This window comes from Uranotaenia lowii, chromosome 1 (genome assembly GCF_029784155.1).
Source record: "Uranotaenia lowii strain MFRU-FL chromosome 1, ASM2978415v1, whole genome shotgun sequence".
Lineage (NCBI taxonomy): Eukaryota > Metazoa > Arthropoda > Insecta > Diptera > Culicidae > Uranotaenia > Uranotaenia lowii.
The window spans coordinates 131,388,131-131,449,078 of NC_073691.1; the positions used below are offsets into that span (position 1 = coordinate 131,388,131).

The following is a 60,948-nucleotide window of genomic DNA, read 5'->3' on the forward strand; positions in this document are numbered from 1 at the left end:
TCACCCTACTACACTACAGTGAGCAAAATAAGAATAGTACCACTATGTGTTTTGGTTGTTAAAATATAAATGATTGAAAATCACCAAAATTTTCTTCTACAATTTGTTTTGAATTATGTAACGGATAAATCAAGCATAAGTTTGCTTTTTTTGGACATTGCATTTGACGTTGAGGACCAAAAATATGGATAAAATGATGCGAAATAAGAATAGTACCACTTGTGTTTTTCAATAAAAACAAAATTATTTCTAAAAATTTACTGGGTAAAAGTGAATAATAATGCTCCTACAAATTATTTGAATAGAACACTGCATTTTAAAGAGTTTTCTGGAATTCCAAAGGTTTTCAAAGGTTTTAAAAGGTGGTTTAAGGGATGCTCCTCTAGCGTTTAGGAATTGGATATTTAAGCATTAATACTTTATCAAACTGCTTGATTTCTTCATTAACATTCATTAGTATGATGCAAAATGACAAAACTTAGATTTGAAACTGAATTTGAATAGAATAACCAGGCTTCAAATTCAAAAATGCTAATGTTTATAAATAGTCAAACACTATTTCCCTAGTTTCAAGTCATAGATGGCAGCACTATCTTGAAATTAAACCGAATCACATTATCCATTTTTATAACAAGAAATAAAAGAAAACAAAAAATCACATGAAATATTTCACCTATTACGTTTTGGCGAAAGAGTGGTCACCTTGGATGCATTTTTGGCTGAGATCGAAAATTTTGATGTAATACGAGCAATATTGTTTCTGTTCTTTTTATTACTTTGGGTTTCGAATTTTCATTTTTGTTTACTGAAATTGCACCGCCTCTACCGGGCCATATATAATCTATGTCTAGGAGCTCCAGGGACTCACACATTTAATCTAAAAACTCCATAAGAAATGGTGTCAATTCTTATTTACCTACACTCAGAAATGAAAGAAATATAAAAATTATTATATTTCAATAACTCCGATATTTCTCTGACATTAATATCCAGAAATATTAAAAAATAACTATTTCAGATATTTAAATTTATGCATCCGAATAAATTCTTGGCGTGTAATGATCCAATGCATAAAATTTAATAACCGAGATATTATAAATTATTTTGTTCAAACAAACGCTTTGTGCGTTTGAGTCCCAACTAAACGGGTATGAGCACATGCTAGATTCTTCAGTTGCTAAATGCCTTTCAACTTGACTGCATGCAGATTTCATTCTCTTTAAATATTTAACTGAATCATATTTAAAAAGGATGGAATCAATTGCAGCAAGTAATATTACCAGCGAAATGCACATGTTTTTATGCTATGGTCAGTTATGCACATTGACCATAGAACATGAACGAAAATCAAACGATTTTCTTTTGCTTTTTCTGTTTATTTCTGCTTTAAGCGTTTGCCTTTACGTTACGGCTCAAACTTTTTTTTCTGACCACCAGATGTCGTTCCATAACATTTCTCAATGCATAAATCAAGGTTGCGAAATCTCATGAGATTGAGATTTTTTTGAGTGAGATTTTCCCTTTTTGAATCTCAGCGTGATGTTAGGTAATCTCATTGTGAGTATCACAAACGGTTCTTGTCTTGAATGTCAACGTTTTCTCAGACTGAGAATCACGAGCAGAAAAACTACTTTTTGGAAGGCAGAGATGCCATGGAATAATATTTGTGCATGCTCTTGTGCAATGAAACAGTGAAAAAAGTTTTATAGTTCAGAAAAGGCTGAACATACCACGACTTTTTTAAAACTGTCAGTTATACTTGATGAATGTTAAAGGTCAGTTATACTTTTTTTTAACATTTTTATAGAGAACATACTGTTAAAAGCTCAGTACAATTAGGGTGATGATAAGAATTCGTTTTTTTTATTTCTGTCTTAAGCAAAGTTGTGAAATCTCGTTCAGTTAAGATTTTATCGAGTGAGGTTCTTCCTTTTTGAATCTCAGTGTGAAACGTTAACGTTGATTATGAATGAAAGTTTTGATTTTAAAACATCTTTCTGAAGAATGTATTATCATGGCTTGTATGAATCTGATTATAATATTTTTGTCTTAGTTTAATGAAAGTTTTACAGGATGAGCGAAAAGTTTTTATGACCAAATATGTTGATGAGTCTCGCTCGTATTCAGAAGATTAAAGACCTGCAAGTTATGAAATTGTATTTCCTACAGTAATGTACTTTTAAATCTCTTAAAAACGTTGATGCAAAGTTTTGCAATCATGGAAAAGATCCGCAAACATTGAAATGCCCAAGCTCAAAATTTTTCAAAAAACCGCCAATGGCTTAATGTTCTTGCCAGAAAAAACATATCAAATCTTCTGGACATTACAAGAAACTATAAAAAAAATTAGCAAAATCTGAATAGCTAAATATTTGATTATTATAAATATTAACACAAAAAGTACCGCAAAGACAACTAAGCTGGGAAACACAAAAATTTAGAATTAAAATTATAAGGATCCACCGGGCCAAATTTTACAAATTTAGTATCTTTGAATTACCGAAAGTTTTTTTGTCAATTTTGCAGTAAAAAGTTTTATGATTTTGTTTATAGCATTCGAGCTATTCTTTGCTTTTACTTGTAGCGGCAACCTTAAAAACGAAGTTTAAATTTATAGGTAGCTATGTAGAGATTTAATATAAATGAAGAAAATAGTTTCTTAATCTTCCAAACAAATTAAATTTTGAAATATAAAAATTAAAAAAAGATTGTTACCAATGAAAAACCATTTCAATTAAAACGCATGGCATCCCAGCTTATGCAACCGGCTGGAATCAACCACATATGAAAAGCATTTATGAACCAAATAAAAAGTTATAAAGAAATATCAAAATTTTCCCTTTCAAATGAAAGCGGCGGTTTGTAGCTTCTATCCTAACGGTTAAACTTTTTTATTTCAATTTAAAAAATACATTTTAATGATTTTATAGGCATTTTAATGATTTTCTTTTTCAAGAGAAGGAAAGCCGGTTTTATTTGCACCGGCTCACAGATCTTTTTCAAATATTATCTCGTCTCGCGTGATGTTTGAAATTCCCTGTGGGAAATTTCTGAAGTAGAAAACATGATCGTTGCACCGAAAAGTAGGATATGATTCATACCAGCCTATCTAATGTCCGATAAATTCACTTATTCTATTAAGAGCGTTTCCAGAAGATTTATAGAATTCTAAATAGAAAAATGAATATGACAGAAATAATAATGCGCCATTGAATATTAAGGTTGATCAAATATTTTTGTACTACCATTTGGAGTAATTGTAAAATCGCTTCTTTTGTTAAGCGGCCTTACTTCTAATTTTTTGATTATTATCTTATGAGCTTTTAGACACATGCATTAGAAATGAATTGTTCTTTTATTATCATAGCTGGATTTTTGAAAGATTTTTGAGTACGTATAAAAATGCCCTTTAAAAGAAATTCGTGAAACCCATGGAAAAAACACTGTTCAATTTTAGTAAAATGGCTAGTTTAGACTGTTAATTGATCATTCACAGCCTAGTACATAATTTTGAAGTGGTTTTTGTGAAATCGGAAACGTTAAGATTGGTTTCGAAAATTGGTTTTCTCTACGGTTGTTCCGGATCTTTTACAGTCTCTAAGTGACTATTACTGTCAAAAATTCTGCAGAAAATTGCACCACCAATGAGTAGTTTGGAATAGAGAAGGGATGTAAAGGACCAAGGACGTTTAAAAAAAGATCGTTTGAAAAGAAATTTAAATAAAAGTGGAAACAAAGGACAGCTTATCACTGACATCACGGCTTCTATAATTAAATTTTTCATTTAGTTGATATAAAAAAGTAGGTTTTAATTCTGAATGTATAGATGCATATTTGTTAGAAAACATGATCTTTATTAATATTTCCAAATTTAGATATCCTTCACTCGTACACAACATGCTCTGAAGAAGGGACCGCATGACATTTTGATGACTGTGATCATATTACAGTTCAACATATGTTATTTTTTTTGTATGTCAACAGCCGAAAAATACAAAAAAAAACCTAAAAAATCTGAGTTTTGATCTTTTTTTTTTGTAAAAATTTCAGCCCTTGAGAGTTAAAACAAATATCGATTTTTCAATTAATTTATTCTATGCTTAGCTAACTAAGCGTATTTTACATTTCTCACATGAATATTCAAGGTTTGTGGAGTGACCAAGCATCCAAAGTTTTCTACCTTTTAAAACCGGTTTTCTCCGTAGTTTTAGCACTTCACAATTTACAACACAAATCAGCGAATTTCAATTAAACTGCTCAGATTGTTTACATGAGAAACCGCCTCTCTGGCTTTATCGAATTCTATAGCGACGGTGTAGCAGTGAGACGTGAAAAATTGAGCACCAAACAATATTTTCACGTTTCACTGCCGGACTCTTCATTGTAAAGGCCTATTGGTAAGAACATTGTTGGAAAGTTTGGTAATATTGTTGTTGGAAAACATGTAGTAAACTGACTTAGATCAATAAAATAAGCCGACTTATTTGAAATTCAAACTATGTTTGCTACCCATGGTTTATTGAAAGTAAAATAATGATAGATGTTGTCGACAATGAATTTATTTTCCATTTTTTCATAGAATATTATCATTTATCCATCACCCAAGTTAGCATACGAAAAAAGTGGGGAAAAAAGTAGGGTTGTTTATTAGAGGGATGAAGGGACAAAATTGTGCTCGTGATTTTTGACAGGATGTGATGTTCAATGAATTTCATTCCAAAATGATTGCATCGAGTATCACAACGAATTTCAGTGTGCTGCTTGATTGATACTCATTGCATTGAGTATCACATTCAGATGATTATCTGAAATCTTGCAACTCTGGCATAAATTTTAATCGCAGAAATATTTCCCAGTGAGAAATATCCCAGTAATTACACCATGAGAAATATCCGTGTGCGTAAAGAGGGAGATATGTGAAAATACCTAAAAAATAACTGTTTGATATTTTATTTATTTCTGAGTGTATGCTTACTTAAGCTATGATGAATATCAGTTTTGCTGAACAAAGCATGAGAAATGCAGTTTGTCGTTGTTTTCGGCATCATGGGTTACGCTTCAAGAAATCTCTAGCATCAGTCAACATATCCCTGCCATGTTAAAAAAATCGGATAATTATGCATCGAGAGCCGCAACACAATAACTTCATCGATTTAGCGAATTAATGACTAATTCGAAGATATGGATCCTCCTAGATCTTGGTAGGTATATGAAGCAGGACCAAAGTGAACACTGCAAACCAAAAAAAAAAACAAAATAAATTTAAGCCTTCCATCCAACCAAAGGCATTTTGCCGGACAGTATACACGCGACTGTTTGCTTCCTGTTTGGCAAGTTTCTTTCCACTCACCTTAGTTACTGTAGGCAGGCAGAGATTTGCAGACGACGACGTCGATGACCACGTTGCTTGGGGAGTTGTTTTGTTCAGCTGCGTGAACGCCATGCTTGAGGGCGCCTCATCGTCATGTTGCTTGGCCATCCATCGAAGAGCTTGGCTACAGACTGTTCTTCAGTTCCCTGCCAGACGAAGCGGCATGTTTTTATTTGACTCCTTCCAAAAGGAGCAAGGTACCTATCTACTTACTCTTACGAGCTACGAGAGGCCACTTACGTTCTCCGCAATCAAGGTCAGTTCAATTAGAGTCGTAGCAGTACCCTAAAGTGGCGCCTTGCCAGTCATTGCTTTATTTTATCACAGAAGAAGTGCCAGGTGATTGAACCTTCCGGGTGTCAGAAGCAGATTCACCTGTCTAAATGCGTTTGAAAAAAAAAATCATAATTCTATTGAAACATAGAGGTTCTTGCCGTTAACTACGACCAAATCTGTAAGTAGCTCACTGAATTTTTGCAACGTCACGATTCTAATGGCGAGGATGAAGTTACAATAACACTAGTTTACAAAATTTTAAAAAAATCGTGAACTTGATTAACTGACTAACATTTTTAATGTAAAATCGGGCGCTGAATCCGAAAATGAAATTCAAAAAAATCTCAGTAGAACCGTTTTTGAGTTATGCTTCAAATATGAAATTTCAAAAAAAATAAAAAAGTTCTTGTACTTAGATTAAAATATCTTGGACGGCATAACAGTAATTTGAAATCCCTCTTGTGCATATTGAAGGTGAATAAGTTATCTATCGACCATTTGAACACTGTTTTTGCGTTTGACCAACAGTATTGTTGATATTAGTGACTTTATGAGAAAAAAAATTATAAAAAACGCATTTTTTTAGAGAAAATTTTGTTTCAACGAAAGTTTTAGACTCAATGGTAGCATTTAAAAAATCTGATTTTCTTTTGCGCTTGAATGTCAATTCAAAACAAAGATTTCAAGTGGTTATTTATCAAAATCGGTTGAAAATTGAAGAAGTTATGGCTACTTTACCATAACTGAAATTTTTGGAGTTTTTAATAATTTAACGAACCGCAGTACACTTATCATAGTATAGGAAGAATGAAACATGATAAATCTCACTCGCTCCAAGTCCAAATTATTTATTAGCTTGCCAGAAGGTCACATGCCAAGTTTCAGGAAGATCTGGCCATAGGGAGGGGTTGCTTAAGTCTCAAACGTGAATAAAATTTTGAGGTATTTTGCCCGGAAGGAACGAAAAATACTGGTTTTTCATCAATAACTTTTTTCATCACTAGCTGATTATTTTTTATGGTTAATTTTCTCAAAGCCTAAGTTGAGACAAATATTTCAACCGAAGACTGTAACTCGATTGGATTAGAAACAGAAAAGTTATTGCGGTTCAAAGGCCGCAAATTTTGTCCAACACGCAATGAGTACTTTTTACGCATTGCGTTTTAAACGACAATTTTCGACCAAAATACAATCTTTGAACCGCAATAACTTTTCTGTTTCAAATCCAATCGAGTTACAGTCTTCGGGTGAAATATTTGTCTCAACTTAAACTTTAAGAAAATTGACCATAAAAAACAATCAGCTTGTGATGAAAAAAGTTATTGATGAAAAACCAGTATTTTTCGTTCCTTCCGGGCAAAATACCTCAAAATTTTATTTACGTTTAAAACTTAAGCAACCCCTCCCTATGGTCAGATCTTTCTGAAACTTGGCATGTGACCTTCTGGTAAGCTAATAAATAATTTTGACTTAGAGCGAGTGAGATTTATCATGTTCCATTCTTCCTATACTATGATAAGTGTACTTCGGTTCGTTAAATTATTAAAAACTCCAAAAATTTCAGTTATGGTAAAGTAGCCATAACTTCTTCAATTTTCAACCGATTTTGATAAATAACCACTTGAAATCTTTGTTTTGAATTGACATTCAAGCGAAAAAGAAAATCAGATTTTTTAAATGCTACCATTGAGTCTAAAACTTTCGTTGAAACAAAATTTTCTCTAAAAAAATGCGTTTTTTATAATTTTTTTTCTCATAAAGTCACTAATATCAACAATACTGTTGGTCAAACGCAAAAACAGTGTTCAGATGATCGATAGATAACTTATTCACCTTCAATATGCAAAAGAGGGATTTCAAATTACTGTTATGCCGTCCGATATATTTTAATCTAAGTACAAGAACTTTTTTATTTTTTTCGAAATTTCATATTTGGAGCATAACTCAAAAACGGTTCTACTGCGATTTTTTTGAATTTCATTTTCGGATTCAGCGCCCGATTTTACATTAGAAATGACCTTCAGTTTACTGAGTACAAAAATGCTGTAAACTAGTGTAATCGATGATTGATAGATAATCATAATTCGAAATCGATCGTGATCGTGCGTGCCCTACCATACTTCTCAATTTGAAATGCATGCCATTTTGTCAAATAATGACCGATTTCAACCATTTTAGATGTTTTATTTAGATCGCAAAATCTTTAACTTTTTCAAATATTTGGTTGTGGATTTTAGTGTGGGAGTAGTAAAAGAGGAATTGTAAGGGAGAGCTGGATTTCTTGACCCCCTTTTCATTCTTTAAGGGAAAATCAACATTTTTACCTTATCCCATGTGGTTATGCAATTTTGAAAAAAAAAATGTCAAATAGTTCTCCTCAACGATAAAGTTTTTCGTTCAACAAAAGTTGCTTAAAATCATAAAACTAATCTTCTGTGATTTTTTAGCAAAAAATGAGGTTCAAAAAGGATAACTTTCCCTCTAATTATATAAAGGGTTTATGGGATAAATGAGCCCAAGAGGCTTAAAATCCGAAATAAAACAACAAAACAAATAAAATATATAATGAACACAGAAAAAGGAAATCAAGAAATTCAACTGTCCCCTACAGTTTCACCTGAACTAATTTCCGAACTAACATGTAAATATTATGCACAACCAAATATTTGAGAAATCTTCAGGTTTGCAATCTAAAGAATTGAAAATGGTTGAAATCGTTCTTTTTCGACGAAATAACATAAATTTCAAATTGGGTGTTCCGGTTGAACATTTTGACGCCTTATTAACAGTGTTGAATCGTACATGCGAAGGCTTGGAAAAATCCCCGAAATTCAAATTCCCTTTTCTTCTCTTTCTTTTTCTGATCCTTACAGCTTTGTTGATTGGGTGAGATTACTGAGGAAAAATTAAAAATTTTGCGTCTAAATTTAATGGAAATGATGCAACTTATGTTGAAAGCAAATTCAATCTTTGAAGATATTCAAACTTCTTTTAATTATGTTCACAAAATTATTATGACTTTACGATTCCCTCATGGATCCAAATAGATGTTTAAATATTATGAATTGGAACGCTAGATCTTAGCTAGCTAACCAAGATGAATTCTTTTTATTTTTAAAAACTCTAAACATACATATTGCTGCCATCACTGAAACTTTTTTAAAGCCAGACAATTACTTGATTTCTTTAATTTTTTTCGGAAATGATCGACTTGATCGACAAGGTGGGGGTGTATCTATTGTTATCAATAGTCGTCTCAAATTTAGACTTCTTCCTTCTTTCAATACTAAAATTATAATTGTTGCCACATACTTGCCTTTCCTATGGATTTACAGAAACATTTTTTGATGAGAGATTTACAAAAATTCACCAGAAATAAGTCTAATTTTTTTTTTATTATTTGTCACTTTAATGCAAAACACGATCTTGGAATAATATTTCATCAAATTCAAATGGGAATATTTTATTTAATGACTGCGCTGCAGGCTATTATTCTGTTGAATATCCTAATGGGCATACTCGTTTCTCTTCGATTAGAAATCCTTCCACAATTGATTTGGTTCTAACGGATTTAGGCGAGCATTGTAGTCAATTAGTTACACATGCGGACCTCGATTCAGACTACCGTCCAGTAACTTTTTTTTTATCCCAAAGTCCCATTGAAAACCCTTTAAAATCAACATTTAACTTTCAAAAAGCTGACTGGGAGCGATATAAACATTTTATTTAACGTAATTTAGATGTAAACGTTCCACTGAATTCAATAGAAGATATTGATTTGGCTGTAGAAAATTTGACAACTTCGATAGGCAATGCTAAAGCCGCTTCAATACCCAAAGTTAAACATAACTTTAATCAACCTTTCATCAATGATGATCTTCAGTTTTTGATACGACTGAAAAACATTCAGCGACGCCAATATCAACGAACTAGAGATTCTTATTTAAAATTTATATATTGCGACCTTCAAAAAGAGATCAACGTCGTTTAAATTTTATTCGTAAATTTTGTCAAAAGCAGTAGAGGACATAAAACCCTACTCAAAGCCATTTTGGAAATTAACTAAAATTCTAAAAAAGCCCCAGAAGCCAATTCCTACTTTGAAAGATGGAAATAAACTTCCTTTAACTGACGCAAAAAAAGCTAAAAAATTAGCACAACAATTTGAGTCCGCTCATGATTTTAATTTAAATATTGTTAGTCCAATTGATGCTCAAATTTCTCTAGAATTTGATGATATTCTTTTTCAAAAAATTTAAAAATATGAAAGCTCCGGAGGAGAATGGGATTTTCTATATTCTTATTAAAAAGTTGCCTGAAAGCACTTTAAATTTTTTAGTTCAAATCTTCAATAAATGTATTCACTTGGCTTATTTTCCCAAAAAAATGGAAAAATGCCAAAGAAACTCCAATTTTGAAACCTGAAGTGCTCCAGAGCCTTCAAGTTATCGACCAATTAGTTTGCTTCCTTTTTTAAGTAAACTATTTGAGATATTTTTTTTTTGAATAGAATGATAACTACTATTAATCAGAATTCTAAGTCTTGTATGTCAATTATCCCCAAAAACCATAGTCTTTTTTTCCATATTTAGGATTTTTTTCCTTTTTCTCAGGGATTTTAAACCAAGTAGGCTTTTTTATATTTAGGATCAAAATGCGCAAAAGGCCCAAGTTTGTGCAAAATTATTTTTACCTTGTCTTTTTGCGTCGTAAATATCTCAAGCACAATAACTTAAAAATCTGGCAAAAATAGACAAGATAGTCCTTCTCATAACCAACACAACGCTGCCAAAGTTTTGCATATCCTATATCTAGTAATGTAGCTATCACCGATATGAAGTGTCCGGATACTAAATGATCATAGCTTTACACATCAACTTTCGAGTGAAACTAATATGATTAACGCTAGCAAATTTGAAGATTATTCAACTGGGGGTTGCTCTTCTAGATATTGAAAATGCTTTTGACAGTGTTTGGCACAAAGGCTTAGTAGCTAAATTAGCTTTTTTTTTAAATTAGCTAAATTAGCTTGATATGATTTTCCTGTATACCTCACTAAAATTATACAAAATAACTTGACTAGCCGAACTTTGCAAGTAAGCTATCAAAATTCATGCTCTGAAAGGACACCCATTAGAGCTGCTGTCCCTCAGGGCAGTATAGTTGGACCAATTTTATACAATATTTTTACTTCTGATCTTCTTGATGTACCAAAAGGAAAAGGTAGAAGATTATTTGCTGATGATACTTTGCTTTCAGCCAAAGGTCGGAATTTACGGGTGGTACGTTGCAACAAAATTTCAATTCCTTTTTGAATTACTTGAAAATGAAGAAAATTTTTCCTAACGCTTCCAAAACTCAACTTATTATATTTCCCCATAAGTCAAGAGCTCAATTTTTAAAACCTAATGAAAATCATTCCATAACTTTTAATGGGGTTTCATTAGAATGGTCTGATCATATGAAATACTTGGGACTCACATTTGATCGGAATCTTACATTTAATTATCACATTGAAGATATTCAATCTAAAAGTAATAAATATACTTAATCTCTTTATTCTCTCATAAACAGGAAATCCAGACTGTGCCTGAGGAATAAGATGCTTATCTATAAACAGGCGTTCCGACCAGCGATAATGTACACAGCAATTTTTTTTACTGGAAACCAACAAAATTTTACTAGTTTTTGTCCCACTGACTTTCCAGCAAAATTTCCAGCAATTTAAATTGCTGGAAAAACAGCAAACGTTAATGCTGGTTTCCAGCAATTCAAACTGCTGGAAAATCAGCAATCCAGATTGCTGGAAGCCAGCAATTTCATTCAAAACAATCGGCTGTATTTAGTACCAAATTTATATTTTAATAATTAATTAAATATTGATTACTGCCTGTGCATATAATGAGCAACGAAAAAGAATTTGTTTCTTTTATTTTCAAATTATGTTTGCATATATTTCCTAGAACTTATTTTTTTAATTTTCCAACACCGGCCCATCATTCGCCACCTGAGAAAAGAGTTCTGATTAGTATCTTTAATGAAATTTGTCCAATAAAAACTCACTCTTAACTTATGTCTGGTTGCTAGAATATAGAGAAAAATAGAGTCTCACCTTGCTTCAGCGTACGAAAACAGACAAACTCCAATGTGACAACTCGATTGCTGATTTTTCAGCTAACTAGATTAATTGCTGGAAAGTCCAGCAATTTGAAAACCGATTGCTGATTTTTCAGCAAAAATGACAAGAACACAACCGATTGCTGAAAAATCCAGCAATTCGAGAACCAATTGCTTGTTTCCAGCAAACAACTGCTGAACGTTTCCAGCAATTTTTTTTGCTGGAAACCGAGGCAAAAATTTACAGTATATGCAGTTCCGATTTGGTCTAGCTGCTGCGCGACTAGGAAGAAAGCCATCCAGAGGATTCAGAACAAGGTTCTGAAAATGATTTTCCACCTTGGCACAGCACCGAAGATCTTCATCGGATTGCGGGCATTGAATCGATCAAAGAGATGGCCGACAAAATCATCTCTAACATCAGAGGAAAATCGATGCAGTCTTCCATCTCAGAGATTCGTTCTCTTTATAATTAGTTTAATTTTAGGATGGTTTTTAGTTTTAAGTTTAAAATATGTATGCCATTACAGGATGTTCTGCTACATTAAATACTTGATTGTGTTCAGCATATTTAAGTCTTATAAATAAATTTCTATTATCTAGTTAACTATAGGGCTCTGAACAGTTCATTTATGAGCTGAACACCTAATTTAATGTAATAATGTAATATAAATGTAATGATGAATTGATACAAATAAAGACATATTTAAAAAAAGTAAATAAGATTAAACTAGAGGGGAGAAACAAAACTATAGGAAAAAATCTGGGAAATGGTCCACTTTGGGGAAAAAAAGTCCTCGGAAATGGTCCATTCTGGGGAAGTTTTCTTTGGGAAATAGTTTACTCTGGGGGAAAAAAATTGGAAAATGGTTCATTCTGGAGTTGGATTTCGGGTATTTGTTAGGTTGAAGTTTAAAAATTGCAAATTAAAATAAGCCAATTTTTCAATTACCCTGTTCATTGAAATATTGGTTTAGAGAAAAAAAAATCCTATTTCGATACAGGTATGGCTATTTCATATGTTCCATTCCTAAGGCGCGTTTTGATGAAAGTTTGAAAAAGAGAATGTTGTATATTTAAACATGTTTATTATTATCTGCTGACGAAGCTATAGAAAAAAGTTAAAACCACACATTTTATGCGCAAATGGTCCAAATCGAGAACTAAGCACCGTGAGCCGGCTGAAAACGGAATAAAAAATGCCCGTTTCTAGTTCCATACAGCCATACCTACTAGAGTACCTATGCAATATTTTTATCAGCGGCAACCCCAGAATGTTAGTTGGTGACCGGTCGTTCGGTCGCTCGATTGATCGCGAGGTGTATCACGCGAATCTCGAGAATCGCGCTACGTCGTCGCCTCGCCTGTCTGGTCGGCGGACTTCTTTGCCGTCGAGTTTTCCAGAACGTCAGTCTCAGTCTCAGTAGTATGTCGCTGGACGGCGAGCAGTTCGGTTCGAAAAAATCCTAGAATGGTCGCTATCAGCTAGCCTTATACCTAGCTAATTCGATAAAGTTCTTCCGATCACACCGTAGGACTGTCTGTATGAGGGTAGAGTGGAATCGTCTTCTCGGGTCGGATTTCCAAATCTACCGGATCAACAACAATCGTGCGTCTCCATTGCGAAGATAAACGCTATCATTTAATATAGATGAAAGCGGAACGTGGGTGAATTAACATCTAGCTCGCTGTTGCCTCGTCGGAGAAAGCTGAGAAAAAAAACTTAAGCTGGCAATTTGAATCGATTAGAATTGATGGCAGCGAGTTGTCGACCCGGTAAACTTCGTGTTATTGTGTAGTAGTTTTCCATCTATTAAACGTCCACAGAGCGTGGAATTTCTCATGTTTGAGGAAGCCGCGCGGCGACGTTCGTTCTGGTTAAAGTTCGCGACCTTTGCACACAAACCGTGCGGTAGCATCGATTAAAGAAACATCCCCTGGCTGGTACCGCATATTTTAGTGGAGTTTAGGGGGTAAGCAGTGATACGACATTCTAATAGCTAAGTGGTGCTTCGATAAAGCAAATTACTGTCGATACAGCTAGAAGCCGCTTTTAGCACCTCGAGACTTGTGAGCGAAGCGGACTAGAAAAGAAAAACGAATTTTCCACACACTTCTAGGCCCACCCCTGGAATTATAGAGAACACTATCAGCAAACTAACGACTTACCCATAAAGAGACGAAAAAGTGTTACAGCATATAGTGGTTTTCACCCTGTTCAAACGAGTCAGTGCAAGTGCGAACTACTTTTTGAGATTTTGTTCTATTACCCTGCGAACCAACAGTTGCGTAGTTGTAACAGTAGACATACTTACACGAATTCAATCAATAACCGTCTCTGAAGTGTGACGTCGAGCAAAGAAAAGTTTCCCGAAGCAAGTTCCTCAACGAAATGGAATGGTGGCTGGCAGCGTTAGGTATCCTGTTGAGGGTGCTAAACTTTGTGATACGGCCGCTGCTGAAATTTGTCGGTGGATCCCGGCGGAAAACGCCATTTCCGGAAATTCTGAACGAAATGCTGGAAATTCCGGCCGTTGATCTAGCCGAGCGCATTAGAAACAAGGAGGTACGTCTAGATTTCATGCTTCTAGTAACGTAAAACGGGGTATATCGAACACTCACTTATTTCAATATTTCTCGATTATTTTTTCTGTTAAGGGGAATATGGCATGTTTCATATTTTAAAAACTAGTACTGGACTCCTATGAACGTAAAACATGGTTACAGAAATTTATTAGACTACTTTAAATTTGATTTAAAAATCGATTTAGTCTTGGTTTTGAATTTGATGCTTTGGGATGTCATTGATGAGTCACTATGTTGACGGTTTCAACGAGTTTTCTAGATCATAAAGGAAACAAAACACCTTCATAATATTTACAAATGCTAGAAATTGATAAACTAAGGCATTTCGTGTGTTTAGGCCGAACAACAATTAAAATTAAAAGTTGGACCATGATGCGGCATAAATTACAATAACAAAAATGAAATTTTGCCATCATTCAACTCTCTAGACCTTCCACTATTCCCCTTTAAATTTTTCCTTCAAACTTTATCATTTGATTGGGTTCTAGCCTTTTGCCTTTCACTGGCTTAATCTTGGAAAACGTTCCTATTTTTTAAATATCAAAAATTTACCTCAAAATACGACAAAAACTACACTAAAACTTTAAATTTACTAAGGAAAAAAGTTGAACTGTCACCATAAATCAATCTGCTATTTCTAAACGCTTTGATTTCATCAAGAAGGGTGTTTGTTTGTGAGCCTTCGAAAAAATAGATATTTCAAGATTTGGAAATAACATTTCATGTTGATCAAATTACCCCGTTTTACGGTACTTACTTAATGCTCTCAACGGGTTTTATATTTTACATTTCTTAATACCGTCAACTGGGGTATCATCAACGCTTTTTTCAAAATTAAAATTTATATAGTTAGAAAAATCACCAAAAATGGGCAATAATTATGGCACGGTGTGTTTCGTAGAAGGAATTAAAGAAAAAAAATATACAGTTAGACTAATTTTTCCATGGGCTGAAAGTAGAGCTTTTTCCGATTCATCCCCATGAAAAGTTACAATATTTGGTTGGTGATCCCCCATACAATTTTTTTTGAATTTTTATATTTGAAATATTGAAAAAAATATAGGAGAAATAAGGGCATAATGGCCACCTTAAAAAAGACGCTTATTTAACCATAGAAAACAGCTATAATATGTGACTTACATCATTGTTTCGTATTTAGACACTAAAAATGTATATTTCCTAACTGGATTATACTTGAAAAAGTAGATGAAAACGTTTAAAAATGCATTTGAAATTTTTTTTTCCGAAGTCTGAAAATCAGCCACTGTAGGGGCATAATGAGAACCCCCACTGAGGCAGTATAAGCAACATTAATCGGGGCACGATGAGCGTTTTCTGTCGGGAAATCTAACAGCGAATTTCACTCGATGAAGTCAACTGAATAATAGAGCTTCAGCTTGACTTGTTTCGTCTGACGATTTGGCCTATTGATTAGATGTCGGAGAGGTAATTAGTAGGCTCGAGTTCGATACCTGTTCGAAGAGATTTTTTTTATTCACCATTCAAGATCGATGCATTTAACACTAAACGGTGAAGCGTAGATCCATTAAACAAAGCAATACTAAAATAATGTATGACTTTTGTAGAATACAAGCAAATTCATACATACTCATACATTATATTTTTGGTGCTTTGCATCATCCTCCAAGACTCTACTAGTCTTTAAATGCAACAATCAAAATAATCAATCATGAATGGTAAATAAAAAAAATATCTTCGAACAGGAATCGAACTCGAACCTACTGATTACCTCTCCAACATCTAAACAATAGGCCAACACGTCAGATGTAAACTGGTGAAGCTGTAGCTCTATCATTCATTTGACTTTATTGAGTTGAATTCGTTGCTAGATGCTACGACAGAAAACGCTCATCGTGCCCCGAATAATTGCGCTCTGTTCGCCCCTAGTCAATAAGTTAAAGTAAAAACGTGTTTTAAAATTGATTATAGTGAAAAACCAAAAAATCAATGATAGTGAAAATTGAGAAACAATGTGTTGAACATGTTGCAGTGCGTACATGATAGATTCAGATGATTGAACGATCATAAAAGCTTATTTCCAGTGCTCAAAAATTATCATATTTTCGCCACTTGAGAACCTAGTTGGTTTTTTTTTAAATATTTTTGTAAAAATGATAATGAGATTTCTTTTTTGCTGAAAAATTAACACTATAGGAAGTACGGAACTTATCCGCATGAAAATTTATTTAAAAAAATACGTACCCTTTTGTAGAAAAGAGTAGTGCTTATTAATAATCAGTTATTATGCCCCGGGTGCTCTGTATGCCCTTATATATTTTAAGTGTTCTGTGCTAATTATTTCATTTTAAATTTCAACTATAATAATTGGACTGGTTGAATCAACATTCCCATCAAAATCTATAAAAAAATTTCAAAATTATTTTAAACTAGTTACAGAAAATAATCAATTAAAACAAAGAATAATGTTTTAAAAAAATATCCCCAAATCTTAAAAATCGGAATCAAATCTTGTCTGCAGTCTTAGAGGGTTGAATTATTAGAAATCATAAAAATCATCTGTAATTAGATGAATCTATACATGAATCCATTTGAATCCATCCTCTTCTGATTTTCTGATTGTGAAAACATTTTTAATAAACAAGATTAAAGATTAAGAAAATTACTTTATGCTTGAAACCACTTTAACTTTTTTGTGGTAACGCTTTTCGTGATGCGATCTGGAATTGAAACGTTTGTCATAATTGAGGTTTTCGGGAAACTAAGAAAACCAAATAGTAATTGAGTCAACATTGCGCATTAAAAGTAAGCTTTGAAGTTGCTACTTCGGATCATTTTTCTCGAGCTTTTATCCATAAGCCAAAAACGAAGTTGTTCTTATTGAAAATTTAGATTTTTAGTTTTCCGAGAAGATTATGTTTTTAAAGCACAAAAATTTAGACTTAAAAAAACAAAGACAATTGCTTAAGTTTTTTTTAATAATTTGACTATAAAATTCGGTAAATTTATTCAAAAAAAAATATATAACTAGTCAATTTATTTGGAAATTATAATAAAATGTTAACTGAATTTATCTGCCTTTTCGGTAAAAGTCGTGTTCTTTTTGTTATAACATTTCTAGATTATAATATGTCCCATGAGGAAAAAATTTATGAAATGAAATTAATGAAATGGGATGAAAATGCTTCGAATCAAATTCTACTCGCTCATTTTCAATATCTAATCATTTCTTCTCACTTTCGATTTGCTTAAATTTCAATAATCTCTAATTTTTTTCTTATTTAAAGAACATGACTTTCATCAATAAGGTCTTTTCATATATTACAATATAAACAACGCGAAAATATTTCGGCTTTTTCAGTAAATTCTTGGATCTAAAACACGTTCTGTTGTATAAAAAAATTCCATTTTAACATTTTTGGAAGACATTTTTTAATTAAAACGTCATATGATTTTAAAACTTGTTTATAAACTTCTCAAAATCTGCAAAACGATTTGATTTTTGCTTTAAAAAATATCTCAAATGGAATTTAGTTAAAGCATCGTTAAAAGTTCGTTTAAAATCTATTGTTTTACAAAATTGGGAAAAGTGACCAAATAGAAAACTCTAACAAGCGTTTTTGCAGAAGTTAAAATGAAGTTTTATCAGATCAAATAATTTATACCTATTTTATAAAGTTGCAAGACACCGAAATTAATCAAAATTAGCTCTTAAATTATCTGCACCTGAATAAAATGTGAATTTTGTGGCCTTGTGTAATTCAACAAAATTCTTTGATGTTTGAGTTGAGCATTTAGAAGAATAATAACCACAAAATAAAGATGATGTTGAAAAGTGTTGGTTTCTTGAAGAATGGCAACTTGACAGTTCGGTCGAGTTCGTGTGCAAAATTCAAATACGCAGATGTCCCATCCCGATCAGCAGGGAAAAACAAAATTATATCAAGATGAGATATTTTGATACTATTCTTTTTCTATCTAAATGAGTTATAATTCAGTACTCGTAGGATGTTAAAATATCTCAAATTATATCAAAAAATCTATACGATCATAGCTAAATTATATCAATTTTTGAAATGCTCTTATCAAGATTATATCTGGTTCAGATAGCAAAGTTTGATATTAGGCAGAACAAATCCTATCAAAATTATAACTTATCAAGATATGAGTGCTTCGAGAAAAATTTCTAGTGGAATGTCAATAAACCACATTAAATGCTAAAACCATGCTACATTTTCGGTTTCCCAGAAGTTGGATTCAATTAAACACAAATTACACAGTAAACGAAAATTACCGAGTTCGGTAATTTTTTTACCGAAATCCTAACATGTGTAAATCGTTAAACTGTTCGGTATAAAATAAACGAACATCGGTAAATCGATTCTTCATTAACCGATGTTCGTTTATTTTTTACCGAAAAAATTACCGAACAGTTTAACGATTTACACATGTTAGGATTTCGGTTAAAAAATTACCGAACTCGGTAATTTTCGTTTACTGTGTAGTATCAAAATATCTCATCTTGATATAATTTAGTTTTTCCCTCCTGACCGGGTAGACCCCTGGACTCCCCTCCCCCCATTCGCACGTCCTTGTTTCAGCAAGTAGAGACGACAGGAAAAGAAATTCACAAAGTGTCACATTGTTTTTTGCATTTTACCCCAGTTAGGTAACTGATTTATAACAGTATTTGAGAAAAAGCCATACAGATTCAACGTAGAATTATATCACAAGCTTTTTACTCAGATAACACCTCAGATAAAATCCATCAAAGTGGTAGAGGTTGATCGCAGTTTAAAGTAGGTACCTTTTTGAAGTTTACATAATTAGCGGATTTATCCGGCTTTGCACGAGTTCTCAAAAATGTATAAATCCAATGCAAAGTTCCATGTTCCATATAACAACGAGATTATATGAAATATTTGTATTCCACACCACTTAATCTCTTTTTTTGCTGTTTTTCTCGCTATTCATGTAGTTATGCAATGGATTGGTTCGAAAATTTACACACGGGAGTTTTGGGGGAAGAGCAATTGATTTTAGACATCATATGTTTTTGTATAAGAGTCCACAAAGAGGTTCAATTTTTTGGCAATAAAGGGTGTACGGAATCAAATTGCGACACACAAAAATATTCGGCAAAATTCACCCGTTCACCCCGTCACCTTCAAACTTACAGGGAGTAAAAAAAACATGTTATGAATATTTTCCCATGTTGGTTTTATTCAATTTCAATTCCATATTCAAAAGCACGAACCATCTTCTTTAAACTACTCATATGGTCCCGTACAATATTTGGACCAACTTTTTTTTTGCGTGGCAATCCATGTTTCTTCATTTCTTTCTCCGATTTCACTTCCTTAGGATGCTTTCATGTCTGCTTCATGATGGCCCAGTACTTTTCAATTGGCCGCAGTTCCGATGCGTTCGGGGGGTTGAGATGCTTCGGCACGAAATTGACCTCCTTAGCCAGTTTCTTCGCCACATCTCGAACTGAACTGTTGGGATTCCTCATGAAAGCTTGAACCACCCGCGTGTGATCCTTAACATAATACGGTGGTCCATTCTTGCCACTTTTTTCTTTCCGATCGATGGTCAAACGTTCGTGTTACCGATTTAAATCACGAGAAACCGTAGAATGTACCATTCCCAGCTTCTTTCTGATGGCACGAGGAAAAAGATGCGGATTTTCAAGGTACGTGCGCAAAATTTCTTTGCGCCCCTGCTGTTCTTCCGACTCCATCTTCGCAACGACTGCACATCTGCTAGTGAAACTTACATAGCGTGAACAAATACACATTGAACTAATTCCACCCAAAATTTCAATAGAAAATACTCAACTGGTAAATTTAAAAGTGGTGCAATTTGATTTCGTACACCCTTTATTTGCGTTGTTATGCAACGATCGACATATACATGGGGGGTGGGACGGTCAATTGATTTCTGATTTTAGTAACTGTTAAATATGTTTTTGCAAAAATTAGGTGAGTTGTACGCATCGAGATGATATTCATAAACGGGGATTTTTTTTGGCACGGTTAATTGATTTCTGATTCAAAATTTAGTAGCAGAAGACAGAAAAAGTTATCGTCCATGCAACGTGTTCAACATTTTAGCAATTATTACTTAACAATGCATTCGGAAATGCATCTGGAAAATCCTGTAAATATAATTTGGATCAGTTTTTCCCATCATAACACACATCCAAGATATTAAAGGTGGCCTATGTTATCCCATGGCCTACATAAGCCCACTCTTCCCTCCTATTAATTAATCCCACAATAACTTCCTACTTTTGCTTGCTGCTTCGAGTCTTATTCCGAATGAACCATCCATCGAGGTACCTACTTATTAGAGCGGCTAGTTATTCTTCGTCATCAAATCATACACCTAATCCAAAGCTGACCTGCCGCCCAGATCATCGAATATAAATCTTAGGTTGTGATCTATACTAGTTTGACTAGTAGTAATTAAGTCGTTCAATCGAGCGCAAACATGCAGCTTCATATAGTGGCAAGCTCCATACCATTACATAACAAATTGTTACGAACCATCCCTTTCATTATTTTTTGATAAGCGGTGATACAAATCACCATAGTGTTAGCTGCTTAATGTTTATCCCTACTTCCCCTATGTTGGACTTTACGCTAGGGTGTGTCAGATGTTTACAGTAATGTCTCGACATGTTTCCTTTATTCTAGTTCTAAATTAACCTTATTACTTACTTACTTACTTACTTACTTACTTACTTACTTACTTACTTACTTACTTACTTACTTACTTACTTACTTACTTACTTACTTACTTACTTACTTACTTACTTACTTACTTACTTACTAACTTACTTACTTACTTACTTACTTACTTACTTACTTACTTACTTACTTACTTACTTACTTACTTACTTACTTACTTACTTACTTACTTACTTACTTACTTACTTACTTACTTACTTACTTACTTACTTACTTACTTACTTACTTACTTACTTCCTTACTTACATACTTACTTACTTACTTACTTACTTACTTACTTACTTACTTACTTACTTACTTACTTACTTACTTACTTACTTACTTACTTACTTACTTACTTACTTACTTACTTACTTACCTACTTACTTACTTACTTACTTACTTACTTACTTACTTACTTACTTACTTACTTACTTACTTACTTACTTACTTACTTACATACTTACTTACTTACTTACTTACTTACTTAATTACTTACTTACTTACTTACTTACTTACTTACTTACTTACTTACTTACTTACTTACTTACTTACTTACTTACTTACTTACTTACATACTTACTTACTTACTTACTTACTTACTTACTTACTTACTTACTTACTTACTTACTTACTTACTTACTTACTTACTTACTTACTTACTTACTTACTTACTTACTTACTTACTTACTTACTTTCTTATTTAGATATTAGAAAAAAAATAAAATTGGGGGATTTATTTAAACATTTTTAACCTATTTTCTTTAATACAACTGCAATCTGAGAATCTATAATTTTCGTGTGAAAAAATATTGAGAAAAGTTGATTTTCGTATTTTGTATAACAGGAAGACTCTATGAGCTCAATAAAAAAAATCTCTTGTTATAAATGTCATTTTACAAAGGAAAATGATTCACCTGTTGTTGAATAGGAAAAAAAATAAACTTTTCAATTATTTATTTTATATGAGCTTCTTCATATCAATGAAAGTTAATCGAACCAAAATTTTTAATGATTTTGATTTCGAAATTACGTTTGAGAAACAAATATATCAGATTAGGGGAGATAAGGGCATAATGGCCACCTTAAGGAAAATGCTTATAAAACCATGAAGAACATCTATAATATGTGAATTACATCATTATTTCGTATTCCGACACTCAAATAGTCTATTGCCTAATTGTATGAATATTGTAAAAGTGGATAAAAACGTTTAAAAATGCATTTTAAAATTTTTTGCCGAAAGCTGAAAACCAGGCACTGTAGGGGCATAATGAGAACCCTCCTGGGGCAGTATAAGCACCATTAATCGGGGCACGATGAGCTCTTACTGCCGGAGAATCAAGCAGCGAATTCGACTCGATTAACTGAAGGCGTAGATTCATCAAACGAAGAATTCAAAGAACTAACACATGCTCATGCATTATGTTTCTGGTGTTTTGTTTGACGGAGGATGCTACTAGCCGTATAATGTAACTATCAAAAAAATTAATCATGAATGGTATGTGAAAAAAATATCCCCTCGAACAGGAATCGAACTCGAGTCTTCTGATTACCTCTCCGACTCCTTACCAATAGGCCAAATCGACAGATGAAACAAATCAAGCTGTAGCTCTATTGTTCAGTTGACTTCATCGAGTTGAATTCGCTGCTAGATTATACGGCAACAAACGCTCATTGTGCCCTGATTAATAGTGCTCTGTTCGCCCCAGGTCAACAAATTTAAGTAAAAATGCGATTAAAATTGATTAAAGTGAAAAATCAAAAATTTTATGATGGTGAAAATTGAGAAACAATGTTTAAATCATGTTGCAGTGCGTACATTACAGATCAAGATGATTTAAAGGTCATAAAAGCTTATTTGGTGGTGCTCGAAAATTATAATATTTTCTTCAGTTGACAACCTGGCTGGTTATTATTTAATATTTCTGTAAAGATGAAAAGGATATTTCTTTTTTGGTGAAAAATTAAAACTATAGGTAGTACGAAACAAATCCTCATGAAAATTTGTTTAACCCTCATCCGCATTAGGGTGTCATTTTGACACCATTGCAAGTTTGAAGGCTTGTAACTTTTTTCAGAAGCTTCAAAATACAAAAATTTCTTCGGGGACCCTAAATGAATTCAAAAGTTCTTCAATATCGCATCTTTACTTTTTTTATGGACGAACCCTGGAAGCCTTGACAAAAAAACTCCCTTTTCCGACTTTTGGTGTCATTTTGACACCACGAAAGTAAAATCTATTTAAGTCGTTTGAATTATTATGAACTTCATATAAAACTTATATCAATAGAAACCTTGTAATGTCAGTAAAATATGATTAGAACATTATATACAGCTAAAGTTACAAGTTTTCTCGTTATTCAGCATGAAAGAAAAAAAATCTGAAAAAACATGCCTCACGAAAACTGTTGTAGTTCATATGTTACACGTCCAAAAAAATATTGGCCTTATGCATATGAAAGCTGAAGTTAATGCCTACATCATAAATATTTTTTAAAATTTTTTTTAATGAAATGGTCACAAAAAGTTCAAAAAAGTGGTCTAAAAAACCTACTTTTCATTCGATTGCTAGTAAATACTGTTTGAGCGATGGTAGAGTTTTGAAAAAAATATGACTACTAAATGTATTAAAATTCCAACATTCGGGCAGAGAGCGAAGCCGACAGACGAAATAACGATGCGTGTCGTGCATTTCTTGGTCTGTAGGCTTCGCTCTCTGCCCGAATCACCACCCACCGTACCTACTCAGAGAGCAAACAAACACGTTTTGCTGGACGAGGTGCTTGTGGTTCTAGAAATTCAGGAATGATTTTATGTTTATAATTTTCATATTTTTGTGAAATCTCACAGCGTGAATTGCAGCACCTCACTAGAATGTAGATTAAATGTGCTTTCCAATGAATATACTTTTGGTTGGTCCAAACAAAGTAAAAGCACTGATAATCCGGGTACAACATGACGGTGGACCACAAAAACAGATGAAATTTCAATTTGTAAAAAAAATCGCGCAAAGTAGTGAACTTTGAAAAATTCCAGTAAATTCAATTTTTGTTGCATTAAAAATCTAAAGACAGCAAAATGTTGGAATTTTAATATATTTAGTAGTCATATTTTTTTCAAAACTCTACCATCGCTCAAACAGTATTTACTAGCAATCGAATGAAAAGTAGGTTTTTTAGACCATTTTTTTGAACTTTTTGTGACCATTTCATTAAAAAAAAATTTAAAAAAATATTTCTTAACTTCATGATGTAGGCATTAACTTCAGCTTTCATATGCATAAGGCAAATATTTTTTTGGACGTGTAACATATGAACTACAACAGTTTTCGTGAGGCATGTTTTTTCGGATTTTTTTTCTTTCATGCTGAATAACGAGAAAACTAGTAACTTTAGCTATATATAATGTTCTAATCATATTTTACTGACATTACAAGGTTTCTTTTGATGTAAGTTTTGTATAAATCGGTCTAACACGCCAAAAGTTATAACGATTTGAGCTTGTGGTGTCAAATTGACACCACAAGTGCTGATTAGGGTAATGAAATCTAATGCGGATGAGGGTTAAGAAAGTACGTACTTTTGTAGAAAGAAGGGGTGCCTATTATGCCCTGGGTGCTCGTTATGCCCTTATGCCCCCTGTATTTTGATAATAATTGTAATAAACCTAAAACTGATTTTAAAACACTTATTTATCCTGGTATATTTTTCAGAATGATGATTCGAAAATATCATGTTGTTTTTAGTCAATTGTAAAATTCATTTCTCATTGTGAATTGTAGTTCGAGAATTTCTTTCTTAATGAAATGAATTGAAATTTGAATTATTTGTTTGGAATAGTAACAATTTTCCAACGCCCTTTTGTGAAGTCAGAAATTAAATAGTTACATTTATCATTTTCAATTGAATTTTCTTAAAATTGTCAAAAATTTCTTTCACTAACTAAAGCATTGTATCCTGAAATTCAAAAATCTAGGCAAAATCTTGATCCTTCATAAAATTCAGGATAATAAATATATTTTTAATCGGTTTCTAGTTTTTAAGTAGGTTTTTTTATTTCATTGAGCTACAATTCAGTAAAAACTGCTAAGTTTTCGAGCTATACGAGCCAGTTTTTATTTTCAAAATTTTCAAAAATCAATACACTCTCTTAAAAGTAGTTTTTCAAACATAACTTTCAATCATATATTGGAAATGTGAAATTTTCGGAAAATCTAAATCGTATGCGATACGACTTCATTAACTATTTTATCGAGAAATAAACTTTTTAATATCAAAATGTAATGCTTTAAATTCTGAATCAATGGTATAATGGTATTATCATCATCAATGGTATATCATTTAGATGGGTATGCTATTTAGATTATCTTTTATATACTTTTTACTGGAACATTGCTCAAACAAATTAGTGACGTCACCGTGGAATGGGTCTCGAATAAAGGGTGATACGGTCAAAATTTGGTCAAGGGAAAACGCGTGTCAATTGGTGAAATCGTTTATTTAAAAAATCAAATTAAATTTCTTTTTCATTAAATTCAGGAAAAATATTCAGTTAGGCTTCCGCTTTTCCAAATCCGAATTGCCGGGCCATAGGCTTAACTCCTGCCATCAGACCTTGTCCACCTTCTTCGCCGCAGAAAGCCAGTTTGCCTTGAACTGCTGCTCGTCCTTAGCAGTTTTTTGGTCTTCTTTAGGTTCCGCTTGACAATAGCCCAGTATTTCTCAATTGGGCGGAGCTTTGGCGTGTTGGGAGGGTTCTTGTCCTTGGGAACCTCCTGCACGTTGTTGGCGGCGTACCACTCCATGGCCTTTTTACCGTAATGGCAAGATGCCAAATCCTGCCAAAACAGTACGGAACAACCGTGTTTCTACAGGAAAGGCAGCAGACGTTTATTCAAACACTCTTTCACGTAAATTTCTTGGATGACAGTCCCGGAAGCGATGAAAATGCTGCTTTTCAAGCCACAGGTACAGATGGATTGCCAAACCAAATATTTCTTCGCGAACTTTGACAGTTTCATGCGCTTCCCCTTTCTTTTGCCGTATAAAATTCCTGTCCCGGAAGCTGCTTGTAGTCGGCTTTGACGTAGGTTTCGTCGTCCATTACCACGCAGTCAAACTTCGTCAGCATCGTCGTGTACAGCCTCCGGGATCGCGCTTTGGCCGTCGTATTTTGTTTATCATCGCGATTTGGAGTCACTACCTTCTTGTAAGTCGATAGTCCGGCTCGTTTTTTGGCTCGATGCACGGTTGTAGACGATACACTCAGCTTAAATTTGCGGCATCTCGGAGAAAGAGGTTAGGGTTTCGCTTGAAACTACCGGCAACTCTCTTTGTCGTCTCAGCGGCTTCCGGTTTTCGATTTCCCCCCGATCCAGACTTCCTGGCTGTCGACAAACGTTCCCTAAACACTTTAATTACATTTGTAACGGTTGATTTGGCAACTTTTAGCGATTTTGTCAGTTTTGTGTGCGAGTAGCTCGGATTTTCGCGATGCGCGAGCAAAATTTTGATAGGCTGCTCTTCTTCCTTGGACGGCATTTTGACAACTGAAAAATGAATTCCAAAATCAAAATAGGAGCAACATTCTACACACAAACACCTTCAAAATGAGGGGTGTTCAGGGTTTTTTAAATGCTAAATTGAAAGAAATACGTCAAGTTGATATTGACCAAATTTTGACCGTATCATCCTTTATGCTCGCATTACAGTACCATAACAAAAAAAATGATGCTCCTGACCTTACCAATGGCCCAATTTCGAAAATTTCAGGTCCTATGATTTATTCTGACAACCTAGAACACATTCCGTAAAACGATTTTCATTTGTGCTGAAGGTTGTGGTCACAATTTAAAAATGTATTCTAAAACAGAAAAGGTTGATTTTTTCGCTTGCTCGTTTTTGCATATGGGACTGTTATGAAAGTAGGGACAGTGTGCCGTATAAGTATTCCAATGACTAACAGCTGTATCGTTGATATGGAGTCGCGAATGTCTCCATGTCAAAACGACCATAATCGAAAAAAAAACAAAAAAAAACAAGTTTTATACAGAAAAGTGTCTGTGTGGGCCTGAATGTATCTCAAACAGACGTTGGGTTTTCAAATGTTAAAAAACTGACTTTGCACCAATGCGGAACATGAAAATATTTTTTTAAACATGCTCTCTTACTTCTAATTTTACCACTTATTAAAACTGTCTTCTATTGGCGCAGTTGAGCCTGTTATCATATTTTAGAAAGCTTATTTGATGGATTTTGAACATGCTAGCTAGTTAATTATAGTTCATTTCAAATTTTGATATTATGCCAGATCTGCGGAAGAATGGCATAAATGGGTTTAATTCCTATAAAAAATACAATTCAGGATATAACCTATGGAGGTTGTGCAAAAAACCCACTTTTCATAAGTAAGCCATTTAGTTAACGTTCGAATGTTTGCTCTCTATGACCTCAGAATGTGCCGACAAGATTAACTTCCAGCTAGGCATCACATCAATTATCAGCATCATCGCCAGCATTTTGCGTGTCAGTTATCGCAACCCCCAGAATAAGCACCCCTTCAACACATCTTGGATTGAAATCCTTGCGCTGCGTTGCGAATTGAAACCTGGTTGACATCTTTATGAAGTACCTAGTATTTAGACATTGACAGTGAACTCTAGAATTTCTCGTTCTCCTGAATCAGTCGCTAGATGCTAAGTGTTCTTTTTATGGACCAAACAAAAAAATATTTGTTAAAAGGTACTAAATTGAAGTGAGCAATTAGTTGAAACGACTCCCTTGAGGTGGGATTCGTGTGTACACTTTTTATGGCTTGAAAATTTATTTTTTTGCTATGATAATTAGAGGTTAAACCTGACGCGGTATCAAACTCAAGTGAAGTTGCACGCAATTCCTTGCCATCCATCCGGAACTTGATCTGTTAAATACAGGCAATGAAAAAGGTTAATTTTCAAGGCTACTACCATCCATAAATACAATTCTAATCCTGAATTAAATATTAGAACTCACAGCTCAAAACTATCAGGGTAGTAAAAAAATCGAAATTTTTAATATGCAGCTATCTTCAAACATCTGTCTACCAATCAGCTCTCAAAGCCCAAACATCAACTTACTTTCAATGGATTGAATCGGTTTATATTTTTGTTTTGGTTCTGGCCGCTCGTTTGCTTTACGTTTGACCAGATCAGTTCCGATAATTATCTTCATAACAAACAGCAAGAACACGGTGCGTGGTCAGTGACCGACATTCTACACTCCGACCCGTGCCCTTTAAGCATTCTTTTAAGTTGATTATCGCCATTTGGGCACGCGTACAATGAGCAAAGAACGCTCGGTTTTGATCGATTGGTTTCACGGTCGGGTTGTGGGTATAAAAAATGTTAACAACTTTGCTCAACACGTTGCCTACATACGTTCATTGATAACGTTGAAGTAGACAATAAACTACATATGTTGCATGGAATGTTGCATTGACGATTTACAATTGTTGCTTTTTTTTCCAATGATAAAATATAAGTTTGGGTTTGAGCTTTTTTCTGTGATTTGTGATTCAGTCAATAAGACATCATCGATCTATAAAATGACAAAAATGACAAAAAATTCTGTCGTTTAAAAAAAATCAATTTCTCAAATTTTATTTCATTTTTTTTCTGGTTAAAAATATGACTTTCGTTTAATAACAAGATCATTCATAAGCCTACTGATGCGATTCATACACTCAACTTTAAGTCTTTACATATGCCAATCGTGAGTAATCAATATCATAGGATCATTGGCAGAACGCGACCAGGGATTATTCGATTTGCGACCGCCGGCATTAACCTCCCAGCGCAACCGCATTGCGTATGACTGAAAGAAACAAAATAAAAACGTTTTCACGTCCCTCCCTAATCCATCACAAGACGAGGGAGAATGGAAATAAATACCTAGCCAACATCACGCAGCCAGCGATCCGAGCAATGTGCGTGTGTTTGTAGCAAAAGCAAAAAATAAAAATATTCACTTAATTCAATCCACCGGCCAAGCTGTCCGACTTTATCAGTTGTACGTACGCCAGTTGTTGCCATAAATATCATGAATTTTTCGAAAAAGATACAACGGCTCACCGACAGGACTTGAACCTGCAATCTCCTCTTCAGTACAACGGCGCGTTAGCCAATTTTACCACAGTGAACATGATGAAATCGGCGAACACGAGCAATCGAGCTCTGCCGATCAACTGCTGGACCTTCTATCGAAACACCATGTATAACTCGCATGTGATCTTTCCCACTATTGATCTCTCTTGTTTTTCTATTACCACCAGAGATGCCAATGTGCCTGATTTTTCAGGGTTTGACTGATTTTTCGAGACTCAGCCTGATAACCTGATAAGCCATTGATTTTCCCTGATTTTTGAAAATATGCCTGATTTTGCCTGATTTTTGAAAATGTAATGAAAAAGGTACCATTGCTGAAGTGAAAAAGTTAAAATGTAACTGAATCAAAGCGATTAAAAGATTCCCTTTAATTATTAAAAAAAAAAATGTATTAAAGGGAATGTTTTAATTGCTTTGATTCAGTGGAATTATTCAACCTCTGGCAACACATATTAGAGTGAAAATGTGGAGCGATGACCAAAACAAAGGTCACCACTTTCAGCGAAATTTCCGTTACTTTTACGTAGCCTGATTTTGCCTGATTTTTATTCACCAGTTCCCTGATTAAAAAAAAAGTTGGCAACCCTGACCCATCGACTCGGGCGGGATTTTAGCCGAGCAAGCACATGGTCGATTGCTTCGGGTTTGCCGCAACTCACGGTCAGATGAAGAAGCAATCGGTGCTGCTCAAGGTGCTGGGTGGTGATTGATAGAGAAACAAGAGAGAACAATAGTTGGGAAACATCACATGCGGGCTATACATGGTGTTTCGATCACATCCCGGCAATGTTATTCAAACCGTGTGGAGCACATCTCTCAGATTTCCCCTTTTTTTGACAGATTTAAGCTTTTTTTCCTCAGATTTAAGCTTTCATCTACTATGCTCTCAAGGCAAAAAAAGCTTAAATCTGAGGAAAAAAAGCTTAAAAACGAGATTCACGAGCACATATTTAAAAGATGTTGGTCACACGATACATAGACAAATCGTGTAACGTTACCGGGTTCTGGTTTCGATAGAAGGTCCAGTAGTTGATCGGTGGAGCTCGATTGCTCGTGTTGGCCGATTCCATCACGTTCATCGTGGTGAAATTGGCTAACGTGCTGTTGTACTGAAGCGGAGATTGCAGGTTCAAGTCCCTGCCCGGTGAGCCGTTGTATTTATTTCGAGAAATTCATGATATTTTCACCGTGACCATAAAGTACACCGTGACAGCAATCATAGAAGGTATTATCTGAAACATCAAAAATAACTTTTTAGGTGCAGAGAACTCTTACGACCCATAAAGCTGTATCAGATAGGTTTTGGTAGGGATGATAACATTGGAAATCCTACATGGCAAGGCGAGTCAAATAGAAATTCGCTGCAGCTTTTTTTTAGGTTGAGCAGTTTTTGAAAAGAGTTGAAATATCGATTAAGATGAAAATTCATGCCGGAACCAATCAGCCTAACTATTGTTTTATGTACTATTTGTAAGTTGATGCTGTTTGATGATATTTGCAAAGCTGTTCAATGAAAAACTTTCTTTAAGACTTAAAAAAGTTTTTTATAATGTTCATTTCTCGCGTGAGATTCCATTACGTCGTATGAAACATCTCAAGGATTCACAGAAAACTGCTGCAAAAGTTATCAAAACAACTTGAAATTTTGTATCTGACATATAGAATATGTTGCCCAAGCTACAAATATTCTAAAAGGAAAGAAGTTTCGAGTTTATGTCAGTTTTTGTATTTTTTCCTTATAAAACTCTTTGTTTACATTTTGTTTCATACGACGTAATGAGAGCTCACGCGGGATTTTCAAGAAAGCAAATTTGTTACCCATTCCCTGGCAGCCGGTGATTTAATTAGACCAATTTGACATTTGAGTGATTTTATTTCTTTTCTTTTTTTCTTTTATCAAGCCCTGGAGATTGATGAGATATGTATACAAACATAGAGATACATATATTCAATAATACTAGACGACTAACGATTCAAATTGAAACAACTTCATCAAACTACATTGAGATGCGATGAGGGAAGGGGGCAGCCAGGGTTTACTTAAATTAGATGATCCTGTTGTTCCTATAATGGTGATAAACGAACTTTTTATACCTGCATCCCAGCCAAACCACAAACTTTGAAAATCCTGCAAGAGCTCAATATTCGTGCTTCATCAGAATTATTAAAAAATAATTGCATAAACATATGGAACAAGTACCTAATAAAGTTTCTACGTTTTTCATTAAAAAAAAAGATGATAATAACAAAAAACTGCCTTTCCAATCATTAAAATAGCTTCAAGTTCAAGTGCTACTTTAATGTGGAAATGAATCCTCTAAATATCAAAAATAATTTTCGCATAGGCTGGTGTTGCTGGAATTGCTGTAAATTCTCGTTAAAATCCTTCAGAATTATTTATTTGATTTTTAGGCAAAGTTTAGAAGAACATTTCAACCATTCATGACAATAAAATGTATGAATTGCTAACAGCTTGACAGCAGAATCTGTTTTGTTCTAGAAAAAATCTTATGTTTTGTCGATATATCGGTACTGGCTAGTAAAAAAAATATAATAAATAGCAATGTTCAATAAACCGAAACCAGTTGTGCGCATAAATTATCACGGTTCTGTGCAATCAAGTATTGTTCGTTTGTGGTAGAAACACGCAAGCCAAAGGCACCTTGAACTTGATCTTCGAAACCTTATGAGCGGAGATTACCTACTCGTACGGTGCTGCGGTCACTTCCCACTTGTGCTTATGTGTTTCTGAAGAAAAGCACAATCCATCACACCGGTTCTTCACTGTGTGATTTTTTTTTTCGTTGTTTGAAGTTCCAAATAAGACACAGCTTCCAGCGGTTGGAGGTGTGTTCAATTAGCATTTGCAAAGATTTAACGGCATTCTGTTGTTGTTTCACCATTAAAAACCGGCAGCAGCCGATGTTTGTCCAGTAAGTTATTTATAGTTATCTCATGTTTGTTTTTTTTTCTTTTGATTTTTTTTTCTGTCCAGCTTCGGTCGGAAGACATCGTGAGGGCCTATATCGATCGCATCCGGGAGGTGAATCCGCTGATCAATGCGGTCGTCGAAGAACGTTTTTCGGCAGCAATCGACGAGGCCCGGAAGGCGGATGAAATGATCGCCAACATGCAAACGATCTGGCTAATCAAGACCTACCCACTGTTAGGAGTTCCATTCACCGTAAAGGAAAGTTGTGGGCTGAAAGGTGAGGAGTTTGTTTTCGAAGCGAAGTGCAAGTTTGCAGGGATAGAAAATGTATTCTATATGTCAGATACAAACTTTCAAGTTGTTTTGATAACTTTTGCAGCACTTTTCTGTGAACCCTTGAGATGTTTCATACGACGTAATGGAAGCTCACGCGAGAAATGAACATTATAAAAAACTTTTTTAAGTCTTAAAGAAAGTTTTTCATTGAACAGCTTTGCAAATATCATCAAACAGCATCAACTTACAAATAGTACATAAAACAATAGTTAGGCTGATTGGTTCCGGCATGAATTTTTGTCTTAATCGATATTTCAACTCTTTTCAAAAACTGCTCAGTTTTTTGTCGAAAACCTAAAAAAAAAGCTGCAGCGAATTTCTATTTGACTCGTCTTGACCAGTCCTATTTGCCATGTAGGATTTCCCATGTTATGTATGTATGATGTCATTTTAACTTTCTAGATCACGTAAATCGAGATTAGAATGTCCGACTTTATCTGGGCTTGTCCGGATTTTCAAAGAAAAATTGGGAAAAACATATTTAGTTAACATAATTTATAATTTTTTGCGTCTTATAAAAAAAATTATGCTTGTATCATCGAGATAAACTTTCAAACACAACAGAACACAACAGAACACTTTGTTCGCACTGTAAATTTTGAGGTGTGAGCCACACATGACCAACTATGTGATAGACGCAACCCTGTTCGATTCTACAACTTCAAAAAAGATGTTCCGTGCATTAACAAAAGTTGAGTAGGTTTTGATGAAAATTCTTCTTAAAACACATTAAGGACCGCGAAGAAATTTTAAACGGAAAACATTGAAATTCTGTACTCTAAATCTCAGAAACCGCTAGACCAAATTCTACAAATTTAACATTTTTATGCAACTGAACGAGTTGTATTTAATTGTGTAGAATATCATTTCAGTCCAATTTGTCGCCCTTCTTGTAGATGGGGCATATTACCCCCTCCTTCCACTCTTCCGGTAGCTGATCTGTTTCCCAGATCTGGACCATCAACAGGTGTAGGTAATCGGCCAACTTGTCCGGGCTCATTTTGATGAGTTCAGCTGCAATGCCATGTGCGCCGCTCAGGTGTTTATTGAAATGCTACTTCCACCTTTTTATCACCTCTTGATTGTCCGTCAGGATGCTTCTTACACTCCTCATCGAACCAGTCGTTCCGTCGAGTTCGTTCCATATGCCCGATGACGTTCTCCGCAACGTTGTTGATGGCTATCTAGATGGTATCCCAAAGGTCCTGAAGAGGGGCTTCGTCAAGTTCGCCCTCTGCCGGCAGCGCTGCTTCGAGCGATTGCGCGTAGTCTGCTGCCACCTCAGGTTGCTTCAGTCTTGCGATATTTAACCAAGAAAGTCGTCGATTTCGTATGTTGTTCACTATGGAGAGTTTAAGGGAGCACCTTCACCATCACCAGATAGTGGTCTGACTCGATGTTGGCGTCTTGACAGGATCTGACGTCAATGCTGTCCGAGAAGTGTCTATCAAAACGTGGCCGATCTGTGATTGAATAAGGTATGGTGAACTCCAGACTCCAGGTGTCGAAGGCGGTGCTGAAGAAAGGCACTAAGTACGGCCATTCGTTTGGAGGCAGCGAAATCGATAATGAATCACTACTAAGACCCAAACTGGTTTTAACTGCAAGATAAAGCTGCCATCTACGATTTGAAACTGCAAAAAAGTGTGGTTTCTTGAAAAAAAAATTCAGAGGTTTTTGAATTGCAATCTGTTTTTTTCTGATTCAAAATTATAAAGGAACGTCTGTTTCATCATTTCATGTCATACAAATGAAGAAATTGATCACTTTGATAAAGTAAAACCGTCAAACGGTTCCCAAGCAACCAAAAGTCTCGTTAAAAGGGTCGAACACAGCTTAATCAGCATAATCAATGTGCTGAAGTCAGTGGTCGGAAAATCGCTCAAGAAAAGCAATCAGGAATGGTTTCTAGCTAGAATGATGCTACCTCCGAGTGCTGTGATACGCACGTGGTAAAAGTACCCATTGAATATATGTCGAAAATCAACACTAACTTGATACAAGAAGATATACCATGCCCCACCGGAGGCTACCGTTGCTATTCGTCACGTGGCTAATCGACGGTGATCGACATACTTGGTGATACATTTTGAACGTCGCTCCCTCAATCATTCCCGAACGTCTATCCTCGCATCATTGTTGATAATGCTCGTTATTGATAGACGATCATTAATGTTTCAAAAGGAAAAATCTGAATAAATACCAGGACCACATGTTCAAAAAAGCTGTAGCACATGCTGGACAGTTCATTGCGGTTACCTAGTCATGATTTTGTCCTTCTAGGCAAAACGAAAAATAAAAAATCATCTGATAGCCTACATAGATCGCTCAGAACTGATACATATCAGTTATGATCCTAAAGGTTGAAAGTCGTTAGGGGAAGGAAATCAGCATCGAGACGTTCGTTGCTGATAGTCTGCGTCCTTTTTTACCTCATCATGTATCGCAAAAGTGTTACAAATACAGAAGCGTCGTTGTCATGCATGATTGTTTGTATGATTTGGTTGAAGAAGGAAAATTTGACTGCTTTGATTTTTTGGCTCTGAATGTAGTCAAGCATGGCTCAGTGAAAATGATTGATTTTCGGAAGCATGGCTGAAGTTCGTTTTATTCAGCCCGAAATTTAAGTTCTTATTGAAACTTTGAAGTTCCTTTACAGATTTGAACGGCCTTTGTTCAGCCCACAAGTAAACGTTTAATCAGCGAAAACAAAAAAAAAATATTCTCCTCTCCTCTCTTACTTTGGTCACCACCAGCCCATGTGGTGCTGCCGGTTTCTCGACATCCATCTTTATTCCATCCATCACCTCCCTCAATTGATCTTACTTAATTGCTTTGTTCGATCATGCCAACACGCACGCCATTTCTGCTACACAATTATTTGATTCGCTTACTCAAGCAATCAAACAACCTAATGGAAAAAATTAGTCCTGGTACCAGATTTGAACCCGATCCTCCGAGATTATAGCCAAACACGCTGCCACGACGCTACGCCTAGATGTTGCCTTACCGGCAGCTAAAATTCAAAGTGGTTATAAGCTTCCTAGAATACCCGCGAGGGCAGCCAGCAGCCAGCAGCAAAGACGCATGTTTATTATGACTAAGAAACATTACGAAACGGAAAATCAATCATCCGTTAAAATAATATCGGTTTTTAAAAAAATGGAATTCCATGTTTATAACTGTTAAGCTAAAAATTATACAAATTCTTGAGTTTATCTTGATATTTAATGAATGAATTGCTTCAACTGACTTTCAATGTGTGATCAATTCGTGGTAAGTAAATACAGTTGAACGAAATTTTATAAAGTCAAAATATTTATTCTTTTAAAAAACAATCATTTGCGAGTTATCTTTAAGTTGCTCTGAGTTGAAATTTCAATATAAATTATAATTTTAAACAATTTCCAAGCCCCAAATCATGATTTATTTATTATATGCCCTTTTGTGATGTTCGTTTCCATTTCATATTCATGAAATGGCGGACATGTCTCAAAAAGGCAATTTGAGGAACTTTTTGGAACTTCGAGTCCATAGAAGGCTATTTGAGACCCATTTTGTAACTTTTATTCTGAAAAATGCGATTGACATGTCACAAAAAAGGCTATTAGAGGAATTTCTTGGAACTTGAAGTTCACAGAAGGCTATTTGAAGATCTTCTTGAAACTTGAAGTTCACAGAAGGCTATTTGAGACCTAATTTGTAACTTTTATACTGTGTGGGTGCGATTGACTTGTCACGTAAAAGGCTATTTGAGGAACTTCTTGGAACTTCAAGTCCATAGAAGACTTTTTGAGGAACCTTTTGTAACTTTCATGCTCACATTCGAGAAAATTCGGTACCAAATTCCTTTGGAACCTTTGTTCAGCGGAATTCGAATTTTGGAGGCACGAGTTGAAGTAGATATGAGACTTTTGGTTGCTTGGGTTATCATGCAACAGCAGGTTTAGATGCAATATTTGTAAACCACAACTCTTGCCGCAAATAAGCTGGGTGTATCGTCTACAACCGTGCACTCACAAGAAGGTAGTGACTCCAAATCGCGATGATAAACAAAATATGACGGCCAAAGCGCGATCCCGGAGGCTGTACACGACGATGCTGACGAAGTTTGACTCGTGGTAATGGACGACGAAACCTACGTCAAAGCCGACTACAAGCAGCTTCCGGGACAGGAGTTTTATACGGAAAAAGGAAGGGGAAAGGTAGCAGATATTTTCAAGCACATGAAACTGTCAAAGTTCGCGAAGAAATATCTGGTTTGGCAAGCCATCTGTACCTGTGGCTTGAAAAGCAGCATTTTCATAGCTTCCGGGACTGTCAACCAAGAAATTAACGTGAAAAAGTGTTTGAATAAACGTCTGCTGCCTTTCCTGAAACACGGTTGTTCCGTACTGTTTTGGCCGGATTTGGAATCTTGCCATTACGGTAAAAAGGCCATAGAGTGGTACGCCGCCAACAACGTGCAGGTGGTTCCCAAGGACAAGAACCCTCCCAACACGCCAGAGCTCCGCGCATTTGAGAAATACTGGGCTATTGTCAAGCGGAACCTAAAGAAGACCAAAAAAACTGCTAAGGACGAACAGCAGTTCAAGGCAAACTGGCTTTCTGCGGCGAAGAAGATGGACAAGGTGGCTGTACAAAATCTGATGGCAGGGGTTAAGCGTAAAGCCCGGCAATTCGGATTTGGAAGCCTAACTGAATATTTTTCCTGAATTTTATACTAATTAAACTTGAAAAAGAAATTTAATTTGACTTCTTAAATAAACGATTTCACCGATTTACACGCGTTTTCCCTTGACCAAATTTTGACCGTATCACCCTTTATGCCTCCCAGGGACTGTTTTTCAGCATTTGGTAAAAAAAAACAATTTAAAATTTTTAACGTTTTTGAACGTTTAAACATGTCTAACGTTTTTACCTACTTTTTCAAATTTCATTCAATTAGAAAATAGATTTTTTAAGATTATGAACACGAAAGAATGATGTAACTCACATACTATAGCTGTTTTTTATGGTTCAATGAGATTCAATTCATCGACGTTTTTCGGCGGATCCGTCGAAAAACGTCGATGAATTAAATCGCATATGGTTAAATAAGCGCCCAAATCATTAATCCTTCCTAACGTTGTAATTTTTCATTGTTTCAGAATTATAAAAATTTTAATGAAAATTTAAAAATCAGAAAAATACATTGCTATTCCATTGCACTGAAACAATTTTACGGATGATAATTTTCAAATATGGACAACAAATTAAAAAAAAAAATGTGTATGCGGACTCAGTGACCAAATGTTTTAATTTTGCCTGAAAATGAGAATAAATATTCAAAAACTTTTCAGGTGCACTCTTCACCGGCGGTTCACTGCCAAGGGCGGGCATCAAGGCAAGCTGTGACGGTGAGGCGGTGGCACTGCTGAGGGCGGCCGGATGCATTCCTCTGTTGGTGTCCAACACGCCGGAATACTGTCTCAGCTGGGAGTCGTACAACCACATCACCGGCCGTACCCTCAATCCGTACGACAACCGACGAACGGCCGGCGGCTCATCCGGTGGTGAGGGTGCCCTGATCGGGTCCGGCGCGTCCCTGTTCGGCGTCGGTAGCGATGTGGCAGGCTCGATCCGAATGCCAGCTCTATTCAACGGCATTTTCGGTCACAAACCGACGGCAGGTGAGAACGAACAGTATTGTTCATGTGTGTTCATAGTTGATCAACTTTGCTGTCATCACATTGTAGATGTTATCTCCATCAAGGGTCACTTTCCGATGGCTTCCGATCCGAAGTTCAGCCAGTTGCTAACGGTGGGTCCCATGTGCCGATACGCGAAGGATTTGCCAGCTTTGGTCCACATCATGGCGGGATCCCGGGCGTACAAGCTGCGGCTGGACGAAACTGTCTACACCAAAGATATTAAAATCTTCTACATGGAAGATTTCGGTTTCGATCTACGAATGATACCAGTTGACGAGGAGATCAAGATCGCTTTGTTCCGAGCGGTGCAATACTTCAAGGATCACGGTCTGCAAACTGAGCGGGCCGAGTTCGACAATATAAACAACAGTTTGCAGATGTCCGTTTGTACCCTGCAATCGCTCGAAGACATTCCGGATTTGTTTGAGAACCGGGAGAACCCCAAGGAAAAAGTTAATTTAATCATGGAGCTCGGAAGGACGATGATCGGTAGGTCACAGTTTACGCTGGCCGGAGTTGTGTTCAACATTCTCAACGCGACCAAGTACATGTTCACACCGGAGCAACAGGAACAGTACCTTCAAATGGCTGAAAATCTTAAGAAGCAGATCACGGTAAATGTTACAGTCAAATCAAGACGAAACCGTAAACGAAACATTATCATTTTTTAGGAAACTCTCGGAACCGATGGAGTATTGTTTCTGCCAACGTTCCCAACGGCGGCACCGCGTCACTACGAATCATTCGGACTAATCACCGGTGTCACATATTCGATGCTGTTCAATGCGCTTGGCTTGCCAGGGACTCATGTTCCACTGGGCTTCAACCGTGCGGGACTTCCCATCGGCATACAGGTAGTAACTGCTCCGTATCAGGATCGGTTAGGTTTGTGCATAGCCCGGGAACTGGAAGCAGCCTTCGGTGGATGGAAAGCTCCAAAATAAGCAGAGCAAAATCAGCAGAGAGGCAGAACACGTGTGATATAAAACGATACCAAAAGCAGGGTTCAATTTCGGTGACCAGTGAAAGCGGCCAGGTGCCGCAGTCAATGTGCCTTAATTATGAATAGCATTTAACTACACCAAAACGGGAAAAATAAATCTAAGTTTAATGTTTTAAAAACCATTTTACTCAAACAAATATCATAAATCACTTCCCAATGTCAGATTGGTGGCACAAGAACCCCAAAAGGTGAACCCAATTTCTGTCACATCAAACATATTGTAATATGTTGAAATCAACGTAGCACCGATGCCGAACAGTATCACGGCTGCTGAAAGTATGCAGTCACTATACATGAACCGACAGAAACGGACAATTTGATCGTTACAGATCGAGAAGCAATCTTCGAAGAAGTAAACCTTCGTTCGGGGTGGTCGAAATCCACTGGAACCTGGCCCAATCGATCCGTAGGCGCTTTGGAAGATCAACGGTTCCAGATCGTCATGACTTGTTGCAGAGGCATCTTTGATTTGAATGCGTTCCATCTCCTGGTAATAGATTGTCTCCAAGCTGGTCATTTTCTGGTAAAACAGTGGGGGCAGTATGAAAATTAGAGGCCCTGTTAACGTTCCACCAATGATGCTCATCACTACATCGAACCGGGGAAGAATTTCCGCGATTAGAACCGCTAACCATACGAGGATTGACCGGATGATGCATCGTTTGAATGTGAAGTCTAAAACGAAAATAAAATAAAAAGGTTGAATCAATCAATCGAAACATTAAATCATTTATTTTAATTGAAAATTCTAAAGAATTTGCGAAGCGTGTCGTGTACTGCGCCTGTTATTAGACCTCTGGGTTTAGCAAACATTGAACAGAATTACCAAGAGAGCTCTCTGGCTCTAGGCTTGCCAGATGGTTTAAAAAAACTGGACATTTTGAGAATTTTGAAAAGGCGTTAGAAAAAGTCATAATGCTTATGTTTTGTGAAGGATTTCCGTATTCAATAAAAACAAGACTTGATAATTTTTAAATTGGACTTTATTCGTTGACGTCTGGAAAACATCTGACGAACTATTTTATATATAATCGTGGCCTCCTGTTTAGCTCTAAAACCTATACTAAGCTCACAGGACTTTCGGCTCGGCCATTCTGGCTGATCACATCGCCCTCAATGTTTCACCTGACAGATACAATAAAAAATCTACACATGACAAAAAATGTACAATCAAATTTCGGAAGCAAATTGATCATAATTTGAAAAAGAACCACTTTCGAGAAACTAGGCTGAACTTGAAGATCAAATTACCGTGATCCCGGCTCCATCACTATTTGCCATCTCGGCAGCGTCAGTGGATGGAAAACTGGCACATCATCAGCATTACCGTAGCATCCGGGCAGTATAGCATCTTCATAAGCATTTCGTACACATCGTCTGGATAATCGAACCTCCGCAATCTTTGGCTCCAGTACTGTCCGCCACCCTGGCAGCTTCAATACCTGGAAAACTGTTCTATCAGCACCGTCGCATCAGGAGCGTTCTCATCGCATTCATTTCCATTCCCAAAACAGCAGTTTCTCTAAGTTGGAGGTTCTTGGAAAAAAATTCGTTTCGCTGGATTTTCAAGGCGCTTCGATCTTCTAATATCCCACTTCTAAAGTTTGCAGGATGCCACTTTTCAATAAAAGCAAGACCTGACAATTTTGATATTGGACTTTATTACACTGACCATATTTAATAGTTAACATCTGAAAATATCTGACAAACTGTTTTATATATAACCGTGGCCTCCTGACTCCTACATTTTTATGTTTTTAGTAGATACTCTGGGAACAAAAGTGCGGTGTTTTGTACTTGAATATATTTATACACACCTTGGATAACAGGTTGAAATAAATAAGCTTATTGATGGCCTAAGGAAAATGTACAGTAAATAACATAAACAATGTTCGACTACTGCATCGAAATCGCCTACTGGACTGAAAAAAGAAAAGCAAACCTGCGAATGACAGGAATCTCGCTAGTAAACATCGAAGAAAGGTAAAGGGTTTCAATGCTTTCCCAAGTAACAATTTTAGCTTTATTATGGTTGTGGTATCCAACGATCGAAGGAGTCGAGTGCTTATGTAGAGAAAGAATGTCAATTGAATTGTGAACGTAGAATCTAAAGGATTGCATATAGATTGGTCAACATCTTGGAGGTACTTTTGGGTCCAGTATCCAGTTATTCAAGATACAATATTGGCGACGAGGAGTAAAGCAACGATGTAAATAGGAAGAAAAAGCATCTTTCAAAAATTGTATGGTGTTTTTGTTTCCAATTCAATTGGAAAAGAAAATTTGTTGCGACGACTGGTCAGGTGAGCTCAACAATCATAAGGTAGTGGTAGGTGCATGAAATATTCACTAAACTGTATTTCGATGGTTCTGGCCAGAACCGGGTTTGAATCACCACCAGTTACCGAAACTCAATGATGGATTCACAGGAAAAATAAATAACCTGGAAATCCATGAAAGTTTTAAAAGACAATTCCACACAGGTTTGCCATCGGATGGAAATTTTCCGGTGTGTTTGTAGATGATCAGGCGGGTTCGCCATGTGAAAAAAAGATGAGGCGGGTTCGCCATTTGAAAAGGAAGATGAGGCGGGTTCGCCATGTAAAAAAATATGATCAGGCGGGTTCGCCATGTGAAAAAAAGATGAGGCGGGTTCGCCAACTGTGAAAAAGGATGAGGCGGGTTCGCCATTTGAAAAAATAGATGAGGCGGGTTCGCCAACTGTTGAAAATGATAAGATGGGTTCGCCATGTAAAAAAATATGATTAGGCGGGTTGGCCATGTGAAAAAATGATGAGACTGGTAAATGGATGAAGCGAGTTCGCCATTTGTAAAATAAGGATTCGGCGGGTTCGTCATTTTATGGAAAGGCGAGTACGCCATTGTAAAAAAGCAAACGGCATGTGGTAGAAAAATCTGCATTGAAGTGAAGGGGGAATGTGGTATCCAACGATCGAAGGAGTCGAGTGCTTATGTAGAGAAAGAATGTCAATTGAATTGTGAACGTAGAATCTAAAGGATTGCATATAGATTGGTCAACATCTTGGAGGTACTTTTGGGTCCAGTATCCAGTTATTCAAGATACAATAATGGTCAGCAAAATTTCGTTTGGACTATAGCATTAATCTTCATAAAAAGCTAAAGCGCATTCTATAACATCACCTGGACTCTAATAAAGCCAAAATTAGCCTACCCTAGAAACGTCATCATGACATATCATTGTTGGTCACCAAAGCTTTTAAAAAGCTATTATAAAACATGTTAGGAATTTTTGTTTTTTTCTATTCTGTGAGTTCTCGGACTTTTATTTTTATTTTTTCCAGCAACCATAATGGTTGATGAATGATGATTGCATTATTGAGATATGATCTGGTAAAATTTATAGCCAAAATACCAATGTTTTCACCATATTATGAGCCTCTTTTGTACTGCCAGTCAAGAATTTAGGTAAAATGTGTTTGAAATAGTATCTTAAAATAAATGCGCCTCGTCAAATCTGATGGTCAATCATGATGGAATTGATGGAAAATAGGCCTGAAAAAATATTTTCCAATGCTTGCATTGTGAATCCATCAACATGGCGTCATTTTGTGCCCTTCTATTTTGCAACTAACATGGCGTGATTCAATTCATAGTTTTATTATGGTTTAATGATGACCCCAAAAAAAGCTACACTCAGAAAAATACTATTATACATGCCATGAGATTCTCTTATGAAGTGGCGCCATAAGAAAACCCGCATAATCGAATATCATACCCGTTATCGTTGATATTATTCTGATCTGATTACACGAATAGTGACTATTCGGGTAATTGTTCTAAAATCTTTTAATTTTTAACTAACTTTTATGTTTTTCATGCGTCTTCGCTTGAAATGATGGAAAATTGTTTTTGAAAGATACGAGTAATGATCCTTAAAACAAAACTCAAGATGAATCTGAGTGTGTCTTCACTTCACTATCAACAAAGAAAAAAAATGGCGTGCGATTTAAGTCTGGTTCTTGTGTTCCCGTACGTTTCCGGAAAAACCTTTAAATTAGGCCAGGAAATACATAAATGGTCATAACAGCACTAGCTGAAGAAAAAGAGCACCGAGGCTCACCGCAACGCAGGCGATAAAGGTAGGTGAAAAATCTCTTTTGTTTGACGAAAACTAATTTTTGAAACCCTCCTACAGCTCAACATGGAACAGCAGATGCCGGGACAAACTCCATCACCCGCCCGAACAAACACCGGAGCGGCTTTAGCGGCAGCAACTATATTTGCAGCAGCTGCGGTCTGTGGCAAATTTCAGTGTTGGAAACAAAATTGGAGATGGCATTGGCAGCAAATTACCGGGTTTAGCGGCAAAAAAGCTGTCCCTCCGGAACCCTCGAATCTTCAGAATTGCGCGAATGTGACCAATTCCATAATACTGTTGCCCACCCGGAGATTCTCTCCGAATTCCCTGGAGTCCTCTGGTGATGAAATTGGTAAGTTTGAAAATTCCTACTACATATTTGTGTTCAATTTGTTTACTAAAGTTTGCTTTTGATATTGCTGGATCGGCGTTGCCGGATGATCCTCTATCTTTTCAACTTAATACCTGTTCTGTTTTCAAATCTAAATTACATTTTTTTGCCATAAGTTCATCATTCAATATTTCTGTTTCATAATTCCTATTTTTCAGTTATTTTCAATTCTTGTAGATACGCTCATGAATAAACCTTCCTCTGCGCTTTAAGCCGATTTAAAGCTGCGATAAAGAACGGTAGCTGCATCCCGCATCAGGCCTTCAGGATTCACCGCATGTGATGGTACAATTTCTCTGCTTGTTTTTTTTATTTGGTTTTTCTTTTTAAGGTAAATCGGCAAACTTTTTCGATGGGCAATCACTGCTGTGCAGTGGCATAGCGGTAGCTGCAACGCTGAAGTATGATGAATCTTAAGCGGCTTGAGCATGAGAGTTCCAACGGGCAAACGCAGTACAGCAGTTTATCGAAAAATCGAAACCGTTCTCCCACACACGGTACTTAGAGCCACAAATGACTTCATCTCTAGGATTTGTTTCGGTGGTAATGTATTGTAAAATTTAAACTTTAATATATTGTATAGATCATAATTTTGAATATATTTTAGGTTAAACCAGCTAAATACAACATCCGACTGAATATGGCCGTTCTAATTGGATGCCGTTAAATCACCCTCTATCTTGCTATTCTTCTTCTTCGAACTATAGAAACGCAAGTAGAAATATGCACGAATTTAACAGGATGGTTGCATTATTAGTAAGGAATACGACGAGGTATTTATTCATTTATTTTTCTATATTGGTACATATTAGATCGTTTAAAATTGTATTTTTCATAACTGAATCGAATTCTATGTTTCACGATTCAATTAAAACTCAGCAATCTTTAACAGTCTGAATGGTCAATTAAGTTCTACTTTAGTCTTACTTAAGGAACCATTTTTGTTAAAAAATTGATCTCTGATTTATATTTTTTGTTAAATTTTTTAATCAAATCCAATAGTAAAATTTAAAAACCTTTTATGATACGTAATTAAAGAAATGAACAAAGAATTAGGAAATTAGCTGTTTGAAATATAGTTTGACATCAGGATTTAAAAATTGAAACCAAAATCCTAAAATCTATTAAAATTGCATGAAAGATTTTAATCTAAATTTTGCGTTTAGAAACAGCTTTTGAAACAAAACTTTTAACGTCCAAAATTATAGTGAGGCTGGAATTTCTACAACTGTTTTTTATGCTTTCAGCGATCTGCAGTGGCGAAATTCCTTTCGTTACTTTTGTTTGGACCATGCTGGCGAACATTCTGGTTATGCGACCAAGGCACAGATTCGATTTATTTCGGAGGTGAATGCGATAGAATATAGTTGAGTTGAGAATGTCTTATTCGAATAGCATAATGTTATTATTAAGTAATCGTTTAATTTGGATAAAAATAAAATCCATGTAAAACTATAACTAGAATCGTCTTCTTTTTTATCATAAAATGATCTTTTAAAGATACACTGTAGCGTCTGAAACATTGGCGTTGAACGATTATCTGAAGATTACATATATCATACCATTTTATTTTCACCCCAGAAATGTCTAGTAAAAAGCAAAAAAAATGAATCGTTTCTTTACTTAACAACCCGTTCCCTGTATCGTTATTTGTGTCTAAACGATTCCATTTGATGAAAAAAATATTTGCATAATCGTTCCTCAATAATCCAAAAACTATTAAGGGAATCGTTTGGGTGTCTTGGGAAGAAGATAATGATGATCGTTATTGTATGATACTGCTCTATGCGGGAAATCAATGAAATTCATAAGATTATCTTATGACGCGAATGAACTCTGCAGATGAACACCTGCTTCAATGAGAGGTTGTGGCTTTTCATAAGAGGGTCTTATAAAAACAGGAAATGTCACGTTTGATGAGAATAATTCAAAACAATTGATGTTAAAAATTTATTTTATTGTTCGGCTAATTTGTTTGGAATTACATACATTATGGTCACCATCAGCAGCACATCAATACCCGGTTCCAAATAATTTGTTCGGCCGCATACGGTATTTTGACCTTGGATTTTTTTTTATATCAACTTTGAGAAGCATTTTAGACCTATAGTGTCTTCGGAGCATTTTACTTACATTACAAGTAATTTAAATTGAGCTTTTGATAAAAGTGATTAAATCACCTAGTAGTGAGAAACAAAAAAATATTTTTTTTTTATTTTCATTTTAGAGCTATTATTACTTCAGTAAGTTTTTAAATTGTTAAAAGTGTAGTAATTTTGTTGAAGACGCCAACATCGTAAAGCTAACCATAAAAAGTTAGAAAAGTTAAAAAATAATAAAAAAAAATTCAAAATTTTTAGCTTTTTAACGAATTTTTTTCCAGACACAGCTCATGCAAGGTATGTTTAAAATAGTTTTAAGTAACTTAATATAAGACAGTTTTGTAGAATATACAATAAAAATATTTAGACTGAAAAGAAATAAATTGAAAAAAACTAAGAAAAAATAGCTGTCTTCAAACAACTGTATCGTCACAGTTCGGGTGAGTTCGGTTGAAGACCAATGTTTTGGTTGCATTATAATCAAGAAGATTTAACGTTTACAAAAGTCTAGATTACAGCTTATTTTGTTAAAAAATCTCAATTTTTGCTACTTTAACTATAACAGCTGAATTTCACTTCCTAGACCCGCAAAATGTTCAAAACTCGTTGAATGAAGAGTTTATAAGTTAATCTAGTTTGTGTGAGAGTTTCATGAAAAAAATCAACTGTGATTGAAATGGCATTCTGTCAAAGTTGGAAGAAGCTGCTCTGCGTGATTTTATTTTTTTTTGAACGCAACTGTATATCTCGTAATTAGAGTTTCTATCAAATGTCAAAATATTTATACCTTTAAAAAGCAATTACCGTTTTTTCAAATATGTCTTTATTCGTACCAATTCATTATTACATTTATATTACATTATTACATTAAATTAGGTGTTCAGTTCAATAATGAACTGTCCTGAGCCCTATAGTTTACTAATCACTAAAAATTTATTTATTCGACTTAAAGTTGCTGAGCGTAATCTATGTTGGAGAACATCCTGTTATGTCAAATATATTTTAAAATTACAACTAAAAACTAAAACTATCCTAAAATTAAACTAATTATAGAGAGAACGAATCTCTGCGATGGAAGACTGCATCGATTTGCCTTTGAAGTTAGAGATGATGTTGGCCATCTCTTCGATAGAAGAGGTGGAAGCCGCAAAATCATTTTGAGAACCTTGTTCTGAATCCTCTGGAATCCCCTGGTTCGTGCGCACTGCAAGTTTTCCCTTGTGGAGCGGACCACGCTTGGCATAATAATGTGTGGTGGAAGATGCAACTCTATCTGTATCTACCGCTTCATAGTAGTAGGCCCGTGAGGAACAAAAATTTGATATGTGATGATATACTTCTAAATAAATTCTACCCGCTCATTTTCAACATCTTTCATTTCATCTAACCTTCTTTCCACGTATATAAAAAAAAATCATAATCTTTAGATGTCCCTACTGAAAAGGACATTACTTTTCAACGCTAGACCGATAAATTAAATCTACAAATATAAATTACGGTGATTAATCCTTCATCAAGTTATGGAATGATTTTCATTAGATTTTAAAAATTCAGCTCTTGGCTTATGGGGAAATAAAATAAGATGAGTTTTGAAGCGTTAGGAGAAATTTTTCACATTTTCAAGTAATTCAAAAAGGAATTAAAATTTTGTTGTAATCTACTGCGTACCACCCGTAAATTCCGACCTTTGGCTGAAAAGCAAAGTATCGTCAGCAAATAATCTTCTACCTTTTCCTTCTGGTACATCAGGAAGATCAGAAGTAAAAATATTGTATAAAATTGGCCCAAGTATACTACCCTGAGGGACACCAGCTCTAATGGGAGTCCTTTCAGAGCATAAATTTTGATAGCTTACTTGTAAGGTTCGGCTAGTCAACCCAGCAAACATTTATGAAGGTATAACGCAGGAACAACAGAATTATTCAAACAAATATACCAGATAAAAAGATTGTATTAAACTTACCAAAATAGCATATAGCTACAAAAGTGGAGGCGATATATCTACAATGACAAGATTCCAACGATTCTATTTTCCAACAAAAAGCAAAATAAACGAAAACAAAAATTTCCCCGACCGAGATTCGAACTCCAGTCCTCCGAGTTAGCAGACCGGTATCTTACCCCGATGCCAACTCATCAGTTGATATGGTCTACGCTAAAGCTCCATAAGTGAGATTTTCTTTTTACGAACCGGTCAAAGGAAGAGACCGGAGAGAGTGTCTATTGAAGGACCGCCCATTTATCGTAATTCAGTTCACTCAAATCGTAAATGTCGAAATTGCATATTCTCAACTTTTTGGAGACATATTTACGAATTGACTAAACTGCTATACGATTCAATTTTTTTTGGGCAAAGCTTGTCGTAAATGAATGATAGAAAATCACTGAATACCAACGTGTTTACGATAGTTACTGAAAATGTCTTAATATTCGATTTGTATTATCATTTCTGTTACGATTTCATGTTAGCTGGGAAATAATTTTGGTGAGATATACAGGAAAATCAAATCGAGCTAATTTAGCTACTAAACCATCGTGCCAAACACTGTCAAAAGCTTATTCAATATCTAGAAGAGCAACACCAGTTGAATAAATTTCAGATTTGCTAGCGTTAATCATATTAGTTACACTCAAAAGTTTATGTGTAGTGGAATGAAACCGAATTGTTCATCAGGGAAAATAGAATTCTGATAAATGTGAATCATCATTCTATTCAAAATAACTTTCTCAAATAGTTTACTTAAAGAAGGAAGCAAACTTATTGGTCGATAACTTGAAAGATCTAAAGCACTTTTTCCAGGTTTAAAAATTGGATTTACTTTGGCATTTTTCCATTTATTGGGAAAACAAGCCAAGTGAAAACATTTATTGAAGATTTTAACTAAAAAATTTAAAGTGCTTTCAGGCAACTTTTTAATAAGAATATAGAAAATCCCTTCTTCCCCCGGGGCTTTCATATTTTTAAGCGATTGCCGTTTGTTTGTTCGTTCGTTCGTTTGTTCGTTTGTTCGTTTATTCGTTTATTCGTTTGTTCGTTTGTTCGTTTGTTCGTTTGTTCGTTTGTTCGTTTGTTCGTTTGTTCGTTTGTTCGTTTGTTCGTTTGTTCGTTTGTTCGTTTGTTCGTTTGTACGTTTGTTCGTTTGTTCGTTTGTTCGTTTGTTCGTTTGTTCGTTTGTTCGTTTGTTCGTTTGTTCGTTTGTTCGTTTGTTCGTTTGTTCGTTTGTTCGTTTGTTCGTTTGTTCGTTTGTTCGTTTGTTCGTTTGTTCGTTTGTTCGTTTGTTCGTTTGTTCGTTTGTTCGTTTGTTCGTTTGTTCGTTTGTTCGTTTGTTCGTTTGTTCGTTTGTTCGTTTGTTCGTTTGTTCGTTTGTTCGTTTGTTCGTTTGTTCGTTTGTTCGTTTGTTCGTTTGTTCGTTTGTTCGTTTGTTCGTTTGTTCGTTTGTTCGTTTGTTCGTTTGTTCGTTTGTTCGTTTGTTCGTTTGTTCGTTTGTTCGTTTGTTCGTTTGTTCGTTTGTTCGTTTGTTCGTTTGTTCGTTTGTTCGTTTGTTCGTTTGTTCGTTTGTTCGTTTGTTCGTTTGTTCGTTTGTTCGTTTGTTCGTTTGTTCGTTTGTTCGTTTGTTCGTTTGTTCGTTTGTTCGTTTGTTCGTTTGTTCGTTTGTTCGTTTGTTCGTTTGTTCGTTTGTTCGTTTGTTCGTTTGTTCGTTTGTTCGTTTGTTCGTTTGTTCGTTTGTTCGTTTGTTCGTTTGTTCGTTTGTTCGTTTGTTCGTTTGTTCGTTTGTTCGTTTGTTCGTTTGTTCGTTTGTTCGTTTGTTCGTTTGTTCGTTTGTTCGTTTGTTCGTTTGTTCGTTTGTTCGTTTGTTCGTTTGTTCGTTTGTTCGTTTGTTCGTTTGTTCGTTTGTTCGTTTGTTCGTTTGTTCGTTTGTTCGTTTGTTCGTTTGTTCGTTTGTTCGTTTGTTCGTTTGTTCGTTTGTTCGTTTGTTCGTTTGTTCGTTTGTTCGTTTGTTCCTTTGTTCGTTTGTTCGTTTGTACGTTTGTACGTTTGTTCGTTTGTTCGTTTGTTCGTTTGTTCGTTTGTTCGTTTGTTCGTTTGTTCGTTTGTTCGTTTGTTCGTTTGTTCGTTTGTTCGTTTGTTCGTTTGTTCGTTTGTTCGTTTGTTCGTTTGTTCGTTTGTTCGTTTGTTCGTTTGTTCGTTTGTTCGTTTGTTCGTTTGTTCGTTTGTTCGTTTGTTCGTTTGTTCGTTTGTTCGTTTGTTCGTTTGTTCGTTTGTTCGTTTGTTCGTTTGTTCGTTTGTTCGTTTGTTCGTTTGTTCGTTTGTTCGTTTGTTCGTTTGTTCGTTTGTTCGTTTGTTCGTTTGGTTAATTTCCGTGTTACCGGCTGCGTCCAAAAAATTTAAAAAATATCCTGCCTGTTCAAATCGCAACTCTGCTTCGCTAAGCTTCGTTCTGAATTTGGGTTCACTCCCGCAGCTGGAAACCTGGTCAAATCTTATGATTTATATATCTGGTCCGGTCCGGTGTCTCGTAAAAAACCTCGGGCTCCTGATGGGTGAAAACCTCAATTGGAAGAAACAGGTAAACTAAGTTGTATCTAGAGTTTACTGCACACTTCGAACCTTTCGCAACTTTAAAACTTTTAAGTTGTCAACTTCTCATGTAAAGATTTTTGAATAGGGTTACCAGAGGCACCCAGCAAAAAAAGGACAAATACCCGGTTAGAGTCATCTAGACCCGGTTATAGGAACGGCCTATCCGATAAATCCGGTTTTCGGAAAGGCCGCTGTACGGTGGATGCCATTCGACGTGTCAACGAAGGGGCAGACGAAGCCAGACTGAAGAAGAGGAGAGGAGACAGGTTTTGCGCAGTGGTCACCCTTGACGTGAAGAATGCCTTCAACAGCGTCAGTTTGGTAGCGATTGCGTCTTCGCTCATTCATCTGAGGATTCCGGCATATATCTGTAGGATGGTGGAGTGTTACTTCCGTAGCCGCCAACTATAGTATATGACCAGCGAGGGACTGGAAACAGTGAGAGTCTCGTTCCACGTTCGAGTCGGGTTCCACAAGGATCGATACTTGGCCCGGAATAGTGGAACATTGTCTACGACGAACTGCTGAGACTGCGTCTCCCCACGGGAGTGAGACTTGTAGGATTTGCCGATGACGTGGCTCTCCTGGCATCGGGCCCATCAACCGAAGAGGTCTAGCTACTCGCCACAGTAGCTATTGAGAAGGTAGAAAGTTGGATGGTCTCCAAGAGCTTGCGTCTGACTCACCACAAGACCGAGATGGTGCTGATCACCAACCTGATTTCAGCACAATCAGGGACGATTGCAGTTGGACCGTGCGCAATAGAATCCGAGCGTGCGATCAAGTACCTGGGAGTAATGTTCGATGACCAGCTGAGCTTTACGGCCCACGTCGACTACGCATGTAAAAGAGCGGTAATGGTGGCAGCAGCCCTCCCACGGGCCATGTCGAATAACTCGGCGATTCGAGATTCGATGCAGCAGAAGGAGGATCCTGGCGAGAGTGACCTCGTCCATTTTTTTCCTGAAAGGCAACCTTAAGCAGGCAGTGTAACCTTTTTTTTTTTTTTTTTTTTTTAGTTGGTAACCACAGGTGGTAAATCCCGGTTTACGGATTGTATTCCAAGGCACGGCGAGCCACCGCGTCCCCCCAGTTTGCTACTCTGGGTCCATGGGTACAATGGGCAGACTCATGATATACTCCGTGTATACCCCCTACTCCCTAAACTCCACCTGGGGCCGCAGACCTGGTTCCCACCTCGAACTGTTTAGTACACTATGCTTCAATAGTGGGAGGTCTATTCGCGCTAATGCGCTCAAAGGCAATACTCATTAACGAGACCACTTTCAGCAAAACCTCTCATCCTTACGACTCGACGCCTGAACTCTCCTCTAACGACTTGAGAACCGACATCTCCTCGCAATGACTCGAGATTCCCGCACAAACCTCTCCTCTTCGCGACTTGAGGCCTGATCTCTCCTCTGACGACTTGAGATCCGACCCCTCCTCGCATCGACTCGAGGTTTACCTCTCCTCTGCACGATTCAAGGCCCGATCTCTCCTCTAACGACTTGAAATCTGACCTCTCCTCGTAATGACTCGAGGTGACCACTTGTACCCCTCCTCTTGTTGGTAAGGGGCCTGATCCCTCCTCTTACGACTCGGGACCCGACCTCCTATCATAAAGACTCGGGGTTGACCACACAAACCTCTCCGCCTGAAGGTTTGAGGCCTGACCTCTCCTCTAACGACTCGAAGCCCGACCTCTTATCTTCAGGGTTCGAAGTTTGCCACCTTGCCCGTCGTGTGCCAGATCGAGAGCAGCTTATCCTGGACTCGCGCCTGTCACGGCACACGCGCGGGACTTAACGCAACGACTCGGATGATTCCCGACGAAGACGTCATCCTACACCGACTCGAATGGCTCGCCCGGCGTCGAGAGCCACTCTACCCGTGGGTATTCCCCGAACGTGGAATAACCCTTTCCCAACGATTTCCACTGCGAAGAAGGTCAAGTCTTATCCCCGCAGCTTCTGTCGTTGAGAACCGCTCTACTCGGATACTCCCCGAAGGTGGAGCATCCTACACACGAACGCGGCGCACCCACGGCATCCGCTACGCAGAAGGTATTGTCTTATCTTTGTAACTTCAAACCGTGGGGTCGGACGCACTCTACTCGACAGCCCCCCGTCGATGGGGTCAGTCTACTCCGACCGTTGTCCGGTCTTCTTTATCCCCCTTGGTTGGCAACCCTAGGATTTTTGGCCCGCGGATTTTCCTGCCCGTTGTGTGCCAAATCGAGAGCAGCTTATCCTAGACTCGCGCCTGTCACGGCACACATTCGGGACTTGGAACGCTACGACTCGGATGTTTCCCGACGGTGACGACATCCTACACCGACTCGAGAGGCTCGCCCGGCGTCGAGAGCCTCTCTACCCGTGGGTATCCCCCGACAGTGGTTAACCCTCTTCCCTCGAGATCCGCTACGAGGAAGGTAAAGTCTTATCCCCGCAGTTTCCCTCTTAGGAAGCGGAACTACTCGGATACCCCCCGACATTGGGGTATCCTACACACGTTCGCGGCGCACCCCTGACCTCCGCTACGCAGAAGATGTTGCCTTATCTTTGTAGCTTCGATCAAGGGATCGGACGCACACTACTCAGATGCTCCCCGCCGATGGAGTCATCCTACACCGTTCGCGGACTGCCGTTGGTTCCAGCTCCTCTGCAGGGCAGTCATGATCCGGGTGAACCCATCGCTGACCGCGTGCCAAGTGTTGGAATCCGCACACATCCTCTGTACAACGTTATCTGCTGTCGTGTCAGGCCCACAGGCGGCAAATATGGAAGTACGTACCGCCGCAAACCTCGGACAGACAAACACCACATGTTCGGGTGTTTCCTCTACGTCACCACAATCTGGGCAATATGGCGAAGCCACATGTCCAAACCGGTAGTGGTACTTCATGAAGCATCCATGACCAGTCAGGAATTGCGTCATATAGAAGTCCACTTCACCGTGCCTTCTTCCGATCCAGCTCCCGATGTGCGGGATCAGACGATAGGTCCACCTTCCTCTCGTTGAGCTGTCCCACAGCTGCTGCCAGTTGGACATCGAGTCCTCATTGGCGAGATCTCGAACGTTGGGCGTGTCTCTGTTGTCGTAGCAATAGACATCCTCCTCTAGCAAAACCGAGATGGGCATAACACCCGCTACTACACAGGCGGCTTCGGACGACATGGTCCGGTATCCGCTGATAACCCGCAGGTTCATCAGCCGCTGAACGCTGCTAAGTCGCTGCAGGTTACAGCTTCCTCCCAGGGCCTGCCTCCAGGCCGCTGCTCCGTACCGCAAGATCGAAGTGGTCACACTTGCAATGATCCGCCTTTTGCTGCTTTGGATAGCCGAGGAGTTCGGCATCATTCGTGTGAGTGCGGCCGTGGCCATTGCCGCTCTCTTGCACACGTGTTCGACATGGCTCGTGAAGCTGAGCCTGTCGTCGATCATCACCCCTAGGTACTTAATTGCGCGTTTAGACACGATGTTGCACGGTCCAACGGCAATGGTACCTGTTTGGGGTGATTTCAGGTTGGTGATAAGCACCATCTCGGTTTTGTGGTGGGCTAGACGCAGGCACTTGGAGTGCATCCAGCGTTCCACTTCCTGGATAGCTACCGTGGCCAGTAGCTCAACCTCCGCTGTTGAGGAGCCCCTCGCCAAGAGGACTACATCATCTGCAAATCCTACGAGTTCGGCTCCCGATGGGAGGCTCGTTCGTAGGAGTTCGTCGTGTAACCTGCAAAAGCTCTGCAGTGTACAGTGGCTGACGAACCTGCGAGTAATCAGCGCATACCGAACGGTGTCTTCGGTAGCTGCTGATTTTGTGACGGGTTCATTTCTATCTCGGTCTTGCTAGAGAAAGATGTCTTCTGCTACGAGCACAGGCACATGCCCGATGTGCGGAAATATGCCAGAGAGACCTCGATGTCCAACTAGCAGCACCAGTGGGACAGCTCGGAACGTGGCCGGTGGACCCATCGCTTGATCCCTAACGTCGGGTCCTGGATGGACCGGAGACATGGAGAGGTGGATTTCTGCATGACACAGTTCCTGACTGGTCATGGATGCATCATGCAGTACCACTATCGGTTTGGATACGTAGCCTCGCCATTCTGCTCAACCTGCGATGACACAGTAGAGACACCAGAGCACGTAGTGTTCAACTGTCCGAGGTTCGAAGGGGTACGCGCTAACATGCTTACCGCCTGCGGACCAGACACGACAGCCGACAACATCGTGCGGAGGATGTGTGAGAATGTCAATTCTTGGCACGTGGTCAGCGATGGGTTCACCCGGATCATGACTGCCCTGCAGAGGAGTTGGAACCAGCACCAGTCCGCGACCGGTGTAGGGTGACTCATTCGTCGGAGCATCTGAGTAGTATGCGTCCTATCCTGGCAGTAAAGCATACACAGATAAGACTCTACCTTCTGCGTATAACGAGCTGTTAGGTACGTCGCGCGACCTTGTGTAGGATACCTCCAACGTTACCATCGCGAAGTATCCGAGTCGAACGCGCCCTCTGCGATGGAGGTTGTGCGGATAATACATGACCTTCTCTGCAGTCGAACTCGTAAGATGAGGAGTATTCACGTCGCGGAGTACTCTAGAGTATAGTGGTCTCACGACGCCGTCGGATGAGCCACTCGAGTCGGTTTGGATGAAAACACCGTCGATAACACGTACGTGTGCAGTGACAGGCGCGAGTCTAGGATAAGCTGCTCTCGATTTGGCACACGGCGGGCAAAAAGCCTAGGGTTGCCAGCCAAAAGGGAGAAGGAAAACCGGACCACGGTTGAAGTAGAATGCCCTTTCGCCGGTGGGGGAGCATTCGAGTAGTGTGCGTCCGATCCTAGCAGTAAAGCATTCAAAGATAAGACTCTACCTTCTGCGTATGTCGAGCTGTTAGGTACGTCGCAAACGTTGTGTAGGATACCTCCACCGCCGCGGAATATCTGAGTAGAACGCGGGTGAGTCACTCGAGTCGGTGTAGCATGACGTCTTCGCCGGAAATCCTCCGAGTAGTTTCGTAAAGCCCCGGACGTGCGCTGTGACAGGCGCGGGTCCAGGATAAGCTGCTCTCTATTCGGCACACGGATGGGGAAAGCGGAGAGGGCCTCGAGCCAAACCAAGCGGAGCCAAGATCTCGAGTCGTTAGAGGAGAGGTCTTTGGTCTCTTGCAGTGGCCTCGAATAGAGGCGGAGAGCACGATAGTCGTGCAAACGAAGCGAGCCTAGAGTTGCGAGAAGATACCGGACCTCGAGTTGTCAGAGGAGAGGTCCTTAGTCTTGAATCGTAACAAGGGGCAGGGTATATATGCTGGAGTTTTGATTTGAAATTGAGGTAGCCGATGAACGCTTAAGCGCGGACTTGGTCTCCCATCTTGGGTCCAGCCTTCGATGCAGGTCCGGATGGGAATAAAGACCAGAGGCCACAGGTGGACTTTATGGCGTAGGGGTACTTAGTATCATCATGAGTCGTCCAATTGCACCTATGGACCCAGAGTAGCATACTGGAGGGATTCGGTCGCTCACCGTGCCTTGGAATGCAATCCGTAAAAAGGATTTACCACCTGGGATTTACCTTAACTAATAAAAAAAAGACCCGGTTATAAAATCAAAACTACTGAACCGATTTCCAAAAACTATACCATTTTGAAATTTTCCAAATGTCTGCTACCATATGCTTCTTGGAATTTTGTGTTTTGATTTTTATGCTCTTCAGAAAACGACTTGGAAGCCAAAAAGTCCTAAAAAAAATTGGTGTTTTGCGTCAAATATAACTCATTTTGTTGAAGTCGTTTTAATTGGTATGAATTCAGAATTTTTCGTTCTGTTTCATCTAAGAGATTACCTATCGTCGTTATTTTTAAAGTATAGTAGGTAACTTGAATTTACATGCTATCATAAATTGTGAAATACGGCGAGTTTCTTAAATAGGATCAAGTCTCCCTTTTATCCCCTATCAGTTTCTTGAACCATTCATAGGTGCGAAAAGCTCATGACACCAAATTCTATGACGATCTAATTGAGTGTTTAGTCGATTGGTAGAACTCACTGCTCTAAATAGGAGATAAGTTAAAAAGACTTAGATCTTCACGACCATCTGCAAATCGGTAAGTATCAACTTAATTTCATGAAGGATCTGGAAATAGGAAATACATTTGATATTCATTTGAATAGTTTCTAGATATTGATAAACATTAAATGACACAATCCACCATGACGTTACGAGGTTCGCAGAACATATCTGTAGAATCAGAACTGAATGCACTTAATTTTAAAATCAAACGATTTTAGTTTTATGAAGAATGTATGAAAAATAAATGGTTTAATCCGTGAAATTACAACTAATCGCTTTTGGATTTTTAATGTTCTGAAAAGTCAAACATTTAAAATACTGCGTTTTTAACAAAAAATATATAAAATCGGTTATATAAATTTGATACATGGTGTGAATGTTTTTTTAGTAATTAAAACAAAAAGAACTGGGTAGGTGGTCGCTAACAGTTGGTCAAATCTATTTTTTTCCCAGGTAGAGTGGTGTAAACTTTTTGAACCAGTGCAGTGCCAAAAATACCAAAGATTTACTTATGATATAAACAGCTGGTATAGCCTGTACCTCGTGAAGCTCCAAGGACGTCCTCGATGTGCTGAAATAGTGCCGAGTTGCCAACGGCACTGGACAAGCATAGTTGCAGCGTTACCAGCAGAATTGTTATGTAGAGGGACCAGCTTTTCGGTAGTATCTGTAGCACATTGTTGGTAGTATCCATCCCGTATCGATAGGCGGCAAAAATTGTAGTTACCGCTGACAGGAAACAGGTACTCATCAGTCCCAAGAAGACGGCTTTCCCTATTTTGCTCTTCTGTTCCATGTCCACCTGTATTGTGAGCAACATCGGATGGATGTCGAACTGGAATGCAATTATTCCGTACGCTTTTAGCAGTCTCACCCACGATGGCCACCCAAGAGCGAGTCCTTTGAATGGTTCGAATTCTTCCTCTAGAAGTGTCTTGGTTGAGTTTCCATTTAACTCCAAAGTGTCCGCTCCAATTGACCACCACGTGAGAATGGCAACACTGCTACAAACTACAACTGACACACTGGCCAATGTTCGCATATTTTTGGGGCTTCCTAGCCACATTATAGGGCACAGGAACAACCCTATCAGCACCAGCCAATAGCAGAAAGAAAATTCGAACCGACCTTCGGTGATTTTGGATCCCAAGAGCTGGAGATTTTGGGAAGCCACTAGCAAGTTCGGAATTCCTCCACCAAAAACGGTCATATCCAGTAAAATTGTTACAAAAAGTGCCATGCGTTTACCGTATGTGAATTCTGCTATGGCTGCGTAAGGATATCGATTTTTTGCCACAATCGCGGGGTTCAACTTTTCTGCTATGGTCCAGCATCGACCAAGCACTGTCGCGGTATAAATTTGAAGTGTAATCACGAAAATCACTAGGGGAATGCCATAGAGTCCACAGGATATGACGGATTTCGGTAGCGCCACAATCGGAAATACACCAAACAAATCAATCACACACAGACTCGCAAAAAATAACGATAATTTAGGCGAGCCTTGAGGTGTCGCGGGCGTTTTGTTCACCTGAGCCAGCACAATTCGAGCTCTCCTTTGATCACCTAACAGATCATCATCCGGCTCAATGAAACCATCAAAATTTATCAAGTCAGCTTCATTTTTGCTACGGCTACCCATTGTATTTTGAGCACGGCCAGCACACCCGAATCGATACACGGTCAGAAGATAACTGCCCGAATTCAACTCCGGTCGAAGTTTCCCAAGGACTGATGCGATCAGTGTTGAATTCTACTTCGATGTTTTCCCGGTCACTCAAGAAAGAAATGAGGCGCTTGCACCCTGCCGGTTGAATCCGTACAAGTGAAGAACCACATCGAAGACCTCCTTCTTTCATGCTTTGCGATGTCTCTTGCTTCACTTTCAGCTTCGATTGTAGGTAACTATTTTGCCGAAAAGCGTCGAGAAGTTGGGAAGTTGTAGAAAGTGATATCAAATTACAAAGTTCTTTGAATTGCGCTTCACAAGCGTTACACGCATTAATCGCACGTTTGTCATTTTTTGCATTCCTTCTGTGTGTTTTGTCCTAGCAAATGAATACCTACAAGAAATGAATGAAGCCAGTTCAGGGTGTTAATAAAGACATTTTGGACATCATCTGGTTCAAATCCTTTTGTTTGAGATTGAACTGTCAGATGTTTAATTTATATTTCTGTTAATAAAAAACTATTTCCGTTGGTTTTTTTTATATGTCTTTATTTGTATCAATTCATCATTATATTTATATTACATTATTACATTAAATTAGGTGTTCAGCTCAATAATGAACTGTTCAGAGGCCTATAGTTAACTAGATAATAAAAATTTATTTATAAGATTTAAGTTTGCTGAGCGCAATCAAGTATTTACCAGCGCAGCGCAGCAGCTAGACCAAATCGGAACTGCATAAATTATCGCTGATCGGACCACCTGTTTGTAGATGAGCATCTTATTTCGCAGACATAACTTGGATTTCCTGTTGATGAGAGAATAAAGAAATTAAGTGTATTTATTACATTTAGATTGAATATCTCCAATGTGATTTTTAAAAGTAAGATTCCAATCAAGTGTGAGTCCCAAGTACTTCGCGGGATCAGACCATTCAAATGAAACCCCACTAAAAGTTATGAAATGATTTTCATTTGGTTTTAAAAAATTTGCTCTTGGCTTATGGGGAAATAAAATAAGTTGAGTTTTGGAAGCGTTAGGAGAAATTTTCCACATTTTCAAATAATTCAAAAAAGAATTTAAATTTTGTTGCCTCTCCAATAGTTTACTTAAAGAAGGAAGCAAACGAACCGACCAATTGTCGATAACTTGAAGCCTCTGAATCACTTTTTCCAGGTTTCAAAATTGGAGTTACTTTGGCATTTTTTCCATTTATTTGGAAAATAAGCCAAGTGAAAACATTTATTGAAGATTTGAACTAAAAAATTTAAAGTGCTTCCAGGCAACTTTTTAATAAGAATATATAAAATCCCATCTTCCCCCGGAGCTTTCATATTTTTAAATTTTTTGAAAATCAATTTAAGTTCGTCAATATTTGTCTCACAAGAACTTTCAAATACATTTTGTTTAGAAAGAATATCATCAAATTCAAGGGAAATTTGAGCATCAATTGGATTAACAACAAAGACTCAAATTATTGGGCTAATTTTTGAGCTTTTTCAGAATTAGTTAAAAGCAGTTTATCTCCATCTTTCAAAATAGGAATTGGCTTCTGGGGCTTTTTCCGAATTTTAGTTAATTTCCAAAATGGCTTTGAGTAGGCTTTTATGTCCTCTACTGCTTTTGCAAAATTTTCGTTACGAATAAAATTTAAACGACGTTTGATCTCTTTTTGAGGGTCGCAATAAATAAATTTCAAATAAGGATCCCTAGTTCGTTGATATTGACGTCGACGAATGTTTTTCAGTTGTATCAAAAACTGAAGATCATCATCGATCAAGGGTTGATTTAATTTATGTTTAACTTTGGGTATTGAAGTGGCTTTAGCATTGCCTATTGAAGTTGTCAAATTTTCTACAGCCAAATCAATATCTTCTATTGAATTCAGTGGAACGTTTATATATAAATTACGTTGAATAAAATTCCTATATCGGTCCCAGTCAGCTTTTTGAAAGTTAAAAGTTGATTTTAAAGGGTTTTCAATGGGACTTTGGGATAAAGAAAAAGTTACTGGAAGGTGGTCTGAATCGAGGTCCGCATGAGAAACTAATTGACTACGATGCTCGCCTAAATCCGTTAGAACCAAATCAATTGTGGAAGGATTTCTAATCGAAGAGAAACAAGTATGCCCATTAGGATATTCAACAGTGTAATAACCAGCAGAGCAGTCATTAAATAAAATATTCCCATTTGAATTTGATGAAATATTATTCCAAGATCGGTGTTTTGCATTAAAGTCACCAATAATAAAAAAATTTGATTTATTTCTGGTTATTTTTTGTAAATCTCCCTTCAAAAAATTTTTCTGTTCACCGCTGCATTGAAAATGCAAATATGCGGCAATAATTATAATTTTCCCCATAGAAGTTTCTAATTCAATTCCAATTGTTTCTAAGACTTTTGTATTGAAAGAAGGAAGAAGTCTAAATTTGAGAAGACTATTGATGACAATAGTAACACCCCCACCTTGTCGATCAAGTCGATCATTTCGCAAAATTTTAAAGAAAGTGTGCAGACCAGTCCGCAGTCCGGAACCGACACTCTGGGGCCGCTGGACCACATCCGGCCGGGGGAGCTACACACGACTTCTTTACTCGCACTGTATTACCGTCTGACTGACGCACACGCTCGAGGCGAATGGCCAAGCATGATGTCTTAGTATAAACCATACGCACATCCCCCTCCTATCCCAAACGAAAATAAAAATTCAATAATTACAAAGAAACCACTTAAGAATAAATTCTTTTCATAAACTTTGAAATTAAAAAAAAATTCCAACATTAGACCATACTAAATATGCGGGTTTTATACAGAATTGTTCTAACTGTCTAAA

General features: G+C 37.2%; 2 protein-coding genes across 2 annotated transcripts; one reads left to right on the forward strand and one right to left on the reverse strand.

The window, feature by feature from the left end:
* The first annotated feature begins 13,171 nt into the window (after positions 1-13,171).
* Positions 13,172-39,896, forward strand: LOC129740051 (fatty-acid amide hydrolase 2-B-like). Its single transcript, XM_055731638.1, has 5 exons — positions 13,172-14,330; positions 32,202-32,415; positions 37,817-38,146; positions 38,213-38,781; positions 38,839-39,896. Exons 1-5 carry the CDS (start codon positions 14,157-14,159, stop codon positions 39,109-39,111), a joined length of 1,560 nt encoding a protein of 519 aa, XP_055587613.1. The 5' UTR covers positions 13,172-14,156; the 3' UTR covers positions 39,112-39,896.
* Positions 39,280-58,141, reverse strand: LOC129740050 (uncharacterized). The gene is made up of 2 exons (XM_055731637.1): positions 56,987-58,141; positions 39,280-39,845 (listed from the first exon to the last, which is right to left on the reverse strand). Exons 1-2 carry the CDS (start codon positions 58,086-58,088, stop codon positions 39,310-39,312), a joined length of 1,638 nt encoding a protein of 545 aa, XP_055587612.1. The 5' UTR covers positions 58,089-58,141; the 3' UTR covers positions 39,280-39,309.
* Positions 58,142-60,948: the final 2,807 nt, after the last annotated feature.

Bases quoted from the DNA above. Each gene is read 5' to 3' on its own strand.
- LOC129740051 (XM_055731638.1), top strand. From the start codon at position 14,157: ATGGAATGGTGGCTGGCAGCGTTAGGTATCCTGTTGAGGGTGCTAAAC. The intron at 38,147-38,212 runs GTGAGAACGAAC...ATCACATTGTAG, and splicing joins CGGTCACAAACCGACGGCAG to ATGTTATCTCCATCAAGGGT. The intron at 38,782-38,838 runs GTAAATGTTACA...ATCATTTTTTAG, and splicing joins ATCTTAAGAAGCAGATCACG to GAAACTCTCGGAACCGATGG.
- LOC129740050 (XM_055731637.1), bottom strand. From the start codon at position 58,088: ATGGGTAGCCGTAGCAAAAATGAAGCTGACTTGATAAATTTTGATGGT. The intron at 39,846-56,986 runs GTACAGGCTATA...TTTTCGTTTTAG, and splicing joins CGTCCTTGGAGCTTCACGAG to ACTTCACATTCAAACGATGC.